The sequence below is a fragment of the Sceloporus occidentalis genome, unplaced genomic scaffold (genome assembly GCF_023333645.1).
Source record: "Sceloporus occidentalis isolate IW3139 unplaced genomic scaffold, rSceOcc1.0.p SCAF_124, whole genome shotgun sequence".
Lineage (NCBI taxonomy): Eukaryota > Metazoa > Chordata > Lepidosauria > Squamata > Phrynosomatidae > Sceloporus > Sceloporus occidentalis.
Genome location: NW_028317104.1, coordinates 1,852,401 through 1,918,222, shown reverse-complemented (window position 1 = coordinate 1,918,222; position 65,822 = coordinate 1,852,401). Strand labels below are relative to the sequence as shown.

The window sequence follows — 65,822 nt, the reverse complement described above, 5'->3', positions numbered from 1 at the left end:
TGTGTTTGCATTCTTGTCACCGACCAATCGTGATTATCTTTTATTAAACAAACAATCGGTTCACGCAGGTATTTTACACTTGGACGCAAGGGTTTTCAGCGGTTTTGCTATATCTGTTCAACTGTAAATCCTCCCCCACACAAACAATATACCGTATTTGCTCGATTATAAGACGACCCCCCAAAATCAAAATATTAATTTAAGAAAAACAAAGCCTGAATATAAGACTACCCTATAGGAAAAAAGTTTTACTAGTAAATATTAATTCATGTAAACTAGTTTTCATATTTAATAAGAGCTATGATTGAGAATATATATTTTTATTTCCTTTTATTTGCCAGCCTGCCCCCAGAAATGTCTTATACCCCCCTATTTGCCACTCTGTCCTATGATGTGCCCTTTAACCCTCCATATGCCACTCTGCCTCCAGAAATGTCTTATACCCTCCTATTTGCCACTGTGCCCCATGATATGCCTTTTAACCCCCTATATGCCCCTCTGCCCCATGATATGCCTATATGCCACTGGCATATAGGGGGTTAAAAGGCATATGGGGCTGAGTGGCATATAGGGGGTTAAAATGCATTTCTGGAGATATATATATATATATATATATATATATACCACCACCCCCCTTACACATCCATGTTATCACACACACTCATTCAAACATTTAAAAGCTCATTCATTCCATTAATCACACATACTTGCTCAAAAATCCTCCCCCACCCCCTTACCTGAACTGCAGATCTCTCACTCGCAGACTTCTGCTAAAATGTAATATAGAAAACGTGGTCTAATGCAGAAAAAATTCCCCAGTACTACTGTGGATTTCTTCAACAAAATGTGTACAATTGGATGAATAACATTGGATGTTATGGGGTCTAAATTGGAATTCTTCCATCTTGGTTTACTGGACCTGTATCTCATTGGTCCCATGTTTCAGTTTAACTCAAAAGTATTTTGTGGAAACAAGACCAGGGTTATTTATCTGGGAATATTTCCCCATGTATAAGATGCACCTTAATTTTGGGGCCTGAAAATTACACTTCTATCATGCCCAGGTTCCAGGATGAGTGTGATGTTAGCTGTGCTGGAATCCGGGTATGCCTGGGCATGATAGGAATGTTATCGCTGTTGGCAATCATGTATATTTAATAGAACAATCACACTCCTATCATGCACAAGCAGCCAACACATGCACATCACTTCAGACTCCCTGTGCCCTGCCCCCCCCTACTTACATATCCATGCTATCACACACACCCACACACATTCATTCCCCCACCCTTACCTGAACTGCAGATCTTCTGGTGCCGCTCGCAGACTTTGTTTCCCTCTGCGTTGCTCAAACTGAGTAAACTTCGCCTGTCCAGCCCAGGGAAGCAGGAACGGAGCGGAGTCATGTGATGTACATTCACGTGACTCCGCTGGAATCCTGCGTCACCTCGACAGAACAAGAGATGCTGCTGAGCAACACAGAGGTAAGTGGGGGGGGAAAAATCTACAACCACTGTATAAAATGCACCCTGTTTTTACAATACAAATTTTTCAAAAATGTTATACAACAATACAATTTGCATTCAGCAAGAGTGGAGTAAAGCAATGCCTCACATGCAAAGATCTGTCATGCTTCCGTGGCATTAAGAAGGTCTAAATTGGAACATACACATTTCAGGAATTTTTATCACAAATGTATCTCTACAATTTTTGAGGGGAGTAGGGTATACAATACCCTGAAAATAAATTAAGGGGTAAATCAAGTCTGTCATGCTGGTGGTCTTGTGTGAGCACTTACCACCCATACAAATAACCTTAAATAAAAATATAATCACCCACTTTCCCAAAAAGACCAGAACACTTAACTTCTTTTTTGACCCTGCACATTATGAAGAAAAAAAATTGTCTGTATATAAAACTCAATTTAATAAAATCCACACTTACTATAAGTAAACAAAACATACCTAACTACTCCCAACTTACTAACTGGCTAAAGAATCCCCTAACAATAACACTACAATTCCCTGCAAAATAACCCCCGCTATTAACATATTATGCAATAAATTACATTTAAAAACATAATCCTTAGGGGTCAAAAAAAATAGTAACATAGTAACATAGTAACATAGTTCATAAGGTTGAAAAAAGACCAAAGTCCATCAAGTTCAACCTATATACATATTGTGTCCCTACTGTGTTGATCCAGAGGAAGGCAAAAAACCCTTATGAAGCAGATGCCAATTGCCCCATACCAGGGGGAAAATTCCTTCCCGACTCCAAATATGGCAATCAGAATAAATCCCTGGATCAACGTTCTGTCCCTATTAATCTAATATCCATAACTTGTAATATTATTGCTTTCAAGAAACACGTCCAGGCTCCTTTTGAACTCTTTTATTGAGTTTACCATCACCACTTCCTCTGGCAGAGAGTTCCATAATCTCACCGCTCTTACTGTAAAGAACCCCCGTCTGTGCTGGTGTAGAAACCTTCTTTCCTCCAGCCGTAGAGGATGTCCCCTTGTTATAGATACAGTCCTGGGTATAAATAGGTCCTGGGAGTGATCTCTGTACTGTCCCCTTATATATTTCTACATAGTTATTAAGTCCCCCCTAAGCCGTCTTTTTTCCAAACTAAATAACCCCAATTCTGATAATCTTTCTGGGTACTGTAGTCCTCCCATTCCCCTTATTACTCTGGTTGCCCGTCTTTGAACCCTCTCCAGCTCCACTATATCTTTCTTGTACACTGGTGCCCAGTACTGTACACAGTATTCCATGTGTGGTCTGACTAGTGACTTGTACAGGGGTAGAATTATTTCCTTGTCGTGGGCATCTATGCCCCTTTTGATGCACCCCATGATTTTATTTGCCTTAGCAGCAGCTGCCTGACACTGGTCGCTACAGGTAAATTTACTGTTAACTAAAACTCCTAAGTCCTTTTCCATGTCAGTCGTCCCCAGTGTTTTCCCATTTAATACATATTCCCAGCCTGGATTTTTCTTCCCCATGTGCATAACCTTACATTTATCTGTGTTGAACCTCATCTGCCACATCCCAGCCCAAGCCTCCAACCTATGCAGATCCATTTGTAATCGTGCGCTGTCCTCTATTGTGTTAACCACGTTACAGAGCTTAGTATCGTCTGCAAAGATTGATACTTTACTATGCAATCCCTCTACAAGGTCATTAATAAATATATTAAAAAGAATAGGACCTAAAACTGACCCCTGTGGTACCCCACTAGCAACAGTCACCCACTCAGAGTATGTACCATTAATAACCACCCTCTGTTTCCTATCACTGAGCCAGTTACTTACCCACATACACACATTCTCCCCCAGCCCAAGCATTCTCATTTTATGTACGAGCCTTTTATGTGGCACCGTATCAAATGCTTTGGAAAAATCAAGATATACGACATCCAGCGATTCACCCCGATCCAGTCTTGAGCTCACCTCCTCATAAAAGCTGATCAGGTTAGTTTGACAGGACCGATCCCTTGTAAACCCATGCTGATATGGAGTCATACACTTATTTTCATTGAGATACTCCAAAATAGCATCTCTTAGGAAACCCTCAAACAGTTTACACACAACAGAAGTTAAACTAACAGGCCTATAATTCCCCGGGTCACTTTTTGTCCCCTTTTTGAATATTGGCACAACATTTGCTATGCGCCAGTCCTGGGGAACAGACCCTGTCACTATAGAGTCCTTGAATATTAGAAATAGGGGTCTGTCTATTACATTACTTAACTCCCTTAGAACGCGGGGGTGAATGCCATCTGGACCTGGTGATTTGTCTATTTTGATTTTTTTTAGGCGGCACTGCACTTCTTCCTGCGTTAGACAGGCGACATGTACTGGGGCATTTATCTCATCCTGCTGTATATTACCTGGCATTTCATTTTCCTCTGTGAATACAGCAGAGAAGAAAATATTTAATAGATTAGCTTTTTCCTGATCCCCGTCTATAACTTCTCCCTCATTACTTTTTAAGGGGCCAACGCTTTCATTGTTAACCTTTTTACTATTTATATAGTTAAAGAACATTTTGGGGTTTGTTTTACTCTCTTTGGCAATGAGTCTTTCTGTCTCCAATTTTGCTGCTTTTATCTGATTTTTACATATTTTATTTTTTTCCCGATAGCTTTTTAGTGCTTCCTCACTGCCTTCCTGTTTTAGTAGCTTAAATGCCTTTTTTTTGCCATTTATTGCCCCCTTTACATTTTTATTTATCCACATTGGTTTTCTCTTGTTCCTGACTCTTTTATTCCCATACGGTATGTACCTTTCACAGTGAGAATTTAAGATATTCTTAAAAATCTCCCATTGAGCGTCTGTACTCTTGTTTTTGAGGACATTTTCCCAATTTACAGTGTTAAGGGCTTCTCTTAGTTGATCAAACTTTGCCCTCCTAAAGTGCATAGTTCTTGTGGCTCCTCTAAGAGTTCCCTTATCGAAGGACAAGTTATAATGTATCATATTGTGATCACTATTTCCTAGATGTCCCCTGACCTGCACATTAGTTACTCTGTCAGGTCTGTTGGTTAATATTAAGTCCAGTAGGGCGCCCCCTCTGGTCGGGTCCTGTACCATTTGGGACAGATAATTATCCTTACTTATAGTCAGAAACCGGTTTCCTTTATGAGATTCACAGGTCTCGGTTTCCCAGTTTATGTCGGGATAGTTAAAGTCCCCCATAATAACCACCTCATTGTGATTAGCTGCCTTGTTTATTTGCTTTAATAATTGATCTTCTGCTGCTTCCATTATATTTGGTGGCTTATAGCAAACCCCGATCAGTATTTTATTATTTTTCTTTCCATATATTTCTACCCATAATGACTCCACATTATCATTTCCCTCACATATATTCTCCCGCAGTGTGGCCTTTAGGCTGGACTTTACATAAAGGCAAACTCCTCCCCCTTTTCGTTTTTTCCGATCCTTCCTGAATAGACTATACCCCTGTATGTTAACCGCCCAGTCATAGCTATCATCCAACCATGTCTCTGTTATACCCACTATGTCATAATTTTCTTCAGACATTATTAACTCCAGTTCGTCAGTTTTATTGGTCAGACTTCTGGCATTAGTAAGCATACAATTTAGAGGTGTATGGTTTTTTTCCCTATGAAGCCTATCCCTATTAACTATTATAACCCCTCCCTCTGCTCCACCCCCAGGTACATTTATAAGCCCCAGCTCTCTATCTACACTATCTTCCCCTTCTATATTGTAGTTTCCCTCCCCCCCTTTCCCTAGTTTAAACACTCCTCCACCCTTCTGACCATCTTCTCCCCAAGCACAGCTGCACCCTCCCCATTGAGGTGCAGCCCGTCCCTACCGTAGAGCCTGTATCCGACAGAGAAGTCGGCCCAGTTCTCCATGAACCCAAACCCCTCCTTCCTACACCAGGTTCTGAGCCACTTGTTTAGCTCCCTAATCTCCCGCTGCCTCTCTGGTGTGGCACGTGGTACAGGTAATATTTCAGAAAATACTACCTTGGAGGTCCTTGCCTTAAGCTTGCTACCTAAGTCCCTGAAATCATTTTTAAGGACACTCCGCCTCCCTCTCACTTTGTCATTGGTGCCAATGTGCACCATGACTGCTGGGTCTTCTCCAGCCCCTCCCAGTAATCTGTCAACCCGATCCGCGATGTGCCGAACTCGAGCGCCAGGCAGACAACACACTGTTCGGCGATCCCGGTCTTTGTGACAGATCGCCCTGTCTGTCCCCCTAATAATTGAGTCCCCCACTACCAGCACCTGTCTGGTCTGCCCTGCGCTCCTCCTTCCCTCCTTACTGGAGCAGACACCCCTCTGGTGGTCAGAGGCAGTGACTTGCTGCAGTACTGCTAACTCTGAACTAACATCCCCCTCATCTGCCAACCGGGCAAACTTGTTGGGGTGTGCTAGATCAGGACTAGCCTCCCTGGCGCTTTTCCCCCTACCCCGCCTTCTAACTGTAACCCAGCTAGCTGCCTGACTGTCTTGTACCTCCATCCCACTATCCTCCCCCACCTCTACCTGCGAGAGAGCTTGCTCAGTGAGCAGCAGACTCCTCTCCAAGTTGTCAATAGATCTCAGTGTTGCCAGTTGCTCCTCTAGACTCAGGATTTGTGCTTCCAAATGAGCAACCCGCACACATCTCACACAGCAATATGCACCCTCGAAGCGCTGATCAAGGATTGCATACATTGAGCAAGATGTACACCTGACCGCATTGTCAAACATGGAGGACATCTTGGCAATGGGGATAGCTCCAATAACTGGCAAAAACAGAATTCAGTTCTACTGATCACTGTAATCAGTAATTCTACTGATCACAGTAATTCAGTTCTACTGATCACTGTAAACAAAAATTCTACAATGTGCTTTTTGTGATGCTGTGGTGTTCTCAGTACCTCTACAGCTCATGATGAAGAGTGACAGAAGACAAATATTTCTCAACATTGCCTTTGTCTATTACATGTGATGATCACACACATGGGCTGAATCAGGTCTGCCTGGCATGCGGCTGCTAGTATCAGCTACACGACTGGCCATCACTGCTACTATAAACTTCAACCGAAGTGCTACAGAGAACAAAGAAATTTACTTAAGTATGCTTCCTGCCTAAAGATAATTGTTTCAGGAGATGCAGCCTGTGGGAAGAGGAAAATGAGACAAAATCTAGCTTCCCAACTTCAATAACTACAGAATGCTCATGCAAAGTACTATTTCCGATTAAAAAACAACCTAGAAATGCTTGATTTCTTGAGGAAAATGTGTTGCACGTTTATAAACAAATATTCCAAAATAAAACATTTCAACCTATTTTTATTTCAAAAAAGTAAATTATATATACACTTTGTTTTTATTTACAGTCCGTATATACAACAAACCAGGAGTTCAGCATTAAATTTTAAGTGAGGACTTTTGGGGTGTTTGCATTAATGTCTGTTTAATATGTTTATGTAAAAGAGGGGTCTTACTGGATGTATCATAATTTAAAAGTTATAAACATGAGGAACCATATTTGCTGACAAATTATTTTTGAGATTATGGCCTGTGTCAGTTGGGTCACCAAAGCATTAACTTGGATGATTGTTTTGTAACCCTAAATTCTTCAGAAACAGTACTGTAGAAGGCATAGTAGAATAATCAAAGAAAAGAAAAACAGTATTTATATTTTTTTCTTCTTACAGTATGCACCGTGTATCAGTGGGCTATGCAGCTTTGAATATTCGCAGTGGGCACTGGAGTTGTGTAGATTCCTCTTTCAGTATTGGGGGGGGTCACACATTTGGTACAGTCAAATTATAATCTTCATCTGTTTCAATGCCAACTTCTTCCTAGAATACATATTCATTCAGAAAAAAAAGCTTAAGAAAATTAACTTGCCTTTGAGAATGTAAAACAATTACATAAATTGCATTGTACTAAAGATTATGTACAAAACCAATTACTATAATTAGTGTTTTACTTACAAAGAATTGCTTCTTGCTTTTGGGATAGCCTTCAAGGATTGCATCAAACATTTCTGTTGCCTTATGGACAAAAAAACAAAATGTATGAATGCCAAAACATTCTGTATTTTTATTTGTTTTATATAGCGCCATCATATTCCACAGCAATGTATAATGGGTAAACCAGGCATAAGAAATATGTAACATAACAATTAGTCTTACAAAAACAGGTGGGGGGGCACTCAAACAATCACAGTCTAGAAGGAGTTGGGGTGTATTACACAAGAGGTAAAAGTGCCACTGGTTAGGTGTGGACCAGCCACACTAGTATAAGTATTGTGGGAGAGGTAATTAGATAAGATTAAATGAGGTGAGCTAAGGAATATGGGAGGAAGGACATTAAATTTAGAAGTGGGTGTAAACAGATTTTTGATTCCAGAGAGATTCCAGAGGATAGGGGCATCCCTCCAAGTGTGCACGAGAGCTAGAAATCAGAGGAGAGGACAAGCAGATAATTGGATGAGCAGAGAAACCAATTACGAGGTAAACAAGGGGATCAGAAGTAGGGGAACCTCTATGGAGGAGCCTTAAAAGGAAGAGTGTACAGGCATCCAGTGAAGAGACTGACAGAGGAAAGAGGTGTTAGCAAAGTGATGGGTGAGAAAGATAAGTTTGGCAGCAGCATTCATGGTGGGTTGTAGAGGGCCAAGACGGGTATGAGGGAAACCAGCTAAGACAGGGTTACAATAGTCAAGGCTGTGGATATTGACAGCATGGCCCAGAGCACTAGCGGCATGTTGTGTTAGAAAGGGACGAATGCAGGCAGTGTTTTTAAGATGCCAGTTTTTGTTCTTTTTTGTACAGATATGTTATGGAGGGGGTCTATTTTACCTTACTACTCACTACCTGAAGCTAAATATTAAATGTTGGTTGCTTAGAGAAATAATAATTAACTCAATAATGTACATGTGGAAATTACCAATACACGATCAGTAAAGGTGAGCTAATATGTATTACTAAGCAGAAATCGTTTTCCAGCAAAAAAATTAAATGTTGAGATGGATAAATTAAAGAATGCAGTGAAATAAGCACTCAAAAAACAGTGGTTTCCCAAGAACTATAATTAACCAGGCAACACTCTCCTCTCTAATAGGTAGTTGAATTAGAAACATACTATGGTCCAATATGACTGCAATTTCATTTCCATTACAATAATGTAAGTAAATATTATAGTAGTTTTATTGCAGTTTTGGGTTGAAGAGCACATTTCCGAGCCTGGTTGTGGGCTTATGTCTGTAATTGTAACGTTAACACAGTAAGCTTACCATCCTTTTTCTCTGTCTCCATGCTTTACAATATTGCTTCTGCTCAATGTGCACCTAGTTATAGAAAGATGTGGGTACCAATGAATTCAGCACACATTTATCAAACCATACTTTTGTTTTCCCAGCTATGTATTGGTTGTGGATACATTTAAGTTAAAAGTGAAGAACTATTTTAGTTCATATAAGGAACACCTAAGCAACAGATCTAATCCAACTCCTACCTTGATGTTATCGGTTTCTTCATACCCAACTTTACAATAAGGGATAAGTGTCCAAAAGTTAACATAGCTAATGCCGTGGTATACAGATTAGGGCTGCAACAACTAATCGATAAAATCGATGATAATCGATAATGAAATTCGTTGGCAACGAATTTCATTATTGATTAGTTGAATTGATTTTTATCGATTATAAAATGAGGGTTTTTTCAGAGCAAATGCTCTGAAAAATACCCCTCGTGTTATAATCCGTTTAGTGTGACTCACAGGAGTCACAGCAGCAGTTGCTACTTACAGTTCCTCCCTGCAGTCACTGCCGATTGGCCCGCCCACTTCTTTTCCAGCCCCTCCCTGCAATCGCTGCTGGAGAAAAAGGGGCGGGGCCAATCGACAGTGACTGCAGGGAGGGACAGGGAGGAAGAAATGGGTGGAGCCAAACGGCCGATTGGCTCCGCCCATTTCCTTAGCATCGCCATGGCTGTGACACTCATCTAACTGAGTATAAAATTAATATTTGGGCTGCTGAAAGTTAGGGGAGGTGGTGGTTAACTTAGGGGCAGTTATAGTTAATGGGGTGTTTAGGGTTAACTTAGGGGCAGTTGTGGTTGATGGGGTGTTTAGGGGCAGTTGTGGTTAATGGGGTCTTCTCTTCAGGATTAATTTAATGCTGGAGGACTGAGGGTTAATTTAATTAATTTAATAAGGTTAACTTAAGGTGCAGTTAGAGGTAAAGGGGGGCAAACTGAGGGGAATCTAAATCCTGGGGGCAGTGAAGATTAATCCTGTATTTATTTATAAAAGTATTATGTCTGTGAACGAGTCTGCAAATCCTATGAGGGCACTATGGCATATCAGGGGGGTATACGGCATACCTGAGGAGGACGGAGTGACATATCTGAGGGTATAAGGCATATAGGGTATATAAGGCATATGTGGGGAGGGCAGTGTGGCAAGCCTGGGCTCAAATATGCATAACTGGGGGGCAGGTTGGGGAAATAAAAACAAGAAAACATTTTTATTCTGCCGTTTGTTTTTAACATCCTATGTTACTTTATTAAATAATTTAAAATAAATGAAAAATGTAATTTTTTTTATCCGATTAATCGAAAAAATAATCGGCTAACTAATCGATTATGAAAATAATCGTTAGTTGCAGCCCTAATACAGATAACTAGATTTTCAAATAGACATACATTTCTTTTTTTAATCTCTGAACGTCATTACATGTACGTCTGTTCAGTGTCATAACATGTAGAGTTTGGCAAAGTGTTATTGGTAGGACATTCTATTCTACAATTTTATTTGAATCCCTATAAGATGCCCCTGCTTATACACTGCAGAAGGTGTTTTTCTAACACTAGCAGAGTCAGGCAAATTCCAGAGGTTCTGGGACTACACGTCCTATTATTTAATTACTAAAGTCCAAGAGCTGCTCGAGGATAAGGATATCCACATCACATTTTTTTAAAGGGCACTTTCACTTTTTATGCAGGTAAGTAGTTTCATGCTACGATTGGAGACATCATTACAGTAGGTTGATTATAATTTGTCAATTGTAGTAAAAGCTGCTCTAAACCCAGATATAAACCAGAAAACTCACACTGTTAAGTGGGTAATGACAAAAGTGCGGAGTGCAATATCAATAATGATACAAACTACATCACATCTACATCATTACAGTAAAACAAAATTAGGAATGTTGTAAAAAAGGTGTTAACTCTGGCTCTGTTCAATATGGCTACCACAAGTAATACCAAAAGTCATTGCAAATTAAACATTGTTCTGATGAGGTGGAGGTGTCAACTTTAAATCTGGTTGAAACTAAGGTGGGCAACACCTGCTCATGCCACATAACATACAAACCAGCCATTTAGCACAATTCAAGTTCGCTTGACTGAACAAATAAAAATATGCAAAAAACAGTTTGCTAAACAGAACTGTCTCCTACCTTCTCTTTCTCCTCTGGTGTTACGTGGTTGGTGGCAGACTTAATTTTCTCCAGTCGTTCCTGGTTTCTAGCACATTCTTCTCTTAACTCTGCAATTTCCTTCAGCATCTCATCTGTTGTCATTGAGTTTGTTAATTCCTTGAGCTCTAGAAGGACAGAATGTATTGTAAAACAACTTTTGGAATTTATACATACATTACATTTATTTATACAGTGTACTTTTACAATAGGGAGAGTGAAAACGATCAAATGCATTACAATTGACAATAACACACCTTAAGCCAGAAGAAGAGGTTCCTGCTGTTACCAATTCACAACAATTCTTAATTTTAATAGTAGTAATTGGCAAAGGCGAAGAGTCTACTTTTAAGCAGAAAGAGGAAAATTTGATTACCTGATTCAAGTTGCCGACAGGTTAGCTGAGCACTTTGAACCTTGCTGGATAGTTCGGTCACCTGGGAATCCAGACTCCTGAGTTCTGAGTCACTCATGCTTGGAAACTGCGCCTGAAAAATTTATAAGATGTGATATAGATTCCACATCTTTCACTCCTTACAGCAATACATTGGAGTTTATTCACTGGAGGAGATATTAGAGACTTAATTTAATGTCAGATAAGAACATTCACCACATCTCATCTGCACATGTTCTGCTGTGATAAAGAATGATTTGGTCCATGGTTTTGCTTTATATTCCTAAATATGCCTTTCCCATGCGTGTTTAAATTGCAGTTAAATCTCACTGACTACCTTATTATCCCATTCAGGATTTAGGCATATTTACACTTCTGGATAACAGAATTTTCCACATTTCTGCTAAGCTATTGTTGAACACTAATTTCCTTTGTTCTCAGGGTATCCACACAAATTATATTTTTCCACAGGATAAACAGGGCTTTCGTTTTAAAGCATATTCATCTCTATAATTCATCATTTAGTATGAAAAAATACAAAAAGGCTCACTATATGGACAAAAGTATTGGGACACACATCTTAATTATTGAATTCAGGTGTTTCAATCAGACCCATTGTCACAGGTGTATAAAATCAAGCATCTAACTATGCAGTCTGCATTTAAAAACATTTGTGACAAAATGGGTCATTCTGAAGAGCACAGTGAATCCAGGCGTGGTACTGTGATAGGATGCCACCTGTGCAATAAATCAGTTTGTGAAATTACACACCTGCTAGATACGCCACAGTCAACTGTAAATGGTATTTATTGTAAATAAAGTAGGGCTGCAACAACTAATCAATAAAATCGATAATAATTGATAATGAAAATCGTTGCCAACGAATTTCATTATCGATTAGTTGAATCGATTTTTATCGATTATAAAATGAGGGTTTTTTCAGAGCAAAAGCTCTGAAAAATACCCCTCATTATATAAGCCGTTTCAGTGACTCACAGCAGCAGCTCCTACTTACCAGTCCCTCCCTGTAATCACTGTGACAACTGGCCCCGCCCCTTCCTTCTCCAGAACCACATGGCTGTGACACTCATCTAACTAAGTATAAAATTAATATTTGGGTTGCTGAAAGTTAGGGGAAGTGGGGGTTAATTTAGGGGCATTTATGGTTAATAGGGTGTTTAGGGCTAATTTAGGGGCAGCTATGGTTAATGGGGTGTTTGGGGTTAATTTAGGGGCAGCTATGGTTAATGGGGTGTTTGGGGTTAATTTGAGGCAGTTGTGGTTAATGAGGTGGTTTAGGGTTAATTTAGGGGCTGTTGATGGGGTTTTTAGAGTTAATTTAAGGGTAGTTATGGTTAATGGGGTGTTTAGGGTTAATGATGAGGACTGAGGGTTAATTTAATTAATTTAATAAAGTTAACTTAAGGTGCAGTTAGAGATGAAGGGGGGCAAACTAAGGAGAATCTAAATCCTGGGGGCAGTGAAGATTAACCCAATACTTATTTATAAAAGTATGGTGTCAGTGTGATGCGAACGGGTCTGTGACTATGAGATATCGGGGGGTATAAGGCATATACGGTATATAAAGGCATATGTGGGGAGGGCAGTGTGACATGTCTGGGGAGGACGGAGTGGTGTATCAGGGTGTATAAGGCGTATCTGGGGCCACAGTGGCATATCTGGAGGTAAAGTGGAGTGGCATATGTGGGGATGGCAGCGTGGCATGCCTGGGGAGGATAGAGTGGTTTATCAGGGGGTATAAGGTGTATCAGGCACAGTGGCATATGTGGGGGTACAGTTGAGTGGCATATGTGGGAGGCATCGTGGAGTGGCATATGTGGGGAGGGCAGCGTGGCATGTCTGGGAGGCAGTGTGGCATGTCTGGGGAGGATGGAGTGGTGTATCAGGGGGTATAAGGCGTATCAGGCGGAGTGGCATGTCTGGGAGGCAGCGCGGAGTGGCATGTCTGGGAGGCAGCGCGGAGTGGCATGTCTGGGAGGCAGCGCGGAGTGGCATGTCTGGGAGGCAGCGCGGAGTGGCATGTCTGGGAGGCAGCGCGGAGTGGCATGTCTGGGAGGCAGCGCGGAGTGGCATGTCTGGGCTCAAATGTGCATAAATTGGGGGGGCTGGTTGGGAAATAATCGATTATGAAAATAATCGTTAGTTGCAGCCCTAAAATAAAGCAATTGCTCCCCTGCCCAGCCCACCCTTGGTTGTGCCGCTGCGCTCCGTTGCCGCAATGTGGGCCTGCGCGGCCCAGTGGTCGTTGGAAACCCCTGCTCTATTAGATGAACGGTCAAAAATTCTGTTATAGCTCGGGGGGGGGGGGGCTTGGGGTCGAATCGGATGAATCACATAATGTATTTAGAATTCAATTGAAAAGTCATAAAAGTCCCTGTTGGTGTAATGGTCAGGTGTCCCATTACTTTTGTTGATATAGTGTATATTCATATATCTGTCTTGAGTTTGGATGCACCTCATATACCTAGGACTGACATGACTTGGCAGTTACAGGTAAAACATTAAGGGGTGCATAATATTTTTAAATTTGGTATCCTGAGGACCTAACATAGAAAGTGACGGCAGATAAGATTAGGCCCATACAGTCTGCCCAACCCAATACTTTCTTTAGTCCCTGGTCTTAGCCTGTATCTAGCCTAGCTTTATGCCTATCCCATGCTTGCTTAAATGTCTTCACTGTATTAACATCTACCACTTCCGCTGGAAGGCTATTCTACCCTTTCGTAAAGTAATATTTGCTGATGTTACCTTTAACATCGGTGAATCCCTAAAAAATTGTGGACCAAAACCCGAAAATTCAGGATGCACTTGGCCGAAACCGAAAAGCTAGCAGCAATCACACTTGTATCATGCCCAGTTTCCAGCATGAGCGTGATTTCTGTTAGCAGTCACATTCCTATCATGCCCAGGCTGCCAGTAAATGCTGGAATCTGGGCTTGATAGGAGTGTTCATGAACATAAACCGTTATTGGAAGTTCTGGATAGCATCACACACCTATATCATGCCCAGGTTCCAGCATGTACTGGCTGCCTGGGCATGATAGGAGCGTAATTGCTAACAGTCATCATGCCAACACACCATGTATATGAAAATATATGTAAAAAATATATATGATAGGATTAAACTCCTATAATTCCCAGGCAGCCAGAACATGCTGGAATCTGAGAGATTCCAGCATGTGATGGCTGCCTGGGCATGTTAGTAGTCAGTGTAATTTAATGACACCATGTATATGAAATATTTTATATATAATCACAATATTAATATATATGATTGCTAACAGCAATCACACTCCTATCATGCCATGTCAGCAAGTATATGCTGGAATGTGGGTATGCCTGGGCATGATAGGAGTGTGATTACCCCTTACCTGAACTGCTTCCGGTGCCGCTTGCAGACTTCCGCAGGAGCTGCTGCTTCCCTATGCAATGCTCGCACTTGTCTTGTCCTGTCCAGGGGAACAGGAACAGAGTCATGAGAGGTGACGTACATTCACGTGACTCCACTGGGTTCCTGCTTCCCCTGGACTGAACAAGAGATGCTGTGCAGGGCCCCTGCGGACGATTTTTTTTTTTTTTATGTCATTTTGCAGATAATGCAATTTTTGATTGCTACGTTTCAGCCGCTGATATTTCGGTGCATTCCTAGTAAGTTTTATCCTGTAATTCATGAACTATTTTAGTAGCCTTTTTCTGAACTCTCTCGAACATATCCATATCCCTTTGGAGATACAGTCTCCAGTACTGTACACAATACTCCAGATGAGGTCTCACCAGTGCTCTGTACTACGACATGAGCACTTCCCTCGTTCTACTGCTAATACCTCTCGCTATACAACCAAGCATTCTTCTAGCATCTCCTGCTGCTTTATTGCATTGTCTACCTACCTTTAAATCCTCAAATAAAAAATTGAGGTTAGGACAGTATCTAATATTCTATACTCTGTCCTTGGGTTTTTATGCCCTAGATGCATTACTTTGCATTTATCCACATTAATGCCAGCTGCCACAGCTCTGACCATTTTTCCAGTTTACCTAAGTCATTTGCCATTTGGCTTATCCCTCCAGGAACATTAACCCTGTTGCAAAACACATAACTTTCCATCAAGACCTTCTGCAATATCACTAATAAAAATATTTAGGAGATTGGGTCCAAGTACAGATCCCTGAGGTATCCCACTGGTAACAAGACCTTGCTATCAATATACGCCATTGACTACAACTCTCTGTTTTCTGTCACTCAGCCACTACCTAATCCATTCAACAATATTAGTATCTAAACTCAGACTACTTTTTATTGGTAAGTCTTCTATGTGGGACGGTGTCAAATGCCTTACTGAAATCCAGATACACAATGTCTACTGCACCCAATAAAAAAAAAAAGCAATTAGATTAGATTGGCATGATCTTTCTGAGGTAAACCCATGTTTTTTTTTTATCATGGAACACATGTGACTCAGATGTTCAACAATGCTAAGATTTAACATGGTTTCCATTAATTTCCCCACTACAGATGTAAGACTAACTGGCCTGTAGTTGCCCGACTCCTCCTTATTGCCATTTTGGGGAATGGGAACATTTGCTAATTTCCAATCCCCTGGGATGACTCCCGTTACCAATGATTTGCTAAATAAATCCGTTAACGGTTTTGCAAGTAAACCAGCAAGCTCTTTAAATAACTTGGGGTGTATCCCACCAGGCCTCATTGAGTTATTTGTCATCACCTTAGACAACTGAAGTAGAACCTCTGCCTTGATAAACTCACATGTATCAACTGACTCAGTCTATCCCTTTCTCTAATTTTCATTTGTAAAAACATAACAGAAATTTTCATAATGCTCACAGTTCAGAAAACTACTATATAAAGCGACTGTGTCTGTGTCATTTCCCCACCAACCTCATCCAAAATTAGCAGTAAAAAACAAAAACAAACAAAAAAACATAGTAACGCTGCTTTGGATTTACTACCCTTCACATGCACATATTTTTGTGAAGGGTAGTATTTCTAAATAGATTTTTTAAGGTGAAAGGTACAGATGATTATTTTTGTGTTTTGTTTCTGTTTTTCCACTTTTTCTTGCACTGCGCACTATAGATCACCCCCCATGGATCTCTTCTGAAACAGGGATAAACCCCTGCAACGTCATGACAGAGGGGGTGTTCCTTTAGAGCGCTTATTTTGTATATTTGCAGAGGGAGACCTTTTTGTTTCTCCTTTTTTCATACTTACTGCAGGCTGCTGTGACAACTTGTCACAGAGCCTGCAGCGATCTTTCTGCTTCTGGTCATAATGATCAGGAGACAGGGCTGTGCAGCTCCGCACACCTGATCACATAGCGTGTGATCAGTAGCAGAGTCCCAATTGAGGTCTCTTCAGACCCCTTTGAGCCTACATAACTTTGAGGAGATCTCTGATGACCTCATCAGAAGGGGAAGTTGGGCATTTAAGTCACTGTAACGCGAAAGTGCTCATTTTGAGCTCCCTCACATTAAACAGCTGAACTCCATCTAAAAGGGGGAGGCCAGGCTGTCAAAAGACAGGGTTTATGGTAATGGTATTTCAGACAAACCTTGGTTCCAAATTCTGTTCCAATAAAGCTTAAATGGCTCTGTATAAATCAGATTTTAATTAGGGTGATTTTGTGGAAGTCTCCTCGGTGACTGAACCATGCATTTTGCGGGGGCAATTCAGCCCTTCTTGTAGAGAAATGTGCCAGAAATTACCCTCTATAATGCATAGTAAACTCTCCCTTAACGAAATAAACCCTTTTGTCTCTGTTACCTGATCTGCAAAGTAGATCTTTTGTTTGCCATAAGCCTTCTCTTTAACCTTCCCTTGTTGAGCCAGCGATTCCATTGCTTTGACCACAGCCTAAGATATACAACGGAGATTCAATAATTAAATAACCTAATTAACAAGCATGCATTGGTTATTGGGAACCTATGCTCTTTGTCATGGACTGGTCTTTGTCCAGTAGTGCAAAGCAGAAACCTTTCAAGAAAGAAGTGTTGAGAAGCTTGCCATTTGAGTAAAATATTCAGTTGCTAACTGAAAAGGGATACCCGCCACTGGCATAAACAACATGTAGCTAACTGGTATATACCCATCTCTGTACTGACCTTTTTAGGCCTAGCCACCTTGATGATACTGCTTTTGACATATGTAGGTTTATTAGTAAAAACATCCTTTAACTTTCCAGTTTGCCCTTTATTATCTGATTTAAATCTGCACTCAAAGTGAACATCAGTCCCATCATATCATGTATCTGGCAAACAAAAAGTTATTCAATTCAGCCAATCATCCTGAAAATTTCTCACCGTTTTTCCAAATCCATGATCACGCTGAAGGTTACCGAAGACATCTTGAGTGCTATAAGGTCTATTCTGGTCATTAAGATATTTCAGAATTATTGTGGCTGCTGCAGAAAGAGAATAAAACCTAAAGATTTATATGGTTATCAAAGGAAAGATTTAGAGAATGTGACCGGTGTATGCAAACATCCCAAAGACTGTATATAGTTAAAAAAATACATGGATCAACCGGTAATAAAATAGGGGACGCATGTATTAGCCTTTAAAGACATTGAAAGATTTGATTTTGTTATACGTAGGAAGATGCTAGTCTCCATCCCTGTTTCAATACAATAAATATTGAAATTATATCCACTGGTACAGACAATAATGCATTTCTTTACGTAAAGAACAGGGAGACTTTTTCAACTAACAGGTCAGAATGGTTTTGTTTCATTAAAAGCAGACAGGAATTCTTTTTCTCCCATGTTTGCTCATACAGGTACAGTGGCGCATACACCAGATCTCCATAACTCACAGCCGAGCTGTCTCCTGGTGTGATCTGCTCAGTGACTGGACCACTTACTTCAGGTTTGTTTGATGTCTACGCATCTACTGACTTTCAGTGCAATTCTGCCCATGTGGCTGGGTTCTGGTTTGCTCTGCGGAACGCCTTCCTCAATCAAACAGTACAGGGGTTAAGGAAAGGACTAAAGAAGGGAGACCTTCATGTTTTAATGTATTAATCATTGTAAAAACGCCATTACTGCTTCTCATTCAGTATTGTCGGGCATTCTTGTAGCACATATTGTCATTCGAAACGCGTACCGATAACTATGAATCGCGTTTCTTAATACAACTTAAGAACCATGAATCCTCGACAACATACATATCAGTAAGCAAGTAAACCTCATCGCATTCAGAACACAATATAAGGGTTGTTGGCGGTGACGAGAAGGATTATAGAAGCAACCGAATTATGCCCAAAATCTACTCTACTCTTCTGTGGCGTTATCGCTAAGTGACCGTGCTGCCTTCAGTTATAAAATAAACGCCAGTAACTCGCACGTAACAGAAATTCACCGACCTGCAGCGTCTTTAGATTTACTCATCTTCCGCGTCTATAAATTAGATGCGACAGGAAAAGATTCTTTGGCGTTCTCCCGCCGCGCTGCATACTAACGAATCAAATCACGCTATCATTCTTGAACGTCTACACCAACCAATGACAGAATTCACTTGGAGGCTTGGAACGCAAACGGAAAGTTGCCTAAACCACGGCAATAGGGCGTTTATGTTTCTGATCCAAAGCAGAAGGAATAGTAAACTAGTAATTGTACAAAATGAGTTATTATTTTTTTTTAAATGTTGACAAACAGTAAATTTATGCCCAAGTGTATTAAAGTAGCAAATGTCTTAAGTGTGCTGCAAGGGCGCATTAACCCCTTAAGGACTGGGGTGGTTTTTTATAACCTTCGTGACCGAGGCTGCTTTAATATTTCTGAGGTACTCGTTTTTAACTGTAATTTTCTTTCCTCTGATGTAGCGTACCACAAGTTATATGTTGGTTGTTTTCAGAACAAGAAGGGCTTTCTTTACCATTACCATAATCATCTGATTTACATTTGAAAAAATATGGAGGAAAACTGAAAAAACACCCTTTATTCATCTACAAAAGCTAATGAAAAAACCCTGTTGTATAGATTTTACCATTCGTGCTGAGTTTAGAATACCCAATGTTTCTGGGTTTTTTTTGCAAGTTTGCTATTTCAAAACCGTTTCTTTTTCCAAATCAAACAAGACACCCCAGTGTATTTAAAATGGCATCATTTTAACTCTTTCCATGCACTAATTTTACCACTAGCCTTTGTCAAAGTTTGTGGTAGTGATTGTCATGATTAACTCATATAACGTAGTGGATGCATGGAAGGGTAACCCAGCAGAGGTGGTTAGTTTTTTTGTTTAAGCATTCAATGAGTTAATCTGAGGTTGATTTAAATGTGTTTCTTTGTGCATGCCCTCTGTATCTGTTCTGGCTAGAGGTGTCATCTTCCCAAAGGACCCCTGTGGTGATTCATGGCCTAACAGATAAGGACCCTGAGTTATAGGAATTCCATTCCTATCTTAAGTGGAGGGGTTTCCATCACCTTTACCCCACCATAACTTATTGGCACATCAAAGATGGGAACCAATTCTTGGAAAAGGTGTCATATAATTGGACATGTGGTCAGAGGGGTGTTTTCTTGAAACAGAGTCTGATTTAGGGACAATTCAGTGACCGAAAGGCAGAACTCCATGATATACTCTGATCGGAACAACATCGTAAGAAACCATCTGGACTTAAGGAGTTCCCACAGGCCTGCTTATTGGAGAAACTCTTGAGTGAGGGTCCTGTGTTTAAGTCCCATTGTTTGCTGTTTTACTTTTATTTTGTATGTCTTGTTTTTGTAATTCTGGCACTGTGTAATCTTTGTCTTTTTGTTATTAAAATATTCAAAATCCAAGTCTGTCTTTGGGCTCTAGTATTGATATCCACAAACCCTAAGAGAGAATGGGTTGATATATATAGAGAGAGAGAGGGAGATAGATAGATAAAGGTTCTAATTCGGATTTCTCATGAATCCGGTATCAAAATCGTGAGTGGTGGCAGACTACCTGGGGGGATACAGGCAGGATTTGGGGGTTAATTTGGTATAACTGATGCCTTGTTAAGGGGTGAAGTTAGTAAATCCAGAGGCCTGTTGCTATTAACCCCTTTATGCCCACGCCCTTCACACAGTCACGGCTTGGCAAGTAGTCCTGACCGTGACAGTGATTTTTTGAGTTTTTTTCCACTGACTTTGTACTTTATGAATTTAAGCCCTTGGTATATGTAAGTGTCAAACAACACCCCGATATGGGTTTGGTAACATTACAGTAACTGACATCTGGTCAGTCTGAGTCCATGACCTATCTGGGACCTCCTTGAACCTGTCCAATTCAATTTGCCCCACCAAACCATTACTGTTTTAAAACTAGACACCTTATGTTATTTCAAATGCTAGTACTGTAACTGTCTCCATGCCAGAATTTTTGGGGAGATACAGTACTCCTTTTTTTATATTTTTGGACTTTTTTTATATACATTTTGTTAGAATTGAATGGTTCTGACGGTGACATCTCTGGATAATTCGTTTTACATTACCATACTTTTAGCAACCTCCTGAGTGCACTTACACTACACTCGTTTTACCATATTTTTACCTGTTTTTTAATATACCGTATTTGCTCGATTATAAGACGAGATTTTTTTCAGAGCAAATGCTCTGAAAAATACCCCTCGTCTTCTAATCGGGGTCGTCTTCTAATCAGACCTCAAATAGAGGTCTGATTATGAGACTAAGATCCAGATCCCCCGCACCGCTGCAGGGGACCTGGATCCTCCTGTCTCCCCCCCCATTTAACACCCCCCCCACACACACTTACCGGTGCTTCCTGCTGTATTGCCGGGGCAGCGGGTTGACGTCTACGCGATCCGCGTAGACAACGTCCGCTGCAGCCGGAAGGAGGTGTGGCTAGCAGCGGGGGTTGTCTGTGTCCTTCGCGCATACCTTCCCCGACTGTCAGAGATCAGAGTTCCACCGGTGCGGGGAACTCTGATCTCTGACAGCCGGGGAAGGTATGCGCGATGGACGCAGACAAACCCCCGCTGCCAACTCCATCTCCTTCCGGCTGCAGCGGAAGGAGACTTCAACCCGCTGCCCCGGCAATACAGCAGGAAATTGGAAGCACCGGTAAGTGTGTGTGTGCGTGCGTGTGTGTTAAATGGGGGCTTAGGGCATTTCTGGAATGCCTTATACCCCTATATGCCACTCTGGCACTTAGGGGGTTAAAAGGCATATTATGGGGCAGAGTGGCATATAGGAAGGTATAAGGCATTTCAGGAGGCAGAGTGGCATTAAGGGGGCATTTAATAGAGCACTCTGCCTCCTGAAATGCCTTGTACCTCCCTATATGCCACTCTGCCCCATAATATGCCTTTTAACCCCCTAAATGCCAGAGTGGCATATAGGGGTATAAGGCATTTCTGGAGGCAGAGTGCTCTATACAATGCCTTTTAACTCCCTTAATGCCACTCTGCCTCCTGGAATCCCTTATACCTCCCTATATGCCACTCTGCCCCATAATATGCATTTTAACCCCCTAAATGCCAGAATGGGATATAGGGGTATAAGGCATTTCTGGAGGCAGACTGGCACATAGGGGGTCAAAAGGCATACCATGGGGCACAGTGGCATATAGAGGGTTAAAAGGCATATCATGGGCCACAGTGCCATATTGGTGTGGCAAGCCTGGGGGCAGATGTGCGTAACTGGGGGACAGGTTGGAAAATACAAGGAAATAAAAACAAAAAAAATATTTTTCTCAATCATAGCTTTTATTAAAAAAAATTGTTTACATGAATTAACATTTACTGGTAAAACTTTTTTCCTTTAGGGTCGTCTTATTTCCTAAGTTAATATTCAGATTTTGGGGGGTCGTCTTATAATCGAGCAAATACGGTATTTTAGTAATTACATTGTGTAAGTCCTCTGAAATAATTACCCCTAAATAACTTTTCACTGATAGTGAGGTTAGGACTATATGACATATTCTATACTCGGCTCTTGGGGCCCTAGATGCACAATCCTGCACATATCCACATTAAATATCAGTTGCCACAACTCTATTAAGTCATTCCAAATTAGTAGTGGTGGGTAATATGCTATCATGCCAAAGATATAGAAATAAGCAGCTGGTGAAGAAGAGGGGTGTATAAACTTAGAATAAGGGAAGAATCCTATAAAGAAAGACATCACTCCTGTAATGGTAGGATTCAGAGCGACAACAGTTCTGTATTATGATTATTGTGTTTTTCGCACTCATTTTTCACACCTGCCTAATGGGGACAATCAGAATTTTGATTTGCCTAAAATTTGGACTGCTATATTCCATTTCAGCATCTTCCTTCTGCTGCAGTGAATGAATCGTATGGATCATGTTCAGTACAATACCCATGTGTTTAGACCTTGGACATGATGCATGCAGGTAGTGGGAGTATTGCACAGGGATGCAACCTTTTGTTTGGACTCCAGAACATCAAGGAGGCTGTATCAAAAAAAGATTCAAGTGGATTATGAAAAAACTGGTGACATTTTAGGCACCTGAATTTTAATATCACCTCTAGTAACGAGTATTTGCCCCATACAAGAATTATGTATGGATTCTGGTCCTGATGCTCTGCTAATTTTTGGAGAAGTTTTCTGGAAGAGCTTACTGGCAATCCTGCTCCCTACCTTAATTAAATAGCTTTGCCTGCACTTGGGAATCTACTTCTCTATTCACTCTGCTTACTGAGTTTATGCATCAGCTTTTTTGGTTATTTGTTTTTTTTATTGGTGGTACTCTGATTGGATATTCCACGGTCAATTGTAAGTGGTATTATTGAAAAGTGGAAACATTTAGGAACCAATTAAAGTCACAGAGCGGGGTCACTGAGTGCTGAGGCCCAGCATCCATAAAAGTTGCCAACACTCCATAGCCGAAGAGTTCCAAACTTCCACTGACATTAATATAAACACAAAAACTGTGCGGCGGGAGCCTCAAGGAATGCATGCAAACCTCACATCACCAAGTACAATGCCAGGCGGTGGATTGAGTGGTGTAAAGCATGCTCCCGCTGGACTCTGGAGCAGTTAAAATGAGTTCCATGGAGTGACAAATCATGCTTCTCTGTTTGGAAGTCTGATGAGAGAGTATGGGTTTGGCAAATGCCAGGAGAATGTTACCTGCCTGACTGCATTGTGCCAACCTCCTTGGTGGAGGTGAGATAATAGTATAGTGCAGGGGTGTCCAAGTTTTTTCTGCAGTGGGCCACTTCATCAGAATTGTATACGTGCGAGGGCCACACTCATTTTTCACCGTGAGAAAATATAGCCTTTAATAAAATATGCAGATTATGTCACTGATTTCTGGGCCTACAAAGTTTTGTGACTACAAATTCAGGATAATTAAAATGAAATAGTTCTATTTATTCTAGGGATGCACCAAAACGAAAATTCAGGAGCAAAACCGAAAATTCAGGGTTCACTTAGCCGAAACTGAAAATGACCCCCCACCTTTAAAAATAATTTTAAAAACCCCACATTTTTAATAAAAGTAGGTAACACACCACAATTGGACAAAAAAATTCAGCAATATGACTTGGCATGATAGGAGTGTGATTGCTAACCTAGTGAATGCTGGAACCTAGGCATGATGGGACTGTGATTGTTGTTAGCTTACTGACACTGATTGATGTGCAGACCCCATACTGCTGGCAGCATCAATACACAAGGGGGCAGCTAGCTAGGTTTCAGCATGTACTGGCTTACTAGGTTCCAGCACTTACACATCCATACTATCACACACACACTCATTAATTCACAGATTCATTCCCTCAATCACACATACTCATTTAAACACCCTCCCCTCACCCCCTTACCTGCACTGCAGCTCTCTCGGTGCTGCTCAGAGACTTTAGCAGGGGGCGCGGCCTCCCTCTGCGTGCTCTGGTACTGCACAGAGGAAGCAGAACCGGAGCAGAGTCATGTGATGACACGTACATTCACGTGACTCTGCTGGGCTCCGCTTCCTCTGCAGTACAAAAGACCCTCCCACATGTAAGTAGCAGAGCTCTTGTGATCCCGGTTGCCCTGGCTGCCGATCTCATGCAGGTTGCACCTCGAGGTCTCATGTTGGCCGCCCCTGGTATAGTGGTTGAGCTAGGCCCCTTACTACCGGTGAAGGGAAATCTTAATGCTTTAGCATACCAAAACATTTTGGACAATGCTGTGCTACCTTTGTGGGAACTGTTTGGGGAAGGCCCTTTACTATTCCAGAATACCTGTGCCCCAGCGCACAAAACAAGGTCCATAAAAACATGGTTGGATGAGATTGGTGTGGAAGAACTTGACTGGCCTGCTCAGACCCCTGACCTCAACGAACACCTTTGGGATAAACTAGAATGGAGATTGCGAGCCAGTGCCTGACCTCACAAATGCTCTACTAGATAAATGCACAACAATTTCCACAGACTCTCATTGAAAGCCTTCCCAGAAGAGAAAAACATTTGTTTTGGTTTTGTTTGGGGTTTTTTTTGGGGGGGGGGGGGACAACCAACTACATTTTAATGTCTATGTATTTATAATGTCATAAAAGTCCCTGCTGTGTGCTATTGATTAGAGCCATTAGTTCTTTGGTGAGTTTGGTGTACTTTTGGGAGGTTTTCCCTGACTTATATGTACAACACTTATATGTACACAGTATTTGCTCGATTATAAGACAAGGTTTTTTTCAGCAAATGCTCTGAAAAACACCCCTCTTCTTATAATCGGGTAGTCTTATAATCAGACCTCAAATAATCAGACCTCAAACTAAGATCCAGATCCCCCGCAGCGCTGCAGGGGACCTGGATCCTCCTGTCTCACCCCCACCCCAACTTACTGGTGCTTCCGACTCCCTGTCGGGGCAGCGGGTAGATGTCTACGCGATTCCCGTAGGCAACTTCCGCTGCAGCCGGAAGGAAGTGTGGTTACCATCGCGCAGACCTTCCCCAACTGTCAGAGAGGAGAGTTGCCCGCACCGGGGAATTCCCTCTGACAGCCGGAGGGCGTATGCGTGATGGACACAGACGACCCTGCTGTTAACGGCACCTCCTTCTGGCTGCAGGGGAAGTTGCCTATGCGAATCGCGTAGACGTCTACCCGCTGCCCCGACTACACACCTGGGTTCTCAGGTGGAAGGCGGACTGCATTTTTGGTTTTGGTTTTATGAGCCTTTAAATATTTATATTGTTGCTTCAGGATCTACACTGTAACCTGCTATAATTCATCCGCAGTAATTCTTTTCCTGTTGCTGTTTCTTCTATTTGTTATGAACAGATAAAAATGTAAGAGAGAAGTAATGCTTAAATAACGTTTGAGTAATCGCACTTTTGACCGTGAATGCAAAGGATATTCCCACAGTTTACACAATGTTGTTAAAGTTTATGTCTGTTAACCTTTAGCTTCTTCGTTTTTTGCTTCATCCTTGTCTGGAAGATCCACGGCACATCTATCTATCTGTCTATATTGTGATCTGTCCCTCTTCAATAAAAATATTCTTATTAAAAAATAAAACTCACTGTTGGTGTAATGGTCAGGTGTTCCAAAAGTTTTATCCATATAGTGTATAGTCAAAGCACACAAATTAATGTATTTTTCTTGTCCATATTGAATACATAATGCAAACATTCACAGTGTGAATTGGAAAAAGCATGTGAGCCACTAGGCTAATCACTTCAACAAATGCTAATTGGTGTCAGTAAACCTGGAGCCCAATTAATGAAACGGGACTGGAGGTCTGTCTTAGAGCTACTTTAACATAAAAAAAACACCCAAACATGAATAGTTTGCTATTCTCAAGAAACATCTGCTGTTGTGAACCATTCCTCGCAGTAAAAAAGCAGAAGACCTACAGTCTACAATTTTGGCATAAAGCTGGAAAGGGTTGCAAAGTAATCTCATAGAGTTTACATGTTCATCAGTCCACCATTAGATCAATTGTTTATAAATGGAGACAATTTAATACTGTGGCTACTTTCCCTAGAACTCAGCCGGAATGCTCAATGAAACAGAATCAGAGTAACAGCTAAAGGGTTGAAGGAATCATTAGAACTGGTTACAGTCTCTTTTCATGAGTCTGTAATATCCAAATATTGAACAAGCATGGAGTTTATGGCACCATGGTTTGCCTGAAGTTTGTCAGAGAGCACCTTGAAACTCTGCAACGGTACTGGGTAACGGTTTTGTGGATGTGGATGAAAGTATGGTTGAATTGTTAGGGAAAAACATGCAACACTATGTACGACATACATGAAAATATCATTTTGATGGTGAAGTACGCTGGAGGCAGAATCATCATTTAGGGCTGCTTTGCTGCCTCAAGGCCTTAACATCTTGCCATTATCGAAGGAACAATGAATTGCCAGGATGTCAGGGTGGCTGCCAGCCAGCTGTAGCTCAGTAGAAGTTGTGTGATGCAGCAATCGACCATAGAATGTTTTAATAAAATAAAAAAAATAAAAAATCCGTCTTTTGGAGTGACCCAGTCAAAGCATCACTGGTGCCCTGCAGACATCTCTGGCACTGGGACATCACCTCTTACAGTTCCCCAGCACAGCAATCAGAGGGTTCCCTTGTGGTGTTCCTCTCTACAGCTTTCAGGAGAATCTTATGGGGAGCCCTCTAATTGCTGTATACAGCCATGTGACAGCTTTGTAATATGGCTGCAGCATACCCACACACACATTGCCAGTGACTAAGAAAGAGTGTCAGGGGACCCAATCGGAGTCTCTATAGACCCTGAGAGTCCCTGCTGCATCATGGGGATTAACCGGCCATGTCAGTGACAACGTTGCCAGAAGAAAATGCCCAGATGTCATGTAAATTGTGAGGTGGGGCCTCCATGGACGCATTCTAGTGCCATGTGTTCTCCAGGTAAGCGACGCATGCACACCGAGCCATCCATGTGATGTAAAAAGAAAACATGATTTATCAGGACAGTTCTTATGCTCACATGCCCATTGTAGGTGCTTTTGGCAGTGTACAGGAGTCAGCATGGGGCTGGTCTGCAGCTACCCAGACCCATATGCAGCAAACTGCGATGCACTGTGTGTTCTGACACCTTTCAATCAGAACCAGTATTAACTTTTTCTGCAATTTGAGCTACAGTAGCTCATCATTTGGCCTTAGCCCCCCATGCATCAATGAGCCTTGGCCGCCCATGACCCTGTCGCATGGTCACGCTTCTCCTTCCTTGGACCACTTTTGGTCTGACTGCTGCAGACTGGGAACACCCTACAAGAGCTGCAGTATTGGAGATGCTCTGACCCAGCCGTCTAGCCATTACAAATAGGCCCTTGTCAATGTCACTCAGATCGATAAGTTTGCACATTTTATCAACATCACACATCAACTTTGAGGATGAAATGTTCACTTGCTGCCTAATATCCCACAGGTGCTATGATAACAGGATTATCAGTGTTATTCACTTCAGCCTGTCGGTTGTGTCAATGCTATAGCTGACTAAAAATAGTATTGCATATGAAACACAATTTTCAGAATAGGTTTAGATTTACCACAGATAATAAGTGTGTGCAAAGAAACAGTGACAAATATAAACATAAATCAAATTGTATTCAAAAATTAAAAGTGCTTTTTGTTGGGGGTAGGAAAAATAGGTAATCCAGGGAGGGAGACCACAAAACAGAATATCTTTTCGCCATAAAAAGAAATGTTTCACTTGCCATTTACACACAAAGAATATTCCCATACACAGTGGAGTACTACCAAAGTTCTCAAGGCCAATAATCTGCTACTTAGGTAACAATTCCTGGGAAGACTAACACATTAAATTGCAATTTTTCAGTAAGTGCTAGACCCATAAGTAAAAATCTACCTTGGAGAAAATAGAAAAGAGAAATAACTCAGTGTAGACACCTTCCTCCATCTGAAAGTCATCAGGCACCACATATTAACTACTAACACACTAGGAATTACAAACTGGAAGTAGCGGAGCATGTGATCCAGATAGTTTAAAGAAACACTATTGCATCTAGTTCATGGTCCAGTAGGGTTCAAATACTGCATCTTTCAATCTAGATTTACTAAATGTACGGTTTCAGACTTCACAGTCTTAAAATGGCTGCGTAGGTTTGTCTGCATTAACAAATTAAAACCTCAAAATGGAGCACACCGAGAAGACAGCTTGAAGACTATATGTCTATGATGTCATAATTTCAAAATTGTTCAGTATAATCAGGAGGTGGTAGGCACGCTCCCTTTCATGTTGGTCTTAAATCACTGATGGCCACGGTGGCTGGCTGGGTCCATCTGGTTCAGTTCAGATTGGTCCAATAGTTCAAAGTCATCAGCTTCTGCATCAGTATCCATCTCGGAGCTAGAGTTTCTCTGATATGTTTTGGCTCTAGGATTTTCCAGAAAGGAGGAACTTTGTTGGCTGGCACCAGACAACGCCAACTGTATCATACCTCTAGTGACCAAACCAGCAATGTTGTCTGTGATCTGTTGAGCCCCAGGGAAGCTACTCAAAGACATCTCTGTCTCTGACCCCTGCTCATCATACAGTTTATTGGAAGAAAGTCGTGGAAGGTTTACTGAACTTGGTAGGCCAATGCTTGTGTCATCTTCATCATCTATTCCCAATGCTTCTGGGTTGATGGATGGAAAGTCAGGGAGATCTCGAGCAAATGATTCTTCAGGGTCACTATGACGATCCAGATCTAAAGGAGATTAGAAATTACATGAGAACCAAGCACATTTCCTGGACATACTATTTTATCTTAATAGTGCATAGTGAAGGATAACCAATAATCTGCCTCTATGTCATGGGGAGTGAGGTTTTCTTGTTACATACAGTGCTGTGAAAAAGTATTTGCCCCTTCTCGATTTCTTCTATTTTTGTTTGTCTCATTTAAAAGTTTCAGATCATCTAACTCGTTTTAAGACAAAGACAATGTGATATAACACAAAATGCAAAATTCTAAATGATCATTTCATTTATTGAAGGTAAAGAGTTACTTAAAACCTATATCACACATGTAATAAAAGTAATTGCTTCCCAAAACTTAATGGTCGTGCCACCCTTGGTGCTAACAACTGCAATGAAACATTTGCAATAACTAGCAATGAGTCATTTCCATCTCCATGGATGAATTTTGGTCTACTGTTTTTGGCAGAATTGTTTTAATTTAACCACAATCTAAACCTGAGTATGAACTGCCCTTTAACCCCTTCGTGACAAAGGCTGATTTTACTTTTTGTACCCTTCGTGACAATGGCCATTTTAACATTTCTGCGCTGCTCGTGTTTAGTTGTAATTTTCTTCTTTCCCGTTTACTGAACCCACACACATTAGATATTGTTTTTTTCAGGACAAGAAGGGCTTTCTTTAGATGACATTGTTTTGATTGTATCATATTATTTACTATTAAAAAAAGTATAAAATATGGTGAAACATTTAGAAAAAAAATTACTGTTTCTAACTTTTAGTTGAAAAATCTTTTACTCATCTATAAAAGGTAATGCAAAAACCTGCTAAATAGATTCTACTATTTGTCCTGAGTTTAGAAATACCCAATGTTTTTATGTTATTTTGCTTTTTTTTTTTTTATACACATTATGGGGCAAAAAGTACAGGTAGCGTTTTTCTATTTCAAAGCCATTTTTTCCAAATCTGGTAATTCTTCCCCCCATGTGCCATTTCGGGTATCTTTGAAGCCGGCCAATACAATTTACCCCATCAAGTCATATATTTTTGAAAACTAGACAGCCCAGGGTATTCCAAATGCTAGTATTTTAACCCTTTCCAAGCACTAATTCTACCATCAGCCTTTGTCAAACTTTATGGTCGTCATTTTTTTTGCATTTGTTTTTTCACACACATTTTACTTTAGGTATGAATAAACAGGTCCTGGTATATGTCACTATCACAAAACACCCCAATATGTGTTCAGCAACATCTCATGAGCGCAGTGATACCCCACATTAATGATTTTGCCTGGCTGTTTGGGGGCAAAAGGGCCACATTTGGGGCATGCACATTTTTCAATGTTGAACTTTGGCATTTGGGGATCCACTGCCCATGCCCTATTTGGTACATCTTTGAGCCGGGCCATTTCAGTGTGCCAAACAAAACCATATATTTTTGAAAACTAGACACCATAGGGTATTTTAAATGCTGGTATTTTAACTCTTTGCATGCACACATTTTACCACCAGCATTTTTTCAAAGTTTGCAGTAGTATTTTTGTGTGTGTATTTTTCCCCACACACACCTACTTTATGTATAAATTTACAGCTCCTGGTATATGCCGCTGTCACACGAAACCCCAATATATATGTTCAGCAACATCTCCTGAGTACAGTGATACCCCACATGCATGGGTTTGTCATTTTTGGGGGGAACTAAAAGGCCACATTTGGTACGTGTGCATTTTTTTTATTGGAAATTAGATGTGTGGCCATCCTTCCCCCCCGTGTTAATTGGGACATTGTTGAATCCGGCCAATTCAATTTACCCCATCAAATCATACATTTTTTAAAAGTAGACACCCCATGGGCATTTAATATGCCAGTATTTTAACTCTTTCCATGCGAGAATTGTTTTAAGCTAATGTGCTAATTTTAGGACTTACAAAAATATATTTTTTATATATATATAATTTTTTTTCAACTTGAAGGTTCCCCTGATAGTGACATCAGAGGGAAAATTATTTTTACATTTTACTGGTTTTTTACTATTATTAATTTTATTTTTAATTTATTTTTTCTAATCACACTGTGATTAGAAAGCTGGGCTCCATTGACTTGCATGGTTGAATGCAGTACCTGTATTCAACCTGCAAGTGGAGCCAGAGTTCTCTAGAGGGTCTGGAGACCATCTAACGAACCTTTTCATCTTTATTATTTTCTTTCCCGGGCCGCCGCCATCTTGCTGATGGCGAAGATCACAGGCAGCTGCGGCTGTGACCGCTCTCCGGAGCGGTCACAGTCCATCAAGAGGTAAGTGTTTGGTGCCGCTGGATGCCTCCTGATCGAGGCATTCCAGTGACACCATTTAAGTTTAGGAGGTGATCGTTGATATATATACATTGTATGGCGGATGTTGACGCCCCGAGGAGGGGCCAGACATGGCCCCTGATTCCGATCATGGCGTTGCTGAATGCCTCGAGGTCGAGGCATTACAGCAACGCCGTTTGGCACGTCATTTGTCGTTAACGACATGTTTTTCCGTGACGTGCCTGGACCGGCAATTGTCATCAAGGGGTTAAAGGTCACGCCACAGCATCAAGCCAGGACTTTGTGTATGCCACGCCAAAACCTTAATTTTGTTTCTTTTGAGCCATTCAGAGGTGGACTTGCTTGTGTACGTCACATCATTGTCCTGCTGTATAACCAAACGCTTAGCTTAAGGTCACAAACTGATGGCTGGAAATTCTCCTTAAGAGATTTCCTGGTAGGGAGCAGAATTCATGGTCCCATCCATTATATCAGGTTACTCAGGTCCCAAAGCAACAAATCAGGTCAGACCATCACACTACCACCACTGTGTTTGACTGTTGATGTGATGTTCCAACTGTGGAATGTTGTTTTAGCTTTACCCTAAATGTAACGGGACACGTCTTCCCAAAAAAGTTCAACTTTTGACTCATCAGTCCACTGAAGATTATCTCAAAAGTCGTGGCGGCATCAAGATGTTTTTTTGGCAAATCTGAGAAGAGCCTTTGTGATTTATTTTGGCCAGTAGTGGTTTTCTCCTTGCAACCTCCCATGGATGCCATTTTTGCAGTCTCTTGTGGAATTGTGAACACTGACCTTAAGTGATGCCTTCAGTTGTTAGTCTGGGTTCTTTTGTGACCTTCATGGAGTGGTGGAATTTTGGTAGGTAGGCCACTCCTGTGTGGTTCACTACTGTTCCAAGATTTCTCCATTTGTACATGATGTCTCTCACTGTGGTTCATTGGAGTCCCAGTGGCCTTAGAAATGACTTTGTAACCCTTTCCAGACACATAGAAGTAAATGACCGTTTCACATCTGTTCAAGAATTTCTTTAGACTGCAGCTTTATATGCTACTTTTTGAGACATTTTAGCCTACTTCACTTTGCAAGACAGGATCTATTTCATTGACTTTTAGATCCTGCTGGGTGGCAGTAATGCTGTCTTGGTCTGTCTAGTGAACTTGAACCCTGTTATTAATTACATTTAGGCAATTGGTTACTTTTTCCTATAGGGTCAGGTAGGGTTGGATAGCTTTTCTTCCCCTCTACACACAAAATCAACATTTAAAAAAAAATAAAAAATGTTAAACTGCATTTTGTGCTTACTTGGGTTATCTCCGTCTAATATTCAAATTAGTTTGATGATCAGAAACTTTTAAGTCCGACAAACATGCAAAAATCGAGAAGGGGCAAATACTTTTTCACAGCACTGTATACCATGACATAAAAATGTATATTTGTTTTTTTAACGATGCATTCATTTTTATTATCTACAGAGCTCATAATTATCTAGCTTAATTCTAAATAGTTTAAAATGACAAGAGTCAAATTTGAAGTCCCTTTTGCATACACACAAGCTCACATGGTACAGCACTTTAGCACTGGTTACTTAACCATAATAAAATGTAGCAAGTATATTTAATGGCTATGTATCATAATTACTAGTCACACACGTATGCAAAACAACTGTAACATACCGTATTGGCTCGAATATAGGCCGCACTCCCCCCCCCCCACTTTGTCTTTAAAGTGGGGGTGCGGCCTATTTTCGGGGTCTAGCGCCCGACTGCATGTCCCGGGCGCCGGGCAGGCAGTGGGGTTAGGATACAGATCCCCCGCAGCGGTGCAGGGGACCCGTATCCTACTCTCGGATGTGCTCAGACAGCCTCCCCTGCCAGCACTTCCCACGGGGGGAGTGTCAGCACGGGAGATTGTCTAAGCGCATCGCGCAGACGTTCACTGGCAGCGGCGACGCGAGCATAAACAACCTCCGCTGCCGGCACTACTGCACGATGTGCTTTAACAATCTCCCTTGCCGGGAATTCCTACGGGGGGAGTCCTGGCAAGGGAGATTTTTAAACCACATCTTGCAGACGTGCCGGCAGCGGAGGCTGTTTCTGCTTGCATCGCCGCTGCCGGTGAACGTCTGCGCGAACAATCTTCCTTGCCGGTACTTCCCACGGCGGAAGTGCCGGCACCGGAAGTTGAATACGCGTTGTGTGTAGATATCCCCCGCCGGCCCCGCAAAACCCCGTGGAGTCTGCACCGGTAAGTCTGGTGGGGGGGGCATCTTGGGGACAGAGTGGCAGCATATGTCGGGGGGGGGGGGGGGTAGAGTGGCAGCATATCTCGGGGGGGGCAGAAACCTTTTTTCATTAAAAAAGCAATATGACGACCGAGGAGCGCATATACATGGGGAGAAAACAAAAAACACCAATAGTGCAATATGTATGCAAAATTAAAAATAAAAATAAAATAAAAAAAGGGGTGTAAGATCCACTCACAAACTTGCTGAATAAATCGGGCTCATCAAGGTTCGGTAGTAGCAGAATTTAATATCTTCTAAAAGCTATAAAAATAGAAAAAGACCACAAATGGTGCAATATCTTAACTAATCCGAGGAGAGGGAGGTCTGGATACACTTAGTTATTACAGGCACAACTAAATCATAGTGTGCAAAAGCGCAGGTGAACCAAAGTCCCGGATCCACTGTGTGGGATACTCTCTCAGGATAATATCTCTCAACGCGTTTCGCCAGTACTCTACTGGCTTCCTCAGGAGAAAATTCGGTTTTAGCGTGAATTTGTAGTACAACAAATGAAAAAGTAAAGTGCTTTGAGTCCGTGTCTAAAATAAATACATTTATTTCCGGGTTACGAGCGTCTTGTGTCATCACGCAGCCAATCCGTCATTGGCATCGTGTACGCGATTACATGATCGCGTATAACATTCTCCGGCTCCTGGTGCGTCCGCTCTCTGCCCCTGTCGGATGTGGACTAGCACACTCGCACTTACGAAAACGGATTCGAATCGCGGAGTTGATCGCAGCAAAAAATATATATATAAAGTATAAAAACAGAGCAATGTCTTATTATCACTCTATATACCATTTGCGAATATTCTTCAATAAACTCATTAAATCAGAAGATCTGTCTTTTTTAAGATTATACATAAGACATTAATTTTTATTATATAAGATATTTATATTAAAATTTGATAAATAGAAAGTTTCTATTAACTCTTGCACTTTAGACATAATGAATTATGTATAAAAGTATATTTGATAAATATTGATAAAGCACTTTTCTATATATATGATTTCTCTATTTATATGATAACCCTTATATTTTACATATTACACCCAATGATCTAAGGGTAATGAAATATGATAAAAATTATAGCACTTCAAATTGGCACTTTATCAATATTTGTACTTTATTTAAATAGTAATTTTATTTAAATAGTGATATTTGTAATGTTTTCCTTTTTTAATGAATTTCTTAATAATGTATTTATTGATTCTATCCTTTAAATATTCTTCTCTAAAAAATCATGGCCGTAGATTTAATATATTTAAAACAATCTCTTTGATAAAATTGATTAAAAAACAATCCTTTATAAAAATTTATTCAATTTTTTTTATATAATCTTATATACAATTTATATATATGTCTTAATGTTAGTTCCCTCTTTTATCAAATTTTAATATAAATATCTTATATAATAAAAATTAATGTCTTATGTATAATCTTAAAAAAGACAGATGATCTTCTGATTTAATGAGTTTATTCGCAAATGGTATATAGAGTGATAATAAGACATTGCTCTGTTTTTATACTTTATATATATATTTTTTGCCGCGATCAACTCCGCGATTCGAATCCGTTTTCGTAAGTGCGAGTGTGCTAGTCCACATCCGACAGGGGCAGAGAGCGGACGCACCAGGAGCCGGAGAACGTTATACGCGATCATGTAATTGCGTACACGATGCCAATGACGTGAGGGCAGACAAATAGCCGGATTGGATGCGTGATGACGCAAGACGCTCGTAACCCGGAAATAAATGTATTTACTTTAGACACGGACTCGAAGCACTTTACTTTTTCATTTGTTGGACTACAAATTCACGCTAAAACCGAATTTTCTCCTGAGGAAGCCAGTAGAGTACTGGCGAAACGCGTTGAGAGATATTATCCTGAGAGAGTATCCCACACAGTGGATCCGGGACTTTGGTTCACCTGCGCTTTTGCACACTATGATTTAGTTGTGCCTGTAATAACTGTAAGTGTATCCAGACCTCCCTCTCCTCGGATTAGTTAAGATATTGCACCATTTGTGGTCTTTTTCTATTTTTATAGATTTTAGAAGATATTAAATTCTGCTACTACCGAACCTTGATGAGCCTGATTTATTCAGCAAGTTTGTGAGTGGATCTTACACCCCTTTTTTTATTTTTTATTTTGCATACATATTGCACTATTGGTGTTGTTTTTTGTTTTCTCCCCATGTATATGCGCTCCTCGGTCGTCATATTGTATTGTTGAGCATCTTGAGGAAGAGTGTTTTTTGGAGGCTGCTATCTTGGGGAGTATATATATTTTCTTATCGATTCTTGTATTTATTTATTGAATCTATTTATTTATATCACTTTTTTACACTTGACACATGAAATTTGGATTTTTGTTTTTGGTCTATATCATTAAAAAAGCACCCAACTTTTAGGGTGCGGCCTATATCCGAGCCAATACGGTATGTAGGGCTTTAAATGTATATGTAAATATTGCTTTTTTCTTGTATCCATTTCAATGTGTATGCAGGGAAACTGGACACAAATCCATAGCTAGTTACCTTAATTGAAAATAATGTCTTGGTATCCTGAAGGGGACATACCAAGACATTTTGGACATGTCATGACATGTCATGGTTCCAACTTTGTGGGAACTGTTTGGGGAAGGCCCTTTTCTATTCCAGCATACCTGTGACCCAGGTGCACAAAGCAAGGTCTATAAAGACATGGTTGGGAGAACTTGACTGGCCCGCACAGAGCTCTGATCTCAATCCCATTGAACACCTTTGGGATGAACTGGAACGGAGATTGTGAGCCAGGCCTTCTCATCCAACATCAGTGCCTGACCTCGCAAATGCTCTACCCGATGAATGAGTGGAAAAAGAAAATCCCACAGAAACACTCCAATCTTGTAGAAAGCCTTCCCAGAAGAGTGGAAGCTGTTATAGGGACCCACTACATATTAATGTGTTATGGTCATGTGTCCCAATACTTTTGTCCATATAGTGTATATTTCAACAACAGAACTTGCTTCCCTTTCTTAAATGTGTAGATTTAATATACCTTCAGAGCCTTCTGTAAGAGGCGTTTGACCCCTGGATAGGTTGAATGTCCCATTTTCTGTGTAAGAAACATCAGCGTCTGAATGTTCAGAATCGGAAATAGCTAGTTCTTTTGCAACTACTGAATCATCCAACTGCAGAAATGGAAAAACATAGTGTTAGCATGTCAGGGCTTTATAAACCATTTAAAAATATACTAGTTATGACATAATCTAACACTGGATTTTCAATGGATGTCGAGCAAAAGAACATACAAGCTCATGAAAGGCTGATAATCATTACACTAGAAATAGCACCCTAATCAATAGGTTCAAAATGAATTATTAACAGGGAAACAGCTCCATCTAGGCCTTTACCCATCTGTTTACAGCTCTAGCATCTAGAACAAAGACCCATGTATTTTTCCACACAAATCAACTTCAGAGGCATTTCTTATATTTGTTCATACATTTTACCTATGCAGTCATTAATATGAACCATCTGTATAGTGTAAAATATGTATATTTGCACTGATGTCCTCCCAGATGTACAACAAAAAATGTCTAAAAGAACATGTTTTTAGAGATTACTTTGATGTATAATAGTATATATATCTGTGCTTCTAAAAATATATTAGTTCAGCAGTGAATAAACATACGTAAATGCTATATGCAGCTGCTTAAAACAATAAACCAATGAATATGTATTACTGCTATGTTTATTGTCTAAAGAGGGGGAGAGCAGCAGCTTGCAAAATGGATTGTGCATTTGACAGGCAAGTCTCTTCTGCACAAGGAATAGTTTATTCTGTGGGGAGGATTTAAGAACTTTTATTTAAAACTGACTTTAGAAAGTTGTTGATAATGGAAAATTCTCCAACTGGAACAAAGTGGCAAGGAGAGTACCTCAGGGTCCCACCCTAGGCCCACTGTTATTCAATGCATTAATGATCTTGCAGCAGGTATTGAAAGCCACATATTGGCGTTTTACAGATGACACAACATTTTGTATGGCTATTAAGCCTGAGCTAGAAGTTGCTTCCCCACAAGGAGATTTAGTAAATCTGGAGGACTTGGTGGCCACGTGGCAGATGAGATTTAATAGTGACAAATGCAATGTTATGTATTTTAGGGAAAATTAATAAATGTGGAAATTATACCTTAAATTAGACCGTGTTAGGGAAGTCACTAAATGAGAAGGCATTAGGAATAATTGTAGACAAACTTAGCAACAAAAATATTGTTTTTTTAACTACACATTATATAAGTCCAACCAAGAGCTAGAGGAGCCCCTGGGATTGGTCCTTCATAATGCATAGTACTATTGAAGAGACAAAATCTACAGCTCCCCTGCAAAGCCTTGCAGCGAATAAACTTCAGCAATGAAGTCCCAAGTAGTTAATTTACTTTGGTTCTACTTTTTAATATTTACAAAATTTGTTATGTGCTTACCATTGGACAAAATGCAGCAAGCTCCTCTTCACTGTCACTTGCTTCATTGGAGGGAAGTGCACGGCCATGTACTGCACAGGTAGAGAAATAATGAGAGTTTAAATATAAATTAGTGTAAATTAGTATTTTAAGTAATAGATTAAAATAGTGAGGGTGCACATACACAGTAACAATAATTATAATTATCTCCCAATTTAAAAAAGATGAGTAAATTGTTACTGTACAGTATATGCAGTTTCATATTTTCCAGTTTTGGATAACCAGTTGGTGAGTGTCAGCTATATACAGTCCAAGCATTGGGACAATCACTAATAAGAAGGCACTAGTAACCTACACACATGACTGCTCTTGTTTCACTGTAACCAAAGAATCAACCCTTATTTTGTTGATTATCAAACCAAGCATCTAAACATTGTAATCTGATAAACAAAGCCCTAAAATGTAAGATAGAAAGTTCTAATTATTCAGAAACTTTTCCTTCTGGGTGTTTGTTATACTAAAGAAACCCAGAATAGGAAAATTAGTAGCTGACTAAAAATTAGGACACAAGGGCAAAATTAAATATTTTTACTCTAGAATTTTTGGTTGCAAATGGGATTTGGTCCAGAGTGGCAACATTACTTTCTGTCCATGAAGTAGCTGTAGCATTAGTGTACTTTCAAAGTGGACACTTATTTTCAATGGCCTAGTAAAGAGAATTAGATTTATTAAGGAATTAATACATAATGAATTAATTTTGAAACAACTCTTCCGCCAAATCCATTGACAACATGTACAAACCTCATATATATTGGTAATGGCACTGGTATAATGCCCCAAATAATTTGTGAAAATACAAGCTACTTCTTCATGTTGTTTATTGCCCTTCATCCAACCAAGGGCACTGAGGGAAGCCAAAAGTCTATAAAATCCCACCCAAGCTCATCCTAGAACCTGCTAAAACAAGAAGCATAATCTACACTCAATCAACGGTTCTAAAGGCTAAGCAAAAAGGATTCATGAAAATGCTTACTTTGTCTCTCTTTCTGTTTGGCCATCATATAACCACGGACACTGAAATCCAGCCTCTGCAGGGCTGGCTCCAACTTCTGGTAAGCACGTTGTCCCAGGCGATGATATATGGCTAGAGGCCATAGCAGGATAAATAATACTGTGGAAACATATTTCCAAAATTATTTTTTGAAAGAGAAAACATGGCAGCGATGGTGCATTTCACATATAGCTAAATAGCTTTGCAATCTATGTTGTAGATACTATAATAAGTAAATAGGCGTGTAAGTTTCAGTCTCATATATAGCAATTCAAATATTCAAGATCATAGCTGTGGTGTCTTCAGAATATCTCATAGGTTAAACGTGTTTAGGCTACCCCATGGTAGCCAATAACATTTTTGAGGACATGCAAAAGTGATCATGACATTCACTTACACAGCAGGTATGACAGTACAAGGCCAGGAACGTATCCACCAAGAACTGCCAGGAAAGTAAGGAAGCCGCAGACTAGTAGACAGAACTGCAAGTGGACAGAGAGCAAACATACATGTGCATTTGATGATCCGAGTAAGCTTTATTTATAATTTCTTAAATGAGCAGGAGATTGAGGAGGAAAACACTCATATCACATGATCTGAATAATCAACTGTATATATGTAAACCTATCTCTTGTTGCCCCGAAGTTGATTACGTTATGCAATCTCTCAAATCCTATAGAAAAATAATAAAAACTAGCATTGGACCATGTTGGTTTCTGTCACTTATTATTTATTTTATTGTTTATTTTCCATTTGCTGCAGCTTTTAAATGAATAGATTTTCCAATATGTTTAGTCATTGTATAACATGTATATTCATTATATATGTTATAAACAATATATTTTATATGTACAGTATATATATATATATACACATATATATACACACACACACACACACAAACAGATCTCTTAAAATATAACTTTTTGGGGAACCTGGCCTTTGTGGATGCTCCCCTTTCCTGGGATACACACACACACACGAAAACGTTACCTTGCCCGGGTTTTCAGTCTTGAAGAGATGGAGGTTTTGTAAAAAGTTGGTAAGGGTGACCCAGGCATCTGCAGTGTAATAGCACAACTCCGGAACACTGAGAAGCCTTGGATGAACAAAGCCCCAGCTGTAAGAAAATTGCCGATATAAACTAGATCAGGAAATCACCTGTTGGATTACGGAGCAAATATTCCCCCCCCCCCCCCCTGTAGACATTATTAGTAGGGCTGCAACTAACGATTATTTTTTCGATTAATCGGATAAAAAAATTGAATTTTTTTTCAATTTAAAATAATGTAATAAAAAACGTACAATTTACACTTTCATCTCTTTATCACACTGGCCTCTCTCTATTCACCTTCTTATTTTACTGACATAATAATAAAAGCTACAAGAACCCAAACACAGTGTTTCTCAACCTAGGTTTTAATACAAAGTTATTAGTAAATATTAATTCATATGTAACTATTTTTCATATTTAATAAAAACTATGAGAAAAAAGCCTTGTTTAATTTTTTTTATTTACCAAACTGCCCCCGGTTATGCACATCTGACCCCCAGCTTGCCACTCTGCCCCCATATATGCCTTATACCTCTTATATGCCAGTGATATGCAACTGAGCCCCCTGATATACCTTTTACCCCCAGATATGTTTTATGCCCCCCTGATATGCCTAATATCGATATGCCTTATACCCCCTATATGCCCTGAAATTCATAATACCCCCCATACACCACTATAACTCACCCATACACCACTCTGGCTCCTGCCCCTCCCATACACCACTCTGGCTCCTGCCCCTCCCATACACCACTCTGGCTCCTGCCCCTCCCATACACCACTCTGGCTCCTGCCCCTCCCATACACCACTCTGCCTCCTCCCCCCTCCCATACACCACTCTGCCTCCTCCCCCCTCCCATACACCACTCTGCCTCCTCCCCCCTCCCCTCCCATACACCACTCTGCCTCCTCCCATACATCACTTTGGCTCCTCCCCTCTCATACATCACTTTGTCTCCTCCCCCCTCCCATACACCACTCTGCCTCCTCCCCCCTCCCATACACCACTCTGCCTCCTCCCATACATCACTTTGGCTCCTCCCCTCCCATACATCACTTTGTCTCCTCCCCCCTCCCATACACCACTCTGCCTCCTCCCCTCCCATACATCACTTTGTCTCCTCCCCCCTCCCATACGCCACTCTGCCTCCTCCCCCTTCCCATACTCCACTCTGCCTCCTGTCAGCCACGGAGGTTCACAAGACACCAGGGAGCCGGGTAGAGAGGCAGAGTGCCGTATGGGAGGGGGAGGAGCCAGAGTGGTGTGTGGGAGGGATGCTCCCATACACCCCTCTGACTCCTCCCCCCTCCCATACACCCCTCTGCCTCTCTACCCGGCTCCGTTACTGACAGGAACTTTCACTGCAGCTTCATAGAAGCCTCAGCGTAAGTCAAGGTGAGTAACGGAGGATGTCTGTGCGATGCAGACCCCCACCGGCTGACAGAGAGGATGAGCCTCTGTCAGCAGGTGGGGGTCTAAACGATGCGCACAGACAGCCTCCGTTACTGCCCTTCACTTACGCTGAGGCTTCTATGAAGTCAGTAACGGAGCCGGGTAGAGAGGCAGAGTGATGTATGGGAGGGGGGAGAGAGACGGAAGTGAGAGACCGGCCGACAGTGAGGGGAATCCAGGTCCCCTGCAGCGTTGCGGGGGATCTGGATTCTAGTGTTATAATCCGATCTCTGTTTGAGGTCGGATTATAATTTTTATATCATTTGTCATTTTTCATGAATTACTTAACTAGAGCAACACAAGACATTAAAGCAGGTACTGATAAGAAAAATGGCTCCTTTAAATTATGCCTTTAGTGGAAGGAACACCATATGTAATTTTGTCTATGAAAAACCTCTCTCTTGCAGGAATGATATCAACAGTAAACTGCAGATAGGATTTTACATTAACCCTTTTGATGGGACAAGTAAAATTACAAGCAACATATGGCAAACTCGGTTCATTTCCAGCAATGGTTTTACCAGTAGTCCGTTTCAAGCATTAACGGCAGCAAATTATTCCAAACGGGAGATCATTTCCAAGACAAACTGCAGAGTTGGGTTTATTTATTTTTTGTTACCTTTCATTATCCAGTTCATTGGGTCTTGCAGCTGAGGGAATGAAAAAGCGAGGTGTCAGTAGGTAGCGAAACAGATGAAAATGCAGTTTATAAGGTATTTTAATAATGGGAGTTTACAAGGACACTATCCAGAAGAAAGGGTATAAAAGTACTGGAGTTGGAGAATCACAGCAGACAACTAAAAGCATTTGCGAATCCTAGTCCTTCCAGATAGTACTGTATGGCCAATGCCAGTGTACAAAAGGCACAAAGGTAACAAAAAACTAGATCAAACTTGAAGTGACAATCACACTGCTAACATTTAGTTCAGCAGTCCAACCACATAAATTTGATAAAGCTTAAGTTAATTCTGTAATACGCGAGAATGACTGATTGGTGGGAGGTTTTGTTAACCTCTTGGACTCCAATGTGAGAATCTCTTTCACACAGTACCAACACTTGCACGCACCATGTTGAAGTGCTTCTCTCCAATGACCTAAAGCTGCTCACTGGAAGCCCCTTTATAATCCCAACCTACTGACATTACTATTTTTAAAACTCTGCACATCAATCTCTATTCATCTAATACTGCACCAGTCCTTTTGAAGAGTAACATTATGTGTTGCTGACCCAACTCTACACTGCCAGATGATTTTGATAATGAATTGTGCTGTTGGTGGGGGAATAAGAAATGAAAGAGAGCAACTCTCAAAACTATGCATCAGAAATAGCAGATTCAGAGTTTCATAGTGCACAGAACCGTTCTTCTCACCAAAACTAACCAGAATGTTACATTTTGGTGAATGAACTCCAATGTAGAGCTCCTTTTTCTTACACAGTAAATCTTTTCTTCCCATCACTCTTACCTCCAAGTTCTGGCCAAATTTTGTTTTTCCACTGATCCACGCAAATTATCATCATCAATCCAAAAGCAGCCAAAAATATAATCCTAAGTGAGGTCAGGGCAAAAAACCTGAGTAAAGACAGTGGAGATGTAAATATATATTTATTTTTTTTTAAAAAAGGGAAAAAAAAAAAATAGCTGCATTTTTTGCATTTAATAATAAAAACAGGCTAAAGGAGAACCTATCATAAAAATCTAAATTTTATACAGTGCCTTGCAAATTGAATGAGACCCCTCAGCAAACATCTAATTTTACTCAATAAATTGAAATATTCTATACGTTTCATTTTAAAGCAGTGCAACTCAAAATCAAGCATCCTACAAAACCTAGAGATGAAGTAATATCCATGCATAGACTAGAAAAAAATTTACAAAATACCTAATATCCAAGTGTTTGCACACTTCAAGCAACATCAAGAAAAAGGCTTACATTTTCTTCTTCAACTATTATGCATTATGTATCAGATCATTTTTGCTGCATTGCCCAGCTGTGTTTCAACTTTATCTAATAGAGGAATGGCTTGACATTAACCACAGTAATGTCTTGGCATATCCAGCTGTGTTTCAGCTCTAGCAAAGTGATTAAGAACTTTACATTATTATGTAGATTAATTTAATACAAAAGCAGAATCAAGGTTCACCACATGGTCAATGATGGAGAATTGTCAATATTCTGATACAGGAAAGCATCCTCAAACACTATGCTTGACAGTTGGTATGTGGTTCTTTTTCATCGGACATCAGGGTCACAGAACACTTTCAACTCTGTCTGTTAAACTTGGTTTCAGAACTCTAGAGGTACATCTAAGTGTTTTTAGACAACCATTATATTCTTTGCAAAAGAAATATGTCATGGTATTTTAACTCTTTTCATGCTAGGATTTTTGGGAAGACACAGCTCCAGTTGTAGGACTTGAGTATACAAATATTTTTTTTAATTTTATTTGAACTGGATGATTCCCCTATGATGTCATGGTGACATTGTTTGGGTCTTTTTTATTTTTAAATTTTTAACTATGTTTACAGTTTAAATTTTTTAACATTTTATTTCCCTGATCACATAGTGATTAGTGAGCTGGGCTCCATTGACCTGCATGGTTGGCTGCAGTACCTGCATCATGTTAGAGACAGCATGTTTTAAACACTGGCTGAGCTTAGAAGGCAATCGATGATACTAAGTACTTTTTTTTTTGTAATGAAAATGATGGGCACCACCATCATTGAAAGTGAAATGACTGCTTCCAGGAGCGATTGTACAGGGCCCCAACAATTATTTTTTTTTTGGTATTGCTGGATGTCTCGATGTTGAGGCATTGCAGCAACACCAGTTGATCTAAGAAATCAGTTATTGATTGCTTTCTACGCATGTTTAACCCCAAGACATGCCAGGCATGTCAACTGTCATCAAGGGGTTCATGCATAAATATGTTAATCCTACAGGGTATAAAATTAAAAGTATTATATGAATTTTGTTATTTTATGAAACACCACAAAAGAGTTTTAGTGAAGTTCCAAAAGTAGATTTAGTGAAAAAGTTCCACAAAAGTAGAAGAATAATCTTGCAGTGCCTTAGAATAAAAATTAGTCATCGATCCAACTTCCATATTCATTAGGTGGGTTTCTGATATATAGATATAATTGTTTTCAATTTATAAATACAAACACATCTTTACAATGTATATCGATGTTACATGCAAGACATCTCAATTAGAGACAAAAGAAATATAATAAGTCAAACAAATATATTACATCCCTTTTCGACAGCAATGCTTATGATTGGAGCATATACTTAAAACTACCAATATGTAAGAAGTACACAAAATACACTGAAAATTAAATATAGAAATGTACTATTGATGCCACAGTTACCTTCCTTCATTAAAACATCAAATGGAACAGTCTCATGACAGGGTTTCGGGTTCTTTCTTAGACATAGCCCGGGAAAAAGAAAGTATTGTGCAGAAACAATGATAGCTGCACATGGTAGCTGCATAATCCCCTTAAGTTTTTTGGCTTCAGCCTTGCAGATTCACCCATATGAATTTGCCTCTTTTCCCCACTCACTATTTTCCGTGTAGGAGATGTGCTTGTCTGATTGCATCTCCATGCATTCAATATACTCACATGAAGAACGCTGCAGACAGAGGCTGTTTAAATCACCATGCGCATGTATGGAACGTGGACCTATTGATTTCAAGGGGCGTGTTTCCTGTCACTTTAAGCAGCCAATGATAGACAAGTATTGCCAGACCACCGAAGAAGAGGGAGGCTGCAATGTTGTAGCTCCTGCCTCAAGTAAGTGCTTTATTTACTTCCTGAAAAGTACTTTAACCCCTTAACGACAATTGCCGGTCCTGGCACGACACGGAAAAGCATGTGCTTTACGACAATTGACGTGCCAGGACCGGCACGTCTTTAAACGGGTGCAGAAAGCGATCTGTTTTCGCTTTCTGCACCCAAAAAACGTTGCTGAATGCCTCGACCTCGAGGCATTCAGCAACGCCGCGATCGGAACGAAAGGGCCATCTCTGGCCCCTCCACGGGGCGTCAACATCCGCCATACTTTGTATGGCGGCGGACGCCCGTTTTAAAAGCGTTTAGGAGGCGATCGACGATCGCCTCCTAAACATAAATGGTGTCGCTGGAATGCCTCGATCAGGAGGCATCCAGCGACACCAAACACTTACCTTTCGATGGGCTGTGACCGCTCCGGAGAGCGGTCACAGCCGCAGCTGCCGATGATCTTCGCCATCAAGCAAGATGGCCGCTGCCCTGTAACAGGAACCAACAAATTTTAAAAGTTCGCTAGATGGTCCAGACCATCTAGAGAACTTTGGCTCCACTTGCCGGTTGAATACAGGTACTGCATTCACCATGCAAGTCAATGGAACCCAGCTTTCTAATCACAGTGTGATTAGTAAAAATAAATTAAAAAATAAAATAAAATTAATAATAATTAGAAAAAAAATAGTAAAAAACTAGTAAAATGTAAAAATCATTTCCCACTGATGTCACTATCAGGGGAACCTCCAAGTTGAAAAAAAATGTTAAAATTTTTTTTTTTTAAAAAGACAAAAAAAAATATATATATATAAAAAATATATTTTTGTGAGCAAGTCCTAAAATTAGCATATTAGCTTAAAACAATTCTCGCATGGAAAGAGTTAAAATACTGGCATATTAAATGCCCGTGGGGTGTCTACTTTTAAAAAAGGTATGATTTGATGGGGTAAATTGAATTGGCCGGGTTCAACAACGTCCCAATTAACACCGGGGGAAGGATGGCCACACACCTAATTTCCAATTAGAAAAATGCACACGTACCAAATGTGGCCTTTTAGTTCCCACAAAAATGACACACCCATGCATGTGGGATATCACTGCACTCAGGAGATGTTGCTGAACACATTATGGGGTGTCGTGTGACAGCGGCATATACCAGGAGCTGTAAATTCATACATAAAGTAGGTGTGTGTGGGAAAAATACACACACAAAAATACTACTGCAAACATTGAAAACATGCTGGTGGTAAAATGTGTGCATGCAAAGAGTTAAAATACCAGCATTTAAAATACCCTGTGGTGTCTAGTTTTGAAAAATATATGGTTTTGTTGGGCATACTGAAATGGTCCGGCTCAAAGATGTACCAAATAGGGCATGGGCAGTGGATCCCCAAATGCCAAAGTTCAACATTGAAAAATGCGCATGCCCCAAATGTGGCCCTTTTGCCCCCAAACGACCAGGCAAAATCATTCATGTGAGGTATCACTGTACTCAGGAGATGTTGCTGAACACATATTGGGGTGTTTTGTGATAGTGACATATACGAGAACTTTTTAATTCATACCTGAAGTAAAATGTGTGTGGAAAACCAAATACAAAAAAATGACTACCACAAAGTTTGACAAAGACTGGTGGTAGATATGGTGCATGGAAAGAGTTAAAATACTAGCATTTGAAATACCCTGGGGTGTCTAGTTTTCAAAAATATATGGGTTTATTGGGCACACTGAAATGGCCCGACTCAAAGATGTACCAAATAGGGCATAGGCAGTGGATCCCCAAATGCCAAAGTTCAACATTGAAAAATGCGCATGCCCCAAATGTGGCCCTTTTGCCCCCAAACAGCCAGGCAAAATCATTCATGTGAGGTATCGCTGTACTCAGGAGATGTTGCTGAACACATATTGGGGTGTTTTGTGATAGTGACATAAACGAGAACCTTTTAATTCATACCTGAAGTAAAATGTGTGTGACAAAACAAATGCAAAAAAATGACTACCACAAAGTTTGACAAAAACTGGTGGTAGATATGGTGCATGGAAATAGTTAAAATACTAGCATTTGGAATACCCTGGGCTGTCTAGTTTTCAAAAATATATGATTTGATGGGGTAAATTGCATTGGCCGGGTTCAAAGATACCCGAAATGGCACATGGAGGGAAGAATTACCAGATTTGGAAAAAATGGCTTTGAAATAGCAAAACGCTACCTGTACTTATTGCCCCATAATGGGTAGAAAAAAGCAAAAAAACATAAAAACATTGGGTATTTCTAAACTCAGGACAAATAGTAGAATCCATTTAGCAGGTTTTTTCATTACCTTTTATAGATGAGTAAAAGATTTTTCAACTAAAAGTTAGAAACAGTCATTTTTTTCTAAATTTTTCACCATATTTTATACTTTTTTTTTTTTAATAGTAAATAATATGATACAATCAAAACAATGTCATCTAAAGAAAGCCCTTCTTGTCCTGAAAAAAACAATATCTAATGTGTGTGGGTTCAGTAAACGGGAAAGAAGAAAATTACAGCTAAACACAAGCAGCGCAGAAATGTTAAAAAGGCCATTGTCACGAAGGGTACAAAAAGTAAAATCAGCCTTTGTCACGAAGGGGTTAATATGCATTAACCCCTTAACGACCAATGACATGACCAAGGGTCACTTTTTTCCGCTCATACAGTGCTGCTGAAATGCCTCAATGTTGTGCAACACCGAAAACTGCTTCAGGGGCCCCTTGTGATCACGTCCCAGAGCGACTATGTGCGCCATTTACAATATGGCAGCAGCCGTCTGCTTTAAAAGAGCTTCGGAAGCAACCAATTACCTTCTAAGGTAAAACGCTGTTGCTGTAATGCGTAGACAGCAAGGCATTCAGCGACACTGAAAATCCACAGTCACAAGCGCCATAGTGAGAGATTTTACCTCTTGCAAGATGGCAGCGCCCAATAAAAGGAAATAAACAAGTTCCCAAGAGGGTTTCTTCCGAGGTACTGCATTCAACCATGCAAGTCAAATAAATAAAATAATAATAAAACATATGGTTTGATGGGAGTAAATTGAATTGGCTGGTTTCAAAGATGTACCAAATAGGACATTGGGACAGGATTACAAACTTTGAGAAAAAAAAATGCCTATTACCCAAACAATATATAAAAACATTGGGTAGCTCTAAATTCTGGACAAATATTAAAATCTATTTACCAGAATTTTTCATTAGCTTTTGCAAAAGATTTTTCAAATAAAAGCGAGGAAAAAAGTGCTTTTTAAAAAATTTTCACTATAATTTTTTTTTCATATAAGAAATGAGATGATATGAAAATAATGGTATCTAAAGAAAGCCCTTCTTGTTCTGAAAAACAATAAACTTGTGTGGGTACACTAAACGAGAGGAAGGAAAATTACAGCTAAACACCAGCACCCTAGAAACGATAGCCTAGGTCACAAAAAGAAAAAAAAAAAAAACAGTTCAGTCATTAAGTCTTTAGTACAGCTGTCAGGGTCACTAAACTTTCCTTTTAATAAGGTTGGTGGCACTTTCACTCTCTCCATATCACCAGGACTGTGGGTTTCCGTGTACAGTTTGCTTAATTGTAAGATGGTAATGACTGGAAAATAAAGCTGCCCGTCTTCAGACCAGGGGATACCAGAAGATAAATAGCTAGCAATGGAATTTAAATTCCACGCCGTCCTCAAACTGTCCTTTCTGACCTGGCGTGCGGCAATCAAACTATAAAAAGTTAAAGTTTAGAAATGAAATGGATTAGGCAATCTGCAATGCAGCTTTAACTATGGCTACCACTATGGCTTTACAACCTTAGTTGTGGTGTCAGACTCCCACCTGTTGCCCATCGGTTACAGGAGATTATTTATGCCAGTCTTTCCTGTTCCAATTGATTTATTTTCTGTGAACATTAGTGGCCAAAAGAAACCCGGAACCAGGTGTACAGCATGTCGCTGACCCATCTGACGTGGAAACAGTTGCACCAGCTGAGCCCAGCCATAGTCCCCACCTAAAAAAAAAAAACCCACGACCATATCTGCAAACATGGCGTTCATGTTTTTCTTATAGCACAGCACAGATAAGGCCTCAGCTCTCTGCATCCGTCCATTAACCACAACATACACAGCCCTTATTTATAGCGCTTTGCATTTCTGCAGTCCGCGTCCAATCAAACACCGTTCGCAACCTATACATGCTACTGACTGCGGCCCCGAGACCCCGGGGAAGTAGTAATAAACCGAATAATGACTGATGCTCGGTATCTCACCAGAAGGCAGCATTAAGGCCCAGGTGAAGCAGGGCGCTGTGCCTCGGTCTCTCCCACACCAACACAGCCTGCAGGTAGCCGATTACAGGCTCGTAGCTGCCCAAGCTCTGAAGTAAGGTTTCCTGCACGGCCCGGACCTTCTCCTCCCTCTCGCGGGCAGCTACAGAGCGTATCCCGCTCCGTCTGCTTCTCAGACCGACGTTCTCTTCCTCATCCTCCGATCTCTGAGCCATCTTTATTTCGCCTGCTTGAAAATCACGAGGTTGTCAACATTAGCGTTAACCTACGGCAATAAGCTCAGTAGGATAAACGAGCTCACTAAGGGAGATAACTACATCCGCCGACAAGTCTTACTAACCCTGCTTAACTTGCCAATGGCAGGTTTTCGTCGGGCTAACAGACAGCTGTAAGAAGGACGTTGCCGTGAGGGACAAGTATGCGCCTGCGCCCATCCGTCAATCATCAAACATCATGGCGACCTCCATCAGAGAGAATATTATTTTGTTGGCTTTTTTTTTTTTTTTTTAATTTTATTTTTCGAGAGTTTTCCGTACGATGACGTCATCACTACGAAATCCAATCACGAAAGAGAAAATTGACAGCGTCCCTAAAAATCCCTCCTTCCACAAGTCGTTAAGTAAATTGCTAGTCAAGCTGGGCGTGGGAGGACTAAGTCACGTGATGCCATACCGCCCCAAAACATGGCGGCCTACATAGTGTAGTTTATTCCGCGGTGTCTTTCCGTACAGTGACGTCCAGTTATCGTTGGGAGACAGAGCGCGGTAGGTGAGGCGGGAGTCTTGGCTATGCCTCGAGAGATCATCACCCTTCAGCTGGGCCAGTGCGGCAACCAGGGTGAGTATGTTATAAAAAGCAATAAAATGCGTTTTTGTTAAATTAGTCTTGATCAAGTAAACAATCTATATTTAATTTGCAATAAAGTATTTCGCCTTCTTTGAGTATTCTATTATTTTATCAATGATTCTGAAGCTTTCGGCAACTATTGTTATGGGTTACGTTAGCAAATTTGACTCTTTATCACAAATCCCTTATGTGTTTATTTGTATAGTTCATTCATACTTACCAGCACTCTGAGCTGAGCCTCCCTGACTGCCCAAAGGTGCATGATGTCACTTGGAGGACCACTTATAGATTGTGGTGTGACATCACTGTGAATTATGCTCATGTCATACCCCATCTTCTCCTCTTTTATGGCTACATGTAGTGCTCATGGCAGACCCTGGCTGAAACGGTTACTAGCTAGACAATACTAACTGCTTACCAAAGCATTTCCAGCTTTGGGAAACTGATGTTTAGGACATAAATTATATACATTGTACTATGTCTTGTGTGCTAAACGAAACTACAGACAGGAGTGTAGCTTTTTGCGCGGCAACGATGGTGGTGTAATTGGTAAAAAGTAAGATGAGGTGGGAGAATTGGTGTTGTTGCTACAGAAGCCAAGTGAAATAAGGAAAAAGGGCAGGCGGTATATGTCCCTTTTCTTTATATTTTTGCACACATACACAGTGGTTTACAGTAGGTGCATCAGGTTACTTATGTCACGGAGCTGGCTAGTCCGACCGACTACCTCCGCTGTCTTGTGCTCCCTTAGCCTGGGACAACACTTTCCCCGGTTCCCCAGTCACTAGCCGAGACTCAGTGTAGGGTAAAACCAAACGAAGACTGATTTATTTTAGACACACAGAGCTGGATATATCCAGCAAAACACACATTAACATAAAACAAGACATTGGGACACAAACCGCCCCCTTAATCTGCCTCAGAGACAACGGGCAGTAACGGGATTAACAATACAATAGGGGGAGACTGATTTATACAACATTAAACATCAAAGAATGGTGGTCACTCCCTGGTGGCAGATCCTGGCTGTCTGCCGGAGATAATCCTCTCAGCCAGTGATGAGATGATACTGCTGGGGGTAGCCACAGAAGTCTCTACAAACCCAGGGCCCATAGTCAATAGGGAGGAGGCTGGCAGTCAGGCTTCTCCAGTGGCCCCAGTGATGGAGGCTTCCGTCACAACTTAATTAAATTGAGAAAAAAAAAGACCTAGCGTTCAGCAGTTCCACAAGACCAAATAAGTTGATCCAGAAGAAGGGAAAAATCCTTCTTGACTCTAAGCCACCCTAAGTCAACATTACCTTATCTACTTTTATTTGTGTTAACCCTTTATGCATTTCATACCTCAAAAAACATCCAATTGTTGGCCAAAACTACTTCACATGGCAGTAACTCCTCTGTTCCCCTTTTAATACAAGCCAGCATCTTGCTTACCTTGAGTTGCCTGCGATTGTGCACAGTTGCAGCCTGTTGTCAAGAACACCCAAATCATTTTCCATAGAGAATTTCCCCGACACAAAACCATTTTGAACATAATTAGCTTTTTTTACCCAAGTGCATTTCTATATTAAATCGCATCTGCCAATAACTGTCTATTCTTCCATTTTTGCCTAAATCCATTTGCAGAGAAAGGACATCCTGATCAGGCTTTACGACCTAACAGTGGCCGCTAACATTTAAAGATGAACCAGAGCGATTCTGGTTAATTCAGATTTTTTTTTTTTTCTAATGGAAATCATAAATGTATTCTTGTACTGGGAGACATTTATGAAATATGGTATTTTTAATTCATTTTCTAGTTTGTTATTCAGAATTGCATTTGGGAGTACCCAATCCCTACGTCCAAGATATTTATTCTTCACCCCAGTTCATATCGCACTTGCTCCGAAATGTACTGCTCACGTGCACGACTGTAATAATCATGTTATTCTCTTTTCAGTTGGATTTGAATTCTGGAAACAGCTTTGCGCTGAACACGGCATCAGCCCAGAAGGTATTGTTGAAGAATTTGCCACTGAAGGCACAGATAGAAAGGATGTATTTTTTTATCAGGTGAGCAAGACACAATACAATAATAATTTTGTGTTGTTGATTTGCTTTACTGGTGGCTGTGGCTCGGTTCCCGGCAGGCAGTGCCACTCGGTTCACTGCAAATGCCTGAGAGTGCTTATGGTTTAATTATTTATAATGCATTGTTTTATATAGCGCCATCATATTCCATAGCACTATACAATGGTTTTGACATGATTGTCCCTTTAGTGACAGGCAACATTCCTGTAGTGGGTTTTAGGGATATTAAGTAGTTATACCACGCAGGATGTTTTAGAATTGTATTCATGTGACTTGTACTCTTCTTATTTAGCTTTAATGTACTCACATATATTGTATGTGCTTGCATTCTGTACTATAACTGTTCTTGGATTGCTGACTTGCTATTCAGTACAAAGGTACTTCGGGGGGACTAAACCTGATAAGCCTGCAAGCAGGGGCATCTTTACCAAATGTACCGGTTTGGCTATGTCTGTCAGTTATCGTTTTATCAGAGAGCATAATTCCCCGCAGCGCTGCAGGGGACCTGGATCCTCCTCTCTGGCAGCCGGTGAACATCTGTGTGATGCATGCAGACAACCTCCGCTGCTGCCGGGTCTTCTATGATAGAGCGCCGGCATAGAAGCCCTGGTGGAAGTGGCAAGCAGTAGCGGAGTTTGTCTATGCGCATCGCGCAGACATCCACCGGCTGCCCCAGCTAGACACAAGGGAGTCTGGGGATGCATTGGTAAGTCGGGGGGGGGTCTTAGAGTGGCATATCTATAAGAAAGGTGGATTATGAATTAAGGGGGGAACCTTAAATTGGCTATTGGTTTTCCCTGTTTCTGCTGACTAACTGCATAATAGGTAACCAAAATGTTAAAGTACATATTTCTGTTTATTAGGTAAAATACTGTTTTGCTATTCCACTTATGTGTTATTTTTTTCTTTAAAAATGTTTCTTTATAATAGTACCAAACTATAAGGGTGCATCCTATAATCGGGACAATATGGTACATACAGTGTATTGAGTATCCCTTACATTCCAAGTTAAAACTTTATATTTTAGGGTATTTTTATTTAGTGGTAGCAGTTATGTACAAATTATCACATGGGAGCTAGTGGAAGAACTGACTTCTTTTCTATGCAATAACAAGGTCAATAATGGCTAGGCCATTTTTAATGCCGGAAGGTAGGCACGCATCCCTTAAGTAGGCCCTTTGTGATCAGCAGCAGTGAGGATCGAAGGGAAAAGAGGGGAAAACAGTGTTTCTCCTGCTTAAAAAATATCGAAAAAAATTAAGTATAAATATTAAATAAATTCCAGTGACATCATCATGACATCCAGTTCCAAGGCACCTCGGTTAAGAAGAGTGTTTAAAGAAAAGAAAATAACAAAAATTTAAAAATAGATACCCAAAAGCATTTCTCACTAGAAATATACATTAAAATAACTCCTTCCTTGCTGACAATCCAAAGTTCAAATAGTGTAGTATCTAAGGGAGCGTGTTGTGTGTTATTATTTTTCTCAGAGGATTTTGTTGAACATAAAGGTTTTTTTTGTTTGTTTTTGTTTTTTTTACTTAGCGACACCTAGTGTGTGGAAAAGTAGTTGGAAAAATGTTTTACATTTTTACTTTTTTGACATATTATTCATAAATGACAGGCAATACAAAAGAAACCACTATAAAAAGAAAGCCCTAACGATCCTTGAAATACAATATATACCGTATTTGCTCGATTATAAGACGAGGTTTTTTCCAGAGCAAATGCTCTGAAAAATACCCCTCGTCTTATAATCAGGGTCGTCTTATAATCAGACCTCAAATAGGTCTGATTATGAGACTAAGATCCAGATCCCCCGCAGCGATGCAGAGGACCTGGATCCTCCTGTGTTAATCCCCCCCCCCCCCCCCAATTTACCGGTGCTTCTGAGTCCCCGGTGCTTAGTCCGGGCTGCGTGTAGAGCTCTACGCGATACAATCGCGTAGAGCTCTACACGCTTCCCGGACTAAGCACTGGGGACCCAGATGCAGGGGACCTGGATCCTCCTGTGTTAACCCCCGACCCAACTTACCGGTGCATCTGAGTCCCCGGTGCTTAGTCCGGGCTGCGTGTAGAGCTCTACGCGATTGTATCGTGTAGAGCTCTACGCTCTACACGATACAATCGCGTAGAGCTCTAAACGCTGCCCGGACTAAGCACCGGGGACTCAGAAGCACCGGTAAGTTGGAGGGGGGGGCATAACACAGGAGGATGCAGGGGACCTGCATCCTCCTGTGTTATGCCCCCTCCAACGTACCGGTGCTTCTGAGTCCCCGGTGCTTAGAGCTCTACGCGATTCGCGTGGAGCTCTACATGCTGCCCGGACTAAGCACCTGGGGCTCAGATGCAGGGGACCTGGACCCTCCTGTGTTATGCGCCCCCCCCAACTCAGAAGCACCGGTAAGTTTGGAGGAGGGAGGGGGAGTGTTAAATGTGGGTTTGAGGCATTTCTGGAGGCAGAGTGCTCTGTGAAATGCCTTTTAACCCCTTTAATGCCACTCTGCCTCCTGAAATGCCTTAAACCTCCCTATATGCCACTCTTCCCCATAATATGCCTTTTAACCCTCTAAGTGCCAGAGTGGCATATAGGGTTAAAAGGCATATCATGGGGCACAGTGGCATATAGGGTTAAAAGGCATATTATGGGGCACTGTGGCATTTAGAGGGTTAAAAGGCATATCATGGGGCACAGTGGCATATAGGGGGTATAAGGCACTTCTGGGGCAGATGTGCATAACTGGGGGACAGGTTGGAAAATAGAAGGAAATAAAACCAAAATATTTTTCTCAAGCATAGCTTTTATTAAAAAAAGTGTTTAAATGAATTAACATTTACTGGTAAAACTTTTTTCCTATAGGGTCGTCTTATATTCAGGCTTTTTCTTTTTTTCCTAAATTAATATTAAGATTTGGGGGGTCGTCTTATAATCAGGGTCGTCTTATAATCGAGCAAATACGGTAATTTGTGTGGATATTCTAAACATAGAAAATGGGAGCTATGGTTGAACAAAGGTATGCTAAAAATGGCAAAATTGGTCAATTGAAGTAAAACCCCCGGTCACGAAGGAGTTAAGCAAAACATGATACCTCAGGCAATCCACCTCCATTCTGGTTTTATGCACAAAACAGTGGGTGTCATTCTGGGGTTGTTAATAATTTAGAACCATTGCTATATTAACTAAATAAAGGGGCATAAATATTTTATAATGAGGATGCTTTGTTATCAACCTTTAAAACAGTTACTATAAAATTAGTGACATTAACGCCTTGGGTGGTAACGACTGCCAAGTGTGCACCTGTATACAAGTAAATGGGCAGCAGCCACTGGAAAAGTGAAAGCACTGTTTGGCTATATTTTCCCTGCTTTAAAGATTCAAACCTTAATCATTTATTGGTCTTTTCATTCCCTCACTGTATTGGTCTCTACCACTTCTGCTAGGAGTCTGTTCCATTTATCTACCACCCTCTCAGTAGAGTAAAACTTCCTTACATCACATCTAAGCCTATGACCCTCTATTACTTCTTGTCCTAACATTTTTCATCCTTTGTAATTTCCTGAAAAAAAAAAGTCTATCACATCTCCTAACTCCTCCCTTCTTATACTCACACCTTGGTGTAAAATTATGTACCCAGTGGTGGTGGTCTTTATGTAGCAATGGCATGATGGGGTCCCCTATTCTTTTGCAATAGTGTGAATGAGTCTGGACAGCTGGTGCGATCTTTCCCCTTGTATATCCTAAATTTTACTCCCGTTCAAAAGCATTAGTGACTCATTAAGTGACAATGTCCATCTGAATGAGGTTGATGAAATGTGGTTTGTGCTCCCATAAGAAGGTATGACCATCATTCTGGTCAAAGCCCAAATATTTTTAATTTCATGTGTGGGCCTGGCTTAGCTGCCCAATGTTTGATAAACAAATAATCAACAAATTATGAAATTGTCTCACTGGCATCAATATTGCTTTTGATGCCGGGAGTCTCTTCAGTCTGTTTACTGAAGAAGAGTTTTCAGGCAAATCATCGTCGCCATACACTATGCATATCACACAAATTACTGGTTAGGGCGACGGGGCCAATATTGGTGATTCTGCACAGATCACACATAACTTTAAAGGGACCATGCAGCTATGGCATGCATTACAGAGCTTTTTGGTTCAATGAATGCATATTAAAGTACTTGTAAAGTAAGTTCATTGGTGAGGTTGCATGGGACACTAGCCTGTCTCTTGAAGGGACGCTCCAACCATCACATACATTTTAATGCATGTGATAGCTGAATGGTCACGTTAAATCCCCACTTGCAAATGCATACAGGATTTCTACAGGACCCTTTTATATGCAGTTGTCTTTCTCTGCCCCTCAGCACATTAGCTTGCAGGAGGGGTGTTTGGGTGTACATGTCTCCTCTGAAACTGCAACCTTGTAGGGAACATTCTAACAGCATGCTCCATGCTCCAGTAACTGGCTTTTGCAAGATTTCCAGGGGGCCTGGCAAGACCTCCCCCCCCATACTTATTCCATAGAAAGTGGTCCATTTGATTTCAGTATAAGAACTTTCTTGCCAACAGTGGAGTGAGGATAGAACCATGGAGGGGCAGTGCCCTGCAGCATCTCCTTTTTTGGTCTCTCAAAACTGTTTAGAAAGCATTCTTTGTAGGTGATATTTAACTGTCCCTTAAGATCATTCTAAAATATACCTACGTAGCTGAACAAACAATAGTTCAATTATGTAAAACATCCCTGTATTTTTATTTATTAGTTGGTGATATTAGAGCTTCAAGTATGTGTCTGTCTTACAGCCAAATCTGATCTAGTTAGGATCATTACAGGCAAGTGGAACTGGATGAGGAAACATTGTCGCTATCACTTTTAGATTCTATTTTTTTTCTACTGTTTCTTTGGCCTGTTAGATTGCACCCTGCTCTCATGTAAAATGATGTGGTTTCTTTTTAATGTTTTAGGCTGATGATGAGCATTACATCCCCCGAGCTGTACTCTTGGATTTGGAGCCTCGGGTTATCCACTCCATCTTAAATTCTCCATATGCCAACCTCTACAACCCTGAGAACATATACCTGTCTGAACATGGAGGGGGAGCCGGAAACAACTGGGCCAGTGGCTTCTCACAGGTGATACTTTTGTTTTGGAAATGTGCAGAATTTAACCACCATGAGATACGGAGACATTGGTGTGTGTATACTGCCATGTTTTGTTTTGTGTTACGTTTTTCCCAGTTCTATTTTCTTGAATTTGCACTTCCTGTTGTCTTGGCTTTGTAGGGTGAAAAAATCCATGAAGATATATTTGACATAATTGACAGAGAAGCAGATGGGAGTGACAGTCTAGAGGTAAAGAGTTTCGTCGTAATCTTTCTGGGAGCAGCGGCTTCCTGTATCACTACATGCTACAGCTGCACGGTTTTAAGTCATAGTAGACGTCTTCTTTTTGTTGTAAACAATATTGAAGTGGTTTGGCATAGGCATGCGTGTCACGCTTTGCATTTTGTAAGCTATTGATGCCAAAGTGCATTTTATGGTAAAACCGAAGGGCAGGTTTGTTTTCTATAGCTACAGCAGTTTAAAAGGCAAGATGTAGCCATATTATTTCAAAAGAAAATTGAGTTTTGGTTAAAGTTGATAGCTTTTATTGCAGCGATCAACAAATTTGGTTGGGATGTAGGAGCCAGTTTATTCATCAGATATTAATTAACATACATGTTAACATATGTATGCACATGCACTAACACACACACATTAGCATTTGTGTATGTGCAGTATGTTAACAAACATAGTTTTATTGTAAGATATTTACACATACACACTCGGTAACATTTATATATCTCTGCCAAACACTAGATGCCAGGAAGAGATTTCTTGTTGCCATGGCGACCTGGGGTTTGTCAGGCAATGTTTTATTGGACCAATACGGAAAAAGATGTAAGGTTACATAAGTTTTCAGAAACTCAAAGATCTCTTCCTGAGACTCTTATGTAACTTTACATATTTTTATGATTGCCCAGCTAAATATGTCAACTTAATCGGAAGACTTTGAGGAGATACCACGCACAACCTTACTACGCGTGATGTTGTCAAATTCAAGTGACTAGAACTCTGCTGGCTCTTGGCACATAGTGAAATGATGAAAATGAAAGTTTTTTTTGTTTTTCACCTCAACAGGGTTTTGTGCTATGCCACTCAATAGCTGGTGGAACTGGGTCTGGTTTGGGCTCCTACCTATTGGAGAGATTAAATGACAGGTATGTCCTGAAATTTAAACTATAGATATCGCATCCATAAATGAAAAGAAAATCTGTTACAAGTAAATGAGTAAATACCTTTTAAGTGATTTGATTTTATCCTGTTCTATTCCTACAATCAGAATGGTTTACAAAACTTTCCTCACTTAACAGACATCCTCTGACAGTAATACCTCACCAATTCATTCACTTCTTCCTGGCAGTATTGTCCGTCCAACAATGCACATATGTGCAGACTATAAGATTGCGCGTTCTTATTCTTCCCTAACTGCAGTGGTCAAAGCTGATGGCACCAAGACACACAAGCCCACTATGAAGGCTCACACATAATAAAGCTAAAGGGGGGCTTAGGCTCTCTGCAAATTTGTTTCATATAAAAGTATTCTATGCAGGCCTGGGTGACTATTGGATTTCTACAATTGAAACAAATGTTCCTTTAGGAGCGCGATCCCTAGCCCTGATAGAACAATAATTTTTTTTTACCTATATGAATTTCAAGATAAAACAGCTTCATGTGGCTTCTCTCAATTTGCATATTTACTAGACAAGTATTTGTGTTTTATACCTCCTTCCATAGCAAGTTTGAGGCCTCGTGTATATGAAATTGTCATGCTTTGAGACTTGTTTTTATTTTTATTTTTTTTTATATGTATCAGATATCCCAAGAAGTTGGTTCAGACGTACTCTGTGTTCCCAAATCAAGATGAAATGAGTGACGTGGTGGTGCAGCCTTACAATTCACTTTTAACTCTCAAGCGATTGACGCAGAATGCAGATTGTGTGGTAAGATGAATAACAACAATAGGAAACATAATTTTAAGCTACTATTCCCTAAACAGAGGAAGGTCCAGTTACTAGCAGATGTGTACTGTTACCTACCCTTTTTTGCTAGTTTCATTAGCAGCATTACAAAAGGTAAGGGTATGTCTTTGGCCAAAGCGAAAAAATATCTCCAACATGGTAGATGTTGGAATCGCACATTAGAAGAATGTTGAAATGTGTCAGCTGCTGTTTATTGTTCATGTTTGTAAAATAATGCACTTGAGACAAAAACGCAAAGGTAGAATTTATTATTTGGGAAGCTATTTGAGGACATAAAGGTAGTCATGTAGTGACAAAGTTACACAATATCCACGCTTGATGTCATCTAGGGTATAGTGTATGGTTTTGGAAACCCAAGTATAAGACAAGACAAAGGGCAAAACAGGGAAAGAAACAGCAGACGAGATGGGCTGAATGCCTCTTTCTGCTGTCAAAGGTCTGTTTATGTTTATGCAGTGACCTCCAGTATATTTAAGTTTCTTCCAACCTCTTTCTTGTGTAGGTGGTTTTAGACAATACTGCTCTGAATCGAATTGCTACAGACAGACTTCACATCCAGAATCCATCCTTCTCACAAATCAATCAGTTGGTAAGCTTCCTTGTGTACAATTATATCATTATGTCTACCAAAGGTATATCATAGGATGAGGCACGTGTCTTAATATGGTAGTATAATGCTCTACATAATCTCATGTAGAACAATACATATTGGAACAGTCCCATGCTGCTTTGACAGGCCAGGAATAAATGGTTGCCTTTCTCCAAGAGTTGCAATATAAAATACCTTTTTTTATTGGACTAGCGTTTCATTTTAAGCTTTGGAGTGTATAAACCTCCCTTTGTCAAGTCAAAAGCATCTAAGTGAGACATGGGCAGCAGTATTTGGCTTAAGGAACACTATAGAGACTGATAAGGTACAGGTCACAGCAGTTTAAGGTGGTTGTGAGATAAATGGGGGGGTAGAAAAAGCGAGGGTAATTGCTTTTTAAAAACACAAACAAAAAAAACCCAAACTTGTACACATCTTTTTAGATACACGAGTTAAGCCTGTAGCATAGGGGAATGCATAAATTAAGAGTTCTTTAAATGGTATGTCATCTTGCTTTTGGTTGCTACACTATATGTTAGAACAACCAATCTCACTGAGCTTCTCCTGCAGTAAGACCTTGGTTGTCCCTGCATTGAAGGCTCACAGATCTCAGAGCCACTCATGCTTTTTATGTAGGGGAGTCCTTCATGATGTATAGCTGGATCAGTAGCCTGAAATTACAACTCCCATGTAAACTGATTTTAATGAATTGGACCCCTAGTCTTTTTCTGTTTGTGAGCCAGGAAAGTGCCATCTATGCTCTACCGAAATTTGGAATGTTTGTGTGGTATGAAAGCACTCCTGTCATTTGTTTTTATGTATTTGATTTTTATGTAATTTAGGTGTCCACAATTATGTCTGCAAGCACCACCACGCTTCGATACCCAGGCTATATGAATAATGACCTCATTGGTCTCATTGCCTCACTCATCCCTACTCCACGTCTCCACTTCTTAATGACTGGATACACACCTCTCACTACAGATCAGTCGGTAAGAGAGCACATCAAGTTTTTGCTTCAGTTTTGTCGTCATTTAAAGGTCTCTTTGTTAAAAGGAGAGTTTCAAGTCCCTCACACCTACCTTAAAGAAGAATTTGTATTAAGGTTCTCTGTTTTAAAGGGACCACTCAGCTCTCGTATGCATTAATGTGTATATGATGGGTGGGGTGTTCATCTCACCATTATATAGTGCATGCATCACAATCATTGACAGAATACAAAATGACTCCACATTTGCTGTTCAAGTTAAAATGTGTCATCATTTGATCAAAAAAATTGCCATCCTGCATGGTTTAAACATTTAATGTCTGTACTCTCAGGTTTAAAAGCATATGTCAAACTAAAATAGTTTGACACTAAAACACTGGGGATCTATGTATACAGATACATTTATTTATTTAACTTTTTGCATTCAAAAAGGATATTCCTAGGAGAAGCAGAACTAAGAACCTCATGGATTATAAGCGGGTACCTCTGTGTGATTTGACTTCTGGACTGCTACATTTTTAATACTTTTTTTTTGTAGTTTTATTCTGCTTTGGATCTTTCAGTGTGTTGTGTGGTTCTTATATTGGATATGTAGATCGTATGAATTTCAACAAGTAGATGTGGGGAGAATGTTTTAGATTTGTAAAAGAAAAAGTTACTTTTTGAGGAAATATAGCTTTTATAGAATTCTGTGTTGGTTTCCTCCTCCGTACCTGAATCGTTTCAAGCAGGCCATGTACCCGGGTATGCTGCCTGTGCATGCATTGTCGGCTCATCTCACTTAAACACAAGTTGAACGCATTCTTGAATTTTGAGACTGTAGTCTCATTCTTTAAGACTGAATCTGGGCTTCAATGTGCATTGTGCCGAAGAGATGGCTTATAGTTTTCCAGTCACATCTCCCTCCTGCCGTCTGTACAAGATCAGTAAGGGTTAGTGGCGGATAACTAAACAGAATGCCTAGTGGATAAAAACTTCTACATGCTGCAGATAAAAAAGCATAAGAAATAACTTACACATTATGGTCATGAGCTGGGTCACAGTGAAGCTGTAAAATCAATAAGGCTTGTGCACAGCAGTTTTACTCAGACCACACTGTGTAGAAACCTAGACTTTGCACATCTTGAAGGTGAAATCCCCAGCCATATAGACATTTTCATTCATTAACTACTACAGACATTTTTATTGCTTTTGTTATAGTTGCATGATTTTGTATTTTAATTCCCAAACGCTTCTGCAGGTGGCCAGTATAAGAAAGACAACAGTACTTGATGTCATGAGACGGTTGTTGCAGCCCAAGAATGTCATGGTGTCCACAGGCCGAGACCGTCAAACCAATCACTGCTACATAGCAATATTGAATATCATACAAGGCGAGGTAGATCCTACACAGGTAGGTAAAAGAATAACGAAGACAGAGCCTACATGTTTTCCTTGTGGAATTGGTTTACTTTATTCTCTCTCTGATTATAATTTCAACAAATGGCACTTTATCACTTAATGTTTTCATGTATGCATTACAAACATTGGTGAATTTGTATAACAACTTCTTTATATGAACACTGGATCTCCTTAATAGGCACATATTGTATCTCCAGATCACCCCTTAACACACTCTGCTATACAAGGATGAGGACTTCTGAAATTCCCAAAATTGTTTTAACTGAACTATAATTTTCCCATTCTATTTCTAGGTGCATAAGAGTTTACAAAGGATCAGAGAGAGGAAATTGGCAAACTTTATTCCCTGGGGACCTGCCAGTATCCAGGTTGCCCTGTCAAGAAAGTCACCCTACCTGCCATCTGCTCACCGTGTCAGTGGGTTAATGATGGCCAATCATACCAATATCTCCTCGGTATGTATTTCCATATCCGTATTTTTGCTGACATGCAGTGGAGAAAAATTACCAATGCTAATTTAGAGTTTCCAAATTATAGTACTGGAGCCTTGTACTTATTTTGGTTCTACTATTTACTATTAGTTTATTAAATATGGCAGAATATTTGCCTTTGCATTAAGGGACATGCTTAACACAATCTACCATAAGTAATACATAATAAACCTTTGTTTTTAATGCATGCAAGCAATTGTATGCATTTTTTTTTTTTAGCAATTAAAGAAATGAATTCTAATATGCTATCCGACAAGGAAGCTCACTTGACTTTACTGCACGTGGCCTGTAGTAGTCCCATTGAAGTCAGTGGAAATAGACAGCAGTCAATCAAGTGTATTCTATATGAACATTGATGTTCAACTAGCATACATGTAACTGGCTGCTGTTTGTCTCATTGATTTCAGTGGAAGTTCTTCTCCCATGGACTTTCAATTGTAGAGCTGCTGAGCATGTGCAGGAAGTATACTTCAGAATGAGTACACGTTCCTGTTTCAGTAGAGACAGCTAGTGAAAGGGCGCTAGGGAAATTTTTTTTTATTACAGTGTTTAAACCTGTTGTGTGTGAGCGTGTCTCCTGTGCTCCCTTGGTTTTAAGTTCATCTTTTTCCTCTGCCCACACATACCAGCTGTTTGAGAGGACTTGCCGACAGTATGACAAGCTGAGGAAGCGTGAGGCCTTCTTGGAGCAATTCCGCAAGGAGGATATCTTCAAGGACAACTTTGATGAGCTAGACAACTCTAGGGAAATTGTGCAACAACTGATTGATGAATACCATGCTGCCACACGTCCGGACTATATCTCATGGGGAACCCAGGATAAGTGATTTAGTGTGGGAGCAATAAATCATTTTCTAAGCATGGTGTATTCCACCTGAAAAGCACCACAGGATCAGTTGCTCCAGAGCAGAGGTGCTTAAACTTTTTTTTGAGAATTATCTAGCATCTACTGTTTGGGGATAAATTGGCCAGTGTTGGTTCTCATAGTTATACCACACCATTATCACAAACCTAGTCCTGCATGACAACCTAGGTGAATTTACTACAGCTGTTGAGTTGCATTTTATTTTTTTTATAGTCCTGTCACTGATTCTTGCAGGGAATACTCACTACAGTTAGTCCATGTGTCTCAGCGCCCTGATGTCACTTCTATAGAGTCTTTATATATGTTTATACTGAAGACAACAGGTTTACGAATTCCCTATTAAAAAAATCTAATTTGACAATTGAGTCCTTATTTTTTTTTAATTCTTGTGTATCATTCTACTTAATTTTATCTGGAGGGAGGCTAAAGTGAGTGAGTGAGTTTTTAGGACCCATGGTAGTTTTAGATGTTCCGGTTACATTGGTATCAACTAATTCCAGGCTACACAATACATGGATTTGTTAGAACAAGAAAGTAGTACACCATTATCTTGAACAGAGATGAACAATTGAAAAATACAAAGTTGCCCTGACTCACAATAGTGTCGTTTTAGTATAAACTACATTCAGTCCTGCAAAAGTAACCAAAAAAAGAAGCAATTCCTTAGTAGTAGGGCTGCAACAACTAATCGATAAAATCGATAATAATGAAAATCGTTGCCGACGAATTTCATTATCGATTAGTTGAATCGATTATAAGATGAGGGTTTTTTCAGAGCAAATGCTCTGAAAAATACCCCTCATTTTATAATCCGACCAATTGCTTACAGCAGTTACTTCCTCCCTGCAGTCACACCGACCATTGACCCCTCCCCTTTCCTTATCGCGTCCACACTGCTCAGCAACTTATCTAACGGTAAGTATAAAATTAATATTTGGGCTGCTGAAAGTTAGGGGAGGTGGGGTTAATTTAAGGGCAGTTATGGTTAATGTGGTCTTTAGGGTTAATTTAGGGGCAGTTATGGTTATTGGGGTCTTTAGGGTTAATTTAATGCTGAGGACAGAGTTAACTTTATTAAATTAATTAAATTAACTTAAGGTGCAGTTAGAGGTAAAGGGGTGCAAACTAAGGGGAATCTAAATCCTGGGGGACAGTGAAGATTAATCCTGTATTTATTTATAAAAGTATTGTCAGTGTGCTGTGAACGAGTCTGTGAATCTATGAGGGCACTATGGCATATCTGGGGGGGTATAAGGCATATTTTGGGGTATATAAGGCATATTTGGGGAGGACGGAGTGGCATATCTGGGGGTATGTGGCATATCTGAGAGGCAGTGTGGCAAGCCTGGGCTCAAATGTGCATAACTGGGGGAGTAGGTTGGCAAATAGAAACAAGAAATGCATTTTTATCAGTTTTTTATTCTGCTGTTTGTTTTTAACATCCTGTTTGTATATTAAATTATTTTAAATAAATGAAAAATGTACATTTATTTTTTTTCTGTCCGGTTAATTAATTGAAAAAATTATCGGCCAACTAATCGATTATGAAAATAGTAGTAGTAAAACAAAATTTGCCGCTTTCGATGGTCATTTTAATATGTAACAACTTGGTGTGGGACAGAACAAATATATAGTGTAAACAGCCTTTAAAAACAGATGAAACAAAACAAGAAACCTCTGAACTTCATAATATGCAAACCCATTGTGTAATCAGTAAGCAGTGAAATGCTGTGTCCCAAGCAGTCTGTCTTTATGCTGAACACATTGGGATGATGTATTGAAGTGACATATACCAGGAGCTGTAACTTTATACCT

At 40.3% G+C, this 65,822-nt stretch overlaps 3 protein-coding genes across 3 annotated transcripts; 1 reads left to right on the top strand and 2 right to left on the bottom strand.

Moving 5' to 3' along the window:
- Positions 1-7,283: 7,283 nt before the first annotated feature.
- Positions 7,284-18,781, bottom strand: LOC149282016 (homologous-pairing protein 2 homolog). The gene is made up of 8 exons (XM_089498731.1): positions 18,757-18,781; positions 17,697-17,797; positions 17,161-17,250; positions 11,340-11,451; positions 10,946-11,091; positions 8,780-8,833; positions 7,476-7,535; positions 7,284-7,340 (listed from the first exon to the last, which is right to left on the bottom strand). The coding sequence occupies exons 1-8, from the start codon at positions 18,779-18,781 to the stop codon at positions 7,284-7,286; spliced, it is 645 nt and encodes a 214-aa protein (XP_089354857.1).
- A 9,786-nt stretch (positions 18,782-28,567) lies between these two features.
- On the bottom strand, positions 28,568-49,893 carry LOC149282015 (reticulophagy regulator 3-like). The gene is made up of 9 exons (XM_089498685.1): positions 49,661-49,893; positions 43,070-43,176; positions 42,225-42,255; positions 40,091-40,217; positions 39,495-39,579; positions 39,080-39,217; positions 38,068-38,138; positions 36,639-36,771; positions 28,568-29,010 (listed from the first exon to the last, which is right to left on the bottom strand). The coding sequence occupies exons 1-9, from the start codon at positions 49,891-49,893 to the stop codon at positions 28,568-28,570; spliced, it is 1,368 nt and encodes a 455-aa protein (XP_089354811.1).
- A 573-nt stretch (positions 49,894-50,466) lies between these two features.
- Positions 50,467-63,969, top strand: LOC149282014 (tubulin gamma-1 chain). Its single transcript, XM_089498651.1, has 11 exons — positions 50,467-50,515; positions 52,463-52,575; positions 57,557-57,724; positions 57,875-57,943; positions 58,772-58,851; positions 59,508-59,634; positions 60,176-60,262; positions 61,105-61,254; positions 62,491-62,643; positions 62,945-63,106; positions 63,772-63,969. The coding sequence occupies exons 1-11, from the start codon at positions 50,467-50,469 to the stop codon at positions 63,967-63,969; spliced, it is 1,356 nt and encodes a 451-aa protein (XP_089354777.1).
- Positions 63,970-65,822: the final 1,853 nt, after the last annotated feature.

Coding starts and splice junctions, on each gene's coding strand:
- LOC149282014 (XM_089498651.1), top strand. CDS start 50,467: ATGCCTCGAGAGATCATCACCCTTCAGCTGGGCCAGTGCGGCAACCAG. Junction 57,725..57,874: donor GGGCCAGTGGCTTCTCACAG/GTGATACTTTTG, acceptor TTGGCTTTGTAG/GGTGAAAAAATCCATGAAGA. Junction 61,255..62,490: donor CTCTCACTACAGATCAGTCG/GTAAGAGAGCAC, acceptor ACGCTTCTGCAG/GTGGCCAGTATAAGAAAGAC.
- LOC149282016 (XM_089498731.1), bottom strand. CDS start 18,781: ATGAGTAAATCTAAAGACGCTGCAG. Junction 11,452..17,160: donor AGATCTACTTTGCAGATCAG/GTAACAGAGACA, acceptor TAAATTTTTCAG/GCGCAGTTTCCAAGCATGAG. Junction 8,834..10,945: donor CACCAGAGGAGAAAGAGAAG/GTAGGAGACAGT, acceptor TTCTATAACTAG/GTGCACATTGAGCAGAAGCA.
- LOC149282015 (XM_089498685.1), bottom strand. CDS start 49,893: ATGGCTCAGAGATCGGAGGATGAGGAAGAGAACGTCGGTCTGAGAAGC. Junction 39,580..40,090: donor AGACTGAAAACCCGGGCAAG/GTAACGTTTTCG, acceptor GTCCACTTGCAG/TTCTGTCTACTAGTCTGCGG. Junction 39,218..39,494: donor TGTACTGTCATACCTGCTGT/GTAAGTGAATGT, acceptor ATGTTTCCACAG/TATTATTTATCCTGCTATGG.